The sequence below is a fragment of the Dermacentor albipictus genome, chromosome 10 (genome assembly GCF_038994185.2).
Source record: "Dermacentor albipictus isolate Rhodes 1998 colony chromosome 10, USDA_Dalb.pri_finalv2, whole genome shotgun sequence".
NCBI classification, from domain to species: Eukaryota; Metazoa; Arthropoda; class Arachnida; order Ixodida; family Ixodidae; genus Dermacentor; species Dermacentor albipictus.
Genome location: NC_091830.1, coordinates 64,935,590 through 65,007,209, shown reverse-complemented (window position 1 = coordinate 65,007,209; position 71,620 = coordinate 64,935,590). Strand labels below are relative to the sequence as shown.

The window sequence follows — 71,620 nt, the reverse complement described above, 5'->3', positions numbered from 1 at the left end:
CGTGACTAATGAAGAACACTGGGTGAAGTGGAATATGCTGGCGATACGCAGATTGAAAATACTTTTTTGCGCACACTTTCTATTTTCCTTTACGGGACGTGGACACTGTATGTCACTTTAAAGGCCCTTTTCTAATGCATAAGTACGAATATTAATTTGAAAACCTTTGTTAAAAGTTAAGTCTAGAAATAAACTCCACTTTTCAAGATTACTTATATAAATCCCGATTCCTTGCATATCCTCTGGAAAACACCCATGTTGGATCAAAATCTCGGCCCTATGACTCAATCGGCAACTTAGTTAACTGACATGTCTGTCCCATTCTTACGCACGACTCGAAATTCATCCCGATTGACAGTCTGTATTGGTGAGGCACTTATCTTTACCACTCCTGGAGTGTTCCTTGTAAAGATCGACAAAGACGTAAGCAGCATGTTTAAGAATGAATCATAACTGTCAACAATACCTTGGTTTCGGTGAGATGATTTATCCTGATAGTGTTCTTAAAACAGCGCTATAGACGATGACGAAAAGTACACAAACGACAAGGCGGGCGCTGCTCTACTAACTAGCGTTTATATAAAATGGCCGGCTGTTTTGTACGCGTGGCACATTAGGCACAGATCATAAAAAAGGCTGCACATTGAATCTATTCACGCGAGCAGATACCTAGAAAGAAATTACACTTATTTTTTCACGCAGCTACAAAGAATGACCGCAGACACATTTATCATCTGATTTCCTTATATTATACGATTAAACGATTTCAGGTTGTCTTGGTTCCTTTGAGTCAATTTTTTTCTTGTCAAACACGGATACACATGCACACATATTGCAGTGTTCAGCCAAGTGGCTTCCACGTCCTTTTCGAGCGTCATTACTGTGCTGTCGCGTCATGTCGTTAAATCACCGGCTGTCTGTGCCCTAAGTTTAAGAAAGGTGCTTGATTGTCGGACACTGTTTTTCATATCAGCTCATCTTAGCATTTTTTGGTCATTCGACAATTATTTGTTGAGACCCAGCAGTGTCCAAAGTTTTCAGTGACATCAGAATAAACCACTCGCTCACACACTTGGTCGGTTGGTCACGTTAAGCACTGGTAAGCCGGTAACACCCGGAAGTGCATCTCTAAAGTACAAAGGAAATGGACCCGCCGCCTTGGCTTAGAAGCTATGGTGCTGCGCACGACGTCGCGAGACGAAATCGCGGCCGCTGCGGCCGCATTTCCATGGCGGCGAAAAATGCCCGTGTCCCGTGAATTGGGGGCCACGTTGAATAACCCCTGGCGATCAAAATTAATTCAGAGTCCAATATGGAGTGCCTCATAATCAAATCCTGCTTTTCGCGTGTAAAAACCAAGAATCTGAAGCACAAAAAAACGGATTTCGCCGGCGAATGTGCCCAGCAACAGCCAGCCCAGCGGATCGCCACCACCACCAAGCATAAATGCTTACAAAGCTCTCGCGCGACACAACGGGCTTCTCAAATGTGCTAGCTGCCTTTCGGTGGCAAATGCAACTCGCCCAGACTGCACTACTCGGACCACCACCACCACCACAGAAAACGAGTGAAAGGGAAACAGCAGGCTATTCGTTTCAATATAGGATTCTAAAGCTCAGAGGCTGACAGTCGTTCAACAAAAGCTAGCGCTCACCTTTGAGAACCAAGCCATGGCTCCGACTTTCGCTTGGTTTAACTTGAATCACCACTTTTGACGAAGATCCACGCACAGTACATCTGAAGCTCACAGCTAATGCGCCAGCATGGAAGCCCCTACGGTTCGCAGTCACTTCTGAAGCTTCTGTACGAAGTGCAGTTTTTCCAGTACTCTGATGTCATGGCAAAGATTTGAGATGACGCGCTGGCACTACCGGCATTGCTTGCATGTATGCCCCGCAGTTTGCGGCTCTATGACGTTAAGGCCGGCTTATCGGTGCGCCTTCAGTTGGCTGTGTGCGCACGCGGACGATTTGAAACACTGCGCTCACGACCTACGTGCGATTGCGCAGCCATCAATTTGTGCACGCAAAGCGTTTCACTGACATTATCCACATAGCAAGATTATTGGGCCTCCTTACAATTGTTGCGTGCAACAACAAAAAAATCTAAAATTACAGAAGTCGGAATCACGCTTGAGCGCGACGACTTGCGAAGCAATGTTGTTTGGCAAGAAGAAAGATTATCTTGCATGATGGTAATTTCCTGGAGAGAAAGGGCTACCGCGACTACAACATGTGTGCAAACTAAACCCGCCGTGGTTACTCAGTGGCTATGGTGCTAGGCTGCCAACACGAGGTCGCGGGATCGAATCCCGGCCACGGCAGCCGCATTTCGATCCAACTAGCCCAAGCAAGAATTTTACTCGAGCATTTCGATGAAGGCGAAGACACCCTTTTACTTAGATTTAGGTGCACGTGAAGAACCCCAGGTGGTCGAAATTTCCGGAGTCCTCCACTACGGCGTGCCTCATAATCAGAAAGTGGTTTTGGCACGTAAAACCGCATAATTTTATGTGTGCGAACTGGTGGCGCAGGTGCTACCGAAATGACACAGTTGCTTTTGAAGGTGAAATAATTTATTACAGTGAAGCAACTTCGTTTGGGCTGCTTAGCACTTACTCTCGGCGAACAATTTTCGTTAATCAAAAGCAGACACCACCTCCTTGACGCCACCTTTAAGTCTGTGGGCATGGAAGGAGAGGCGAGTGTTTTAGCTTTCGCGATACCGTCCCTATAGGAAACACATGGGCGGCCCCACTTCAGAGGGCTTAAATTTGAATATAAATTTTATTAGACAAAGTACAGTCATACATAAAACATATTGAAAAACACCTCGATGTGCTGGATTCTACGACATCCAGCGAAAGTAGCCAATTGCAGCTGCTTTCAGGAAGCTTCAGTCTTGCCCGCTTCAACCAGCAGTGAAATTATCGGAAGGCAAGGCAGCACTCTAGGTGCTCTGGCGAAGATTACTGCAGTACATTTGCCTACAACAGTATTCACGCAACATCGCACATCTACGCAGTTTAGTATATCCACTTGGATTTTCAGTGGCTTCCATCGTCCATCGGCGTGTCCGGAAATGAAGATCCTCACTGAGTTTCGTGCCGAACACTAAGCTATAGACCAACGGTGGGAGTATCACAATATGTCCAGTGAAAATCATAGGCGCCAATTGTGAACCACTTTAGTACCTTTGGCTTCAGCCATTTGGCAGTGCGTCACCAAGAGACTTAACTGATCTGGAGCGTCCTTGTTATGCCATGTTCGCGCTTTGTCAGCAAGACTGCCGGCGTGGCGACACAAAATAGGGCTGTCGTCCTTACCAAGCTGTTCGTTCTGCCACGCACATGGCGACATAAATCATTACCTGCTAGAATGTCCAGTGAATGAATAGAATTTATTGATAGGAAAGACAGAGAGGTCGACCTGAGCTAGTGCGCTCTAGTCTGCTACTCTGCGCTGGGGAAGAGGGAAGGGGAGTGAAAGTATTGGGATAGATGATGATGATAAGAGAAGTGGTGAGTGCTTATGTACATGAGACAGTTGCCTCGCTAGAGCCGCTCGTCGAGCTTGGTGTCCTGCAGGAACTTCAACAATACTTTTGTTGCACGCACTGAAATTGCAGTGTCAGGCCATGGGCCGAGGATAGCTTCCTCCGACAGTAGTTGTCTGCCAATGCTGGCTAGGAAACTGTCTAACGTCCTTCGCTCCAGCATATATGCTGGGCAGTCGCACAGTACGTGTTGCAGTGTTTCGGGCATCTGGCAGTGTACACAATCAGGGTTGTTCGATTGGCCGATGAGGTGTGCGTAGCGATGGGTGAAAGCAACGCCGAGCCGAATCCGGTGTAGCAATGATGTTTTGCTCCGTGTAAGCTTCGGGGGTGAACAGAATTTACCGTCTGGGTCAATCGTATGTAGACGTCTGTGAATATTATCAGAGTGGGCTCTGTAAGCCTTTGTAAGGTCCTGCATGAGTGTCTTGATCATGGAGTTGGTGTCAGGTCGCGAGTAGGCAATCCGTACTTCATCAGAGGAAGAGGAGGCCGATCTTGCCTCGCTGTCAGCGAGTTCATTACCAAAGACACTACAATGGCTAGGCATCCATTGAAAGGTGATCACGTGGCCACTTAACTCGGCACTGTGATAAAGTTCGACGATTTCCAGCACGAGCCTTTCTTTAAAAAGGTCCTTTCTTTAAAAAGTATTTTAGCGCCTGTAGCGCTGATTTGGCATCGCACAATATCGTCCATTTATGGGGTGTCTGTGTTCTCATAAAACGGACAGCCTCTCGTATTCCCGCAAGATCTGCAGCCGTAGATGTAGATTTGTGGTCTAATCGAAATCGTTGAGTAATTCCAAGTTGTGGGATGACAAATGCGGCCGTTGTGGCAGATGGCGTGGCTGAACCATCGGTATATACTTGTACAGTCCCACTATATGACGTAAATATATGGGACAGGGTGAGCTGCTTCAAGCCATTGGAGGAAACGTGAGATTTCTCCCTAATTCCGGGTATCTGAAGCCTCACTAGTGGTCCAGAATTTGCGCAAAAGCGCAAGCATCTACTTGATGGACTGAAACATAACGTGCGCTCCCGCCGAGGAATTGATATTTCGTGGAGAAGGAGAAAAGTGTTTCGCCTTCTCCTAGCACAGTGGCACATCTGACAAGGTGAGCTGGACTTCTCGAGCAAAACATGACGCGTGAGGATGCAAAGGTGAATGCCAAGGGGCCTGGTCATGAAGTCAAAACTCACTAGCAGTGGGCGGAGCATACACTTCCTTACACTGCCGTGGAAAAACCATCTAAGCATCCCAGAGTTTTTGTGTAGTGATAGGGAGTCGTGGACGCAGCCCAGTAGCACAGTGCTTCCTCACTTCCTCAATGCTTCCTCACTTCCTCAACGCTTCCTCACTTCCTCACCTCACTTCAGGCTACCATAGGGGCCGGTATTTTAATTCTATGTATGGCATTAGGCCTGATATATTGTCGTGCTGATGAAATATTATTTAGTGGCAAACTATTCCCACATGCTCACTAGGCGTTCCATACCACTGAGTTCCAAGTTTAGGATTTCGTAATGTCGCGCCTTCTTGGAATCAACATTCTTCAACGTGTCCTTCTGTTTTGTCTACAACCAAGGCAGCCTTGCGAAAAGGCAGCTTCAAGAAAGGTGTTGCATTTCCCGTACTTTGCAGTGCCGCGGAATTATAAATGCTAAATTACCAAAATGCTTGTTTATTGCGTCTATAGAATGCTTGTGTGCGTTTTACCGCAAGAAGCGTGCCACCACGCATGGTCGATTCGTAGGTTATAGCACTGATCAAGCTGTAAGAACTGATTGTGCGCTTTGGTCAGGCAGCGGCAGGCTTCTTGACATGCGCACACGAGTGGTTGTATAAGTCCTATGAATAGTAAAGCCTGGTAATGCCTAGTAAATAGCAAAGCAGGACTCTGAAATGTTGTATGCAATCTATATTAGTGACGTCGTGGAGGTTACACAAAACACACCAGTTAAACTTTAATTACACGCAGATGATTGTATATTGTATTCTGAAGTCATGAATGCGTGTGACCAGTTACTATGAATTTGTGCTTTTTCTTCCTTCTCGGCTTGAAGTAATTCCTGGCAACTAAGAAATAATTTAATGAAGACAGTCTCAATGATTTTCACGAACAGCACTACACCTTTGTGTTCTTGCTATAGTTTAAGCAGTACTTGCATCTCACATGCATAGGACTTTAAATACCTCGGGGTAACTTTTTCTTATAACAGTAAATAGCAGAAACACAAAGAACGCATCCCCTTGAAGGCCCTTTGTAAACTAGCGTATGTAAAGCGAACGGTAAAGGGCACTACTAAGGGTTTCAAATGCACTGCATACAGAACACTAATCAGGCCAATTTCGAAATATGCGTCACTTGTCCCTCAATTCTTCCTGTGACGCTAACAAATTGCCATCTGTGCAGAGGAAGGCGACAAGATTGATATACAGCAGATATGACCATCATCATTCACCTTCGCCACATGTCCATGACTTCTCCCTTAATCCATCTGCACACAGACGCACTTGCGAACGTCCCGTCATTTTGCATAATATCTTGCTCAGGTGATCGGTTATTATGGCACCCGAGTTATTCGAGCAGTACCCTGTCGCTGTAATTCGAAGCACTCACCACCTTACCTGGGTTCCATTCCAACCACGCTTGAACAGTTTTTTTTTTCATCGACAGTTGAACTCAGGCATGGTCTTGACGACTCACTTTGGCACTCACCTCCCACGCCATTTGAGAAGCAAACGCCTTCATCGTATATATAATCAGTTCTAATACCTTCTGGGTTACTCTACTAATTTATTCGAATGTATGGACACTCGAATATGCGCTTTCTCTACAAGCAATTTTGTTTTGTTACGACCAACGTTTATATATATTACGCTCTTCAGTTGATTGCACAATCATGCAGTTTCATGTTTTGTTTCTATACTAATGTATGCTGTGTCTAGTTTGATTTATTAGCTATTTAAGCAACTTCTGCGCCTCTCTCTTCAGGGTCTCACAAGGAGACGGCAGTATACCTGAATAAAATCAATGAAGATTTCACTAATAATGATAATACTAGGAGAGCAACACTCACTATGGGAAAGGAGTTCGGCTACCCTTAAATTGTAATTTTTCTCGGTGTTCTCATCCTAATATAAACGTATGGTTGAAACTTGAACCCCAGCGATACTAACTGGTGTCATTAAATGAATTTCCACGGAAGAATGATCCTGCGGAATGGTGACAAGAGAGGCGACAAGCGCGTTAGAAACCGTTAAGAAAAGTTCGAAGGAATTTAATTGAAGCCCATAATTCCATTGGCATGTTGGTACAGTCAGCATGCCAACGCTGTCAGATAGTGCTCCAGTAATCCTATCATTAAATTTTATGCTCGTCAGTAGCGTGGACAGGATTATGTTCCAATTAAGCTGAAATGTAGTGGAATCACGGTGACACGTCTCTACGCACCAGAATGCCAACAAGTCCAGGAAGCTGCAATTTAGAAACAGGTCCACTTTGCCAGCCTCATCAAAAAGCTGCATCCCAGCAAGACCTCCGGGACCCCAGCACCCGGCCTGATCATGGCGTTCCATGCTCGATTATTCGAACATCGCACGACTCTTTGTATAAAATGGAAGTCATCATGTCCAACTGATTTCCATCCATTATCCTTCGATTATAGAGGGAAATAAGTTGTAAGTAGAGGGCTAGATGTGGGCGTCCATTTGTGCAACCATTAAAATCAGAAGTCTCAACAACCATGGTGATATTCTTTGAGCAGGGAAGACGTATAAGACCTTGCATAGCCTTGAAGCTAAGAGATTATGGCAGCTCGGTTTCTAAGTGCAATTGAAGGCGACGTTTCATGGGCATGTTTTTTCTCTAAGTGAGCTGCCGATAAGGGTTAGCTCATAATACAAAATATGCCTGCCTAAATCACCATTTACTTGGAAAAAAATTCGAAATTATTCGAAATCGATGTGTTTGTTAGGAATTGGTAAAGCTGTACTGTTGATTTTCCCGAGTTATGGCTAATTATTACTCCCAATGGGTAGGACATAATCATAATTAGCTATGGTGCCATTACCTGCGCTAGTCACTATATTTATGTAGAAGCTAGAAATATTTCTATTTGCTACATAATTTCATGAGTAATTATCCTCCTACTAAACACTTTCAAAGCAGCCATCCTTCATTCAGTGCAGGGGAAAGTTCCCAGAGTTCCGCCGCCTGAATGCTGCATTGAAATAGAATGTTATAAAAAAATAGAAGCAAGGAAATGAAGCTTAGCGTAATTGAGTACCAATGACGCATAAAATGTCAAACGCAAATATATGGTAGCTCTAGCTTCAACATTTTTTTTGTTGTTGTTGCCTTGGGCCATCTATTATAAATAACGACTCCAAAACATGGCTAGATAACAATACCACCAGGAGCTTGGAGGTGTCCCGCATGGCTTGTAGGGACGAACTTGAGATCCGTTTGGTTTCATCCTCAAAACGAGATAGTTCACAAGTCAACTACTGCAGGCATTGACATTTAAAACGGTACCGTTAACAAGTTCTAAGCATTCCGTGAGTGCAGGTGGTACTGTGTAGACTTCTGAAGGTCAAGTTTTATTCTTTGCTGACTTTTGGGTGCGGTGGAGGGCACACCTAACGCTCGAGTCTGCAGTGTCGTAGTATCGCCTAATGTCTGCCTCGCTTCATGATCGCTTTCAAGCCAGAGAAATAAAAAAATTGATCGGGTGTGGTAACGTCGCCTTTAGTTACCCGTGCATGATCTTGACAAGGTGCCAATTTCGAGGGCGCTTGCAGAGCCTGATTAAAGTTTCCAACTATGAAATGCTCTGCCAACTTTTTCTGAAATCTAAGTGAGTCAGAGTTTAAACTTGGCAATTTTGAAGCATTCCCACTGGGTAACAAGGGTCCATGTACGGGAGAGCACCTTGAAATTTGTGATGACATAGTGCCTAACCGGCACTGAGTTTTGCCAGAACATTTGTTTATGTTGATATTTTTCCAACAATCAACGTTTACTTTGAAATGAAAATAATATTGAGTTTTGAAAAATCCTTGCGTCAGTTTGAACGTGCCTACTGGTTTTTCCTTAGCGTCACTAAAAATCGCAGTCACAGTACAGTAAAAGCTCGTTAATTCGAACCGCAAGGGGAAGCCGCTTCAGTTCGAATTAACGAAAGTTCGAACTAACGAAAGTGAAGGAGGGCAACAGTACACTGCGATTTGGAAGCAGTAGGGCATGTCAGAAATTTGGCGTGTCAGAAAGTGATGGAGTGTGCCGCGGGCACACGCCATCTTCAAGTCGAAGCTCTGGATCCGACTGTGCCACACCACCGATGTCCACCGAAACGAACGTTAGCCGAGGCTTAACACCATCCCAATGAATCGCGACGGCCGATACCTCCTAAGCTGAAAACAGAGGTGCACAACCGATGAAGACTGCCGAGACAAAGACGCTGAACATGTGAAGGTGGCGAAGGCCCTGATTCGTTGGTTCTTGATTGCAAGCGCAGCTGCGACGTACTTGATTCGCTGTGTTTTGGAGCTTGCCGTGCCATCTTCGCACAACATTAGCAGCTGTACAAGATTTGCAAAGCCTCCGAGATTCGCAACGGGCAGAAGTCTCCGAGGTGATTTAGAACGGAGAGGCGGCAGCCGCCGCTGCCTTCTGGCTGACCCCGCGTCGGTTAGATTTTTGTCCGATTTCGCCTTCTCTCGCCGTTCTCTCCGTTTCGGAGGCAATACAGCCTTGTGTGTAGGCAGTAGGCGCGTTTCTCTGGCCGTGTGCCAGGCGAGCGTAGTTCGAGTTATCCGTGAGGGAACCTTCTCGCGTTCGAATTAATGGACTTTTTCATACATAGACTTCCATCGAGCTTGGCCGGACCAAACCGTACAGTTCGAATTATCCATAAATTCGAATTATTGAAGTTCGAATTAACGAGCTTTCACTGTAGATGGTAATTCTTCATTGCAAGACAGCGCGCGATGGTGACAATAACAGCTCGGCGTTGGAAGCACACGTAGCTAACTGCAATGCGTGCCCCGTGTGACTTTTTGTTACCAGAAGAATGAAACGAACTAGTATCTAGAACGGCAATTCACCAGAACACAGACCGCATTCATTCATATGGGAACGCAGCGTCTATTGTAAAACGCCGGGCGAGTGGTGCACTAATTGAACGTATGTTCCCAAATATGTGGTTGTGCAAATGATGACCATTCGTATGGGAAAGTTCGTAACTTTGCCTGAGAACCACAGGCAACATGGAAAATATATACGGCTTAAATGCACATGACACGGAAAACTCGGAGCAGGATTTGAAGTGTCAGATAGTTTTATCTATCGGACAACTTACGTATCACCATGTTAGTAGCATTTGTATTTCTAAACGAGAGCCGACCGTATAATTCCTACACTCCTTTATATTTTACGCGATTCCGTTCGTATGTCTCTCCTCCCCTACCAGTTGCCTTCGGTCCTCCCTTTCCTTAATAAAAATTAATTATTCAGTCATTCTAAATGTGGTTCGCTCCCGCCCCTTACATGACAGTTGCTTAGTTCAAAGTTCCATGACCATGAATGTGCGTCCTTCTTACAGCAAAGGATTTCGCAAAGGCATTTGAGAGTTATCACAAGGGTTTGTTGACAAGCATACAATACGGTAAATGCAGGCTTGGGGCTCAATGTATTTTAGAGTCTATAAGAATGTGCGAAACCATGCGATTGATGTGATACCATAAGAAAAGCTTCACCGGCGGTCTGCTGCTGCCGGAAAGAAAGGACGTCTCAATGGCAGTGAACGTGGCAGCCAAGTTACGGAAGTGTAGTTACCGAGATATCAAAGACATACGTGAAATGACCGTGGTGTTAGCTGCGTTAACGTTACTGTGAACATAGCTGATCAACAACATTTGTGAAAAGCTGTCTCCAACGCTTTTCAGGCTCGTTTCGGTGACAGAAACCGCCGACGCGTGTTTCTAGTTACCCCCGGACTGCTGGGTCTACTGGTGAATGCCTCGTCAAGCGTGGAATCCATTCTAGTGTCCGCTCTCGCGAAACCACTACTGCGCGCGATGCTTACGAACCAGCAAGCGCAGACAATCTCGGATGCTCTGCCGCCAGCGCTAATTCTAAACAAGCTGTCACACTGCTTCACAACGTGGTTCAAGTTCAGTTAGCCTTCGAGTACGGAGGTGGCAGCGGAGCTCGTGGTCCTGGAGCCCCTCTTGCAGCTCTGCAGGTAATGCGGTCACTAATCGCGTCACTTGTGACAACGCGATTAGCATACTTACCCTGTTTCAGTGAATTGTTCTCAGTAAATCTATCTAGGTAATTTTTCTTCAGGACCTTTTGTCTTATATACGAATCATCTTGAAAAAAGGTTTGCAGTGTTCAGCGCGTTCGCACCTCCTTGAGGAGTTCGGTCGGTGATAACACGAAGTTCAAGCAACTTCTTCTTTGCCTTGGGAGGGGTCTGAGTGCTGTGAAGTTGGAAGAATAGAACGTCCCGGTTGAACCGTGCCTGGCGTTCCCATTCGGAACGAAGTATTCTGCAGATTCTCATTCCGTGTCCAGCCGAAGGAGCGAGGCCTCCAAATAAGTGTTTCATCTCGGGAAGGAGTATCTTGAGCCGCGTGGAATAGGCAAGAGTTCACGCCCGACATTCAGCAATGGTGATGAGGTTCACGAGAAAACACGGATCAGCGGGAAAACGAGTCAGAGACAATAAGCCAGTCGGGTTACTTGCACAATATACCGCACAGCTTGAAGATGATAGACAGTAAATGTTAAAGTAGTCTTTTTCTGCCCCGGAAAAATTGTCAGTGCTCTGTAGGTGTGTGAATGTTCATGCCGCACGACGAAATATTTGCACTAGTAACCATAGAAATTGGTTTGGAGAATGCGCCCTGGGTGTGGTTTCCATGAATCCCTTGCGGAAAGTAATACGTTGGCCAAACAGGCAGATGTTTAAATGAGCGATTGAAAGAGCATTTCTACAGTGTTTATGCCGCCGTGCAAGATCATCTTGGCATTCGCTGCCGAGACTGCCGTTGTGACCCTGAATTTGAAAACTGCGTCGTAATTTCCAAACACCGAGAACAGCTTTCACGTGAAATCAGAGAGGCTGACAAGATGCAGTGACTGGGTGACCTTTGCACCAGAATTCCGTCTATTGCCCTCACCAAAAACGAAATCATGTATCTGGCTGTGATGCAATAGAATTTCATGTGCGACATAATGCAAAAGTTGTTTTTTTTTCGTTACTTTTGCTCATGTATATAGCTTTAGCGATTTCGAAAATAAAGATCAGTTGAAGTCAGCGCTTGTGTTCTTTTCAGTCTTCGTCTTTTGCGCTGTGCAATCATGTAGATATTGAATCACCAACTCGCCCAAGCTTCCACTTTATCAACTTTTTATTATTCCCACATATTCGTTCCTCAAGAAGCACTCCACTCCCAGTTCTTGATTGTGTTGAAGAAAGTTTGCGGTAGCAGAAATAGATGGATATATGGTCGACTTGCTGCACCAATGCCTTGTTCGGCGTAGCGCACCACTGGATTCTGGCGGCGACGCCGCTGGACCTCTGTTCGGGCAGCCCGTTTAGAAGCAGCGGCAGACGAAGGACTTGCACGGGTTTCCTCGCTCATGGCTCAGAAAGAACTGGCTGAGAATAAACTATATATATAGGCAGACGGATTATATTATGATATAAACCGTCCGTGAGCCTCGGACAATCCCTCTCGTGCGGAACATTTCGCACCAGCCGACAGAAAAGGAGCGTAGTTTAGTGCAACTTCCTGGCTGATCGGGAGGTCGCGGGAGGCAGCGCGTAGGCCCATAGGAACGTTGCGTGGAGAAGAGATGGCAGTGATTGACTGACGCAGCTGACGCTGCTAGCGAGTCAACTGAACGTGGCTCCGTGTTTCGGCTTGGGAGGCGCGCACCGTGATCCACTGATACATAGCCGGCACTTCGGCAACCGGAGAACACCACGCGTTCTCGCTTGATAGCAGCCACGGAGGAGGGGGGGGGGAGGTGTAGGGGTACACGCAGTGGCTAGCGTTGGTGGCGAGCGGCTGTGCGTTTCGGCTTGGGCAGCAGCACATCATCGGGATCAGCCACCGCCGAGACGGCGCTCTGATTGCTGCCGCTAGGGTGGCAATCAGAGCGCCGCACAAGGGTGGCATAGTGTTCCTGTATATGCTCCCGCAGGGAGCAGAATTGCGCATACCTTTTCCGGCGCCGCTCGCACCGCTATTGGCCGAGCGCGAAAAATGACGTCAAATGATCCGCGCCGCGGCGTAGCCAACTTTACGGGCGCATCGCCGACTCATGCGAACTCGTCGTTTCCGTCAGTGCCATCGCCATTGCAATCAGCGGACTGTCGATCGTGCGTTGAGAGGAGCAGCTGCAGGTTTCAGGTACGGTATTCGACGATGTGAAGGACCTTGGTGAAGTGATACGAAACACATCGTACTGGCACTTGTATTCCAGTATGACGGGGTGCAGCGCACCACACTGCACAAACCGCACGGAAGTCAGCCATAGGAGTAAATGCTTAAGCCAAGCAAACTAGCTGGAGACACACTGATACTATAGTGAGAGTGTTGTTCCTAACAAGTCTGGGCTTCTTGACTGAATGCACCCTTCAGAGTTTAAAATTGAAATGAATAATATGTACCTCTCTCGTCAACCGCAATTTCTGAAGAGCTAGGACATCTTTGCAGAAAGCACAAAAGGGAACAAGGATAAAACAGGTGCTAAGTTGGCATATGCATATTTAGCTCTCGAGCTGTGATAATTGTAATATATTCCTTCTCCGTGTGAAGTTTTGAGAATAGTAAAATTGATTCTAGTCAATTTATTGTCTTGAAGTGCACAGGCTTATTTATTTTGTTAACTAATTGCTGCCATAGAAGCTAAGCCGCAATTGTATGTGTGCTAGCTTGTGAGCATCATGTATCAGCCAGTGGAACAAAAACTTGTCGTTCATTTAAACACGCTAGAAATCTACGTTGTGCTTTGGTGAATGCTGTTTCCTGTGGGCGGGAGTGGAGTGAATGCACTGTTCAATGACGTAAAATTTCCTTGCCTCTGATGCGATAGGTCACAAAGCTTTGTAACCTGGCTTTTTGGCCAAAACCTGCTACAGTGATTTCATTGATTTGATACAGTGTCTTCAACTACTGGCTTTTCTCCGAGCGGTAAGAGATCAAGAAAAATGTGTTGTCAGATTACAGTCTGCACTGTGTGAATAATTACTCTGCAAGTTTGCCATCTTGATATGATTAGTGCAATAAAAATAACCTGTTGGTACTCTTAATAGCTTGTTGCCTTTCCAGTTTCTTTGAATTCTGCCCCCAAGGTTCCAAGAACCAGCACACTTGGCCTGCTGCAGCAGCCGTTCATGCATTCCCTTGTATGAAAAAAATTTGATCTAGAAGCTCTTGCATCTTGAATCTTTTTCTACTTGCAGATTTGCTGCTACTATATAGCTGATTAGTCTGCGGTATGAATGAATCGTAAAAGTAAGTAAAATGTGCGCATGTGAACCTTTGAAATGCGCTTAAATCTGTGTCTGCACCGCATGTATCGAAAACGTGCAGCTGTTGTGAACGATGGTTAGTGATAAATGACGCTCTGTTAACGGTCACCGACAGAACTGCAGGCACGATAGCTCTCTTGGCGACGGTCATTAATCGGCTGGTTTCGGCAGCCAAAATGCGCTAAGTGTCCACCTTACGTGTGTGAAGTTTTAAACACTCTTTAAAACATTTCTTGCTTTCTGACAGTGATAAGACAATTCATATGCATGCTGAAAATCATTGCACCGCCTTTTGTGGCAACGTACTGCGCGTTTGCGAGCGAACTTTGCAGCTGTTCGAGCCACGGGAGTATTTTATTTTGTGGAATCGAAGGCGGTCCTACCCCCTATTTGTACGTTCATGTGTGTGTTTGTATATGCGTGTTTACATAGGTACATACAAAGTTTCGGTTGGTTGGAAGCCCACCCCTTCCGACTGCACGAATGACTCGTTCGAGCATAGCCGGTATTAAGAAGTGCCCTTTGCTAAGTGCCTGCGAACAATTGGCGCTTGTAGCTCGCGACCACTAGAGAAAAAGGCGGAACAGCGCGCGGCATTTGGCTCCTGCGCGCACGAGGAGTGGCTTCGCTGCAGAGCTGGATCACGACGGCGGACCTATGCGCAACTCTGCTCCCTGCGGGAGCATATACAGGAACACTAGGGTGGCAAGGAGGAACGAAGAGAGCAAGGCTCGCGCCGTGTGCGAGAGATGGCGCCAAGAGCGTGCGCAGAATATGGCGGCGAGGAGTTACGGAGTCGCCATCTGTCGGAAGCGCCTCCCTTGCGTAGTACGAGGGATCACGCGCCGCGCTCCTCCTTGGTTTCGCTTACAGCACTCAATAAAAACACCGCGCGGCAGCACTCCTGGACATTTATGTAGGTACTCTCAAAACGAGCGAAGTTTCTGACTGTCGATATAACGTTCTTGGGCAAACTGAGAGCACAGAATCGTTCACAGACGCTATCTCTTTGCCGAATACGTACAGTGAACGCCACTGCGCGCAGTCACCGCGATGGAGTCTCCCGAACCTTCTTCTTGGATGAAAGGTATCCAAAAGCTGAGAGCAGGCTATGCGAAATATGTTCTTATAGTGGGCTGTCCGTATAACCGAATGAGGCATAACAGAATGGAGCCTCAATCCAGCGATCACACGGATTCGCAGCGACCGACTGCGCGTCTGCATGCATGTCCGCGCACAATGTTTTGCTTTCGCTGTGAGCGCGTTTTCGCACTGTGCCGTCATTTTTAGGCCGCAGCATATGAGCATTTGACAGTACGATAGCAATGTTGCGTGGGCGCTATTATAACTGTTCAAAAATAATTCTGTTATAGTGACTTCGACGCCTAGCTACGGCGACTGTTATGTGCCGTCGCGACGATTCAATTTTTATGCATTGCATATTGCAATCACTCAGTTCAGCCCTTGGGCGCGGCCGGGCAGCCACCATTGAGGGTATGAGCCATTGTTCATTGCTGCGCGACTCATATGTGGGTCTATTCTCTTTTAAGTTTGCTATGTTTGTTATTATGTTGCTTCTATTTTTATGCGTTGCATATTGCAATCACTCAGTTCAGCCCTTGGGCGCGGCCGGGCAGCCACCATTGACCTTTAGCGCAACCACGTGACGTCACGTCACGACAGCCAAAGGAAAAGCTGAGCCCCAACTCGCGCAATATGCAACGCATTCTTGGCTTAACCAAGCTAAGCCTGACCATTTTTTCTTCTAAATTCTTGGACATTTCAATATTGTTTCTCAAGTTGCATCGGACTGTATGTTTATCGGTCTTCTCAGAGTGCGATTTCCCTCTGCTTGTTTTTCGTAATCCAGTGTATTAATTCATAACACATGACCATATGCCGTGCCTTTTTTTAATGTGCGTCTTACCACTCCCTTTCCGTTCCAGTGTACTTGCCAGTATCTAGCATCAAGTTCATAGACCAAACCGTCATGACATTAGCCGGGTAGAGCGCGCGCGCTAGCATCTCAGTGCGCGTTTTCTGCTACTCACCGAACACCGCGCAGTCCCTGCGCCGTAGCAGAAATGTTCCTCAAGTCAGTGCTTGCTGCATACCCGAGTTGTACCCGATGGCTGTCTGCCGGTTCTAAGTTTTGCCAGCCAAGCTTCACGCAGCTCCTTTCCCTGCGGCTACGTGTGAATAAGGCTGACACCGGGCTCCGTTGCGTACGTCCGGCACTGCAGCACCGAGCAGTAGTCTACCATGCTGCACGCCTCCAAAGGCATCCACTCCCTATTATAGTACTTTCGAAAGTTGTCAAGCAGACGCCCAAGGCGGTGAAGCCTCACATTTAATCAGAAACGCGACGCAGGTGGCACTTTAAACTGTTGTTGTCAGCTCGCTTCGGCGCTTCCGAAGCAGCCGACGTGGCCGCTGTGTCCACGTGATCCCTCATGCCACGTCACGCCGACGGTGGCGCTAGCTTTTCCTGTGGTGGACCGAACCGATCACGCCTTTGCCTTGGCGTTGTCTAACAGCGCGTGGCTACTAACTTGCCATTATTATGCGCGGTCTCCGGCCCACTTTAACCGAGCTCTTTCTTTTTACCAGTGCATACGACTTTTTGACTACCTTACATCATGCTTGCGAGTGTTCTTAAACAATGTTTCTAGGCTTGAAACTAAACGCTCGGCATGCATTTTGTAATGATTGCGCATGGTTCACAATAATGGTGAACGCAATTCCACAGAACTTCAGGGTTTATTCCAGCATACAGAAACAATTGAACGTCATGGAAAGAGCTGAAGCTTGGGAACAGAGAGGCGACATCATACGTCATTTGTCACTACTGGCAGTGACGTAGCTTGAGTCTCAGCCGCTGTCTTTGTCCCTCCCTCTTTCTGTTGAGGCCCTTAACAAAAGAAAATTGAATAATTACAGAACATAAAACTTGAGCGCGGCTGCTAAAATTGTCTTTCCATGTTCAGTGCACCTTAAGTCTGGAAATGTGAGTGCACGCAACTTCGCAGCGAAGTCTCTCAGACTACGCTCATGCAGCTTCTTTTTGCTAAAAAAGCTAGTGAGTGTGTCCGCCATAGTTTTTAAGGTCTTTGCCAGTGCCGCACTTCAATAAATAAGGCCATCATTCTCAAAATGACCGGTGAAGTACGAGTCAGCATCCCTTTTGGCCTCATTTTGAGGACACATAGTTGAGCTCCACAGCTTAGACCTGAGCTTTTGCCTACCACTTTGCGTGCAGCATAGCCTGCAACATAATACGTCAAAGCTCTGTTGGTCTTTTTTTCTCATAGTATCCTGCATGGTCGTCCATGGAACGTGTAGACAGCAGCAAATCCTCAACGTCATCAACAATTCCGCTGTCAAACAAGTTATCTAGTACGTCTAGATAACTCGTTTGACAGCTAGATAGTTGTTTAGTTGTCTAGTTGTCTAGATAACTTGTTGCCAGCAGTGCTCAGCACAGATTTACTAACTGCTGGTGAGCATTTTCCCCCTCGAGGTGGCTTTGCCAAGTCATAGAACGGTAGTACGTTTACACTCGCCAAGAACTGTGATATGGTTAGATGATCGTTGCACCCTGGCGATTGCCTAATTATTCCAATGAGGTTTTCCAATTTGTATTGGCTCAAGCGTGAAGTTAACAAGCACTTGAATCCCACATTGGAGCATTGGTAGTTTAACAAACCTAGAGAGTCTTTGATACTGACGCTTAGTCCAGCAGCTATGTTTTATGATAGGAACTCCTCCCCCCCCCCTCACCAGCTGGTTTTCTTTCGTTTCCCCACTGGTCCGGGTAAGCTAGGAATTCTTCCAGGAAGAATGCATTAGCACTGCCACGCCTCAGTGCCTTGCTGCTGAATCTTGATGTCATGACACGAATAATCCGATTACAGAGATTAACGAACTCTAGAGTCGTTAATCAGGTTTTGTTACCTTCCTCAGGTGCACCCACGTTCTCGGTCATTTCCTCGTTCAGCGCCTCTGAGGTCACCCTGCGCCGTTTTGCAACCGGTTCCTGCTCGCAAAGGTCTCTCCTCTTTCGATTCGATACAATCTTGGGTATGAGGTGCATTGAGTCACCCTCATATATTGCCGGTACATCATCTAGTTTGAGCCGCGCTTTCTCCCGGGTGATCTCGTTCACAACGCCGTTCACGGTTATCTTTTCGCATACTACTGCTCTCGGTGTCAGTTTTCTGTCCGCTATTTTTATCCTCTTCTCCCACTCTGACACCCGTGAAGTGTCAGTCGGCGATTTAAACGGACACATTTTCCTTACTGGAGCGGTACCAACTAGTGCACAGCGGCACAAAACACGCGCTTTCCTTGCAAGGCATCTTGACGCTTGAAATATCGCAGAGCTGGCGTTGACTCCGGCAACGATGTGAAAAGGAACGAATAAAAACACGTAGTGAAAGAAAAGGCGCGCACACACAGAAACAAACAGCCACGATAATGCACCACTAAACTAACCCAGCGACGACTACCGACAAAACGAACGCAAGAACTACGCCAGAGCGACGCCGACGGCACACTCTGTACAAGCAGCGCCCCCGATCGGCCACTATGGACATCCAGTGCAGACGGCGCCACACCCTCCAATTGGAGACAGCGGGAGCTCGGCGCACTAGCTAGTATATTTTAGGTGCTATAGCAGCGCGCTGGCCCCGGCTATGGAGCTGGTTACACCGAGGCACAATGGCGACGGTGACTCGAAACGCAGGAACGGGCGTGAAAGAGCTGCAATCTAAAATGCGCCTTCTTGCTGTCTGTTGGCACTCGCAAGAAACATTGCGTTATATTTTGGCCAGAGTTTAGCACCACCTTGCATAACAATACGAGCAGTAACTCTTGAACGGCATTTGTCTTGCCCACGTGCAGTAATTAACAGTTGCGTCCACAAAGAAATCTACCGTTTGAACGCTTCGCTCAGCACAGCGCGCATCATGTCGCCCATGCAAGCGACGTCCACTACTAGCTTCCGGCCGAAGTGCACCCGATAGCAAACGTTCAAATACCTACTCGGATGGTCTTTCTTCTCATTGTGATCAACTGCTGGCCGTTTCGCAGACCGCGCACCACACGCTTTCATGCCGTGATGAGCCGGCAACCGGCTGATTGCGATAACGCAAACCTGTAACCGCCAATGCCTTTGCAGGGCTTCCACTTGAATTTCGTGGTTCACGACGTTTAGCGCCACGTGACATTTCAGCATGGTGTGATCGTTCGTTTACCATCAATGCTTAGGCAGCACCAACATCGCTCGATAGAAGCGGCCCAATACGTCCTCGATGGGGAACTTGCTTTTTGTCCACCATAAGTAGCAAAGAGGAATCAGACAAGTATAAAAAAGTTTATTGGATGACACGGTCGCGTTATCTCGAAAGGCATGTTCTACGTCACTGTAAAAGCGAAAAAGCAGCACTGAACTTCACAATCTCTGTTGCTACCACTTATACGCCGAAAACTTGACAAGTCCGAGTATACACACATATAATTCTACGAAATAGCCGAGGTGATATAGAGTTGTATACAAAAATGCACTAAGAATTTGTCGAAATCGAAATGGCAAGCAACATCGTAGTGCTGGAAAACCAGAGAAATCTTTAAGCTTACTATAGAATTCAGCCACTGCTTTCAACAACCACAAAAAATGTTGCAGCCCTCTCAAACCCATTGTAAGCTGGTACTGTCCATAAAGTGCGGCTCTGAGAGACCCATGGCGCTCGACACGACGTCCCGCATAGAATAAAGCATATTGTGAAAGAGCTCTCGTCCGAGAGGCGTTAAATTAAACTCGACCCGATCGCCAAACGCCGAAAGCAGGGCATAGTACTGCGTCCTCGTCGCCATGCGAGCCAAGCGTATGCGATTCGTAGCCGTACGTGGCGAGAAATCGGCTGTCCGCTGAAACAGATCCAGAGGCGCATCGCAAATCTCAAAAAAGTCAGCGACAGCGGCAGCCTCAAGACACATTCCATCCCTCAGGATGACGTCCGTGACCCAAGCCAGTATCATCGCGTTCCTGCGGAAGCACTCCAACATGCCGAAGTCCCATACTGCCACCTCGTCACGCTCCTGGCCCTGGTACATCTTCACAACCGACACGGACGCGTTGACCTTCAGACCCCTCACCAAGTGGTCCTTGAGAAGCTCGTAAGCGTCGGCGTCGTCCCAGTAGATCTCGAGGCGGTTCAGGCTGCGGTTCTGGCACAGCATGTCGGCGAAGGCACACCCGACGCTCTCGGAAAGGTACCAGCGTTCGATTGTTAGAAGAGCCACGCTCCTGGACTTCGTTAGAGCCTTGAGGATAAGGTCCGACGCTCTCGGCTCGGTGCGGCAACGCAGTCGGAGAACCCGGAGCGAGTCGCCTTTCCAGATGAGGTGCGCTAGGTACAGGCCACCCAGGCTACTGAGTACCTGTGTGCGCAAACAATGAATAAGCGATGTTTAATGAAAAATCACTATATTTAGTGAGCGACAGGTCGATGATGCAAGAAAGGCTTCTCTCACTAAAGTGGGCTTGTCATCTAACTACATCTAAGCACTCGAAACTAGTTGCTTGCGTCTCTCGAGTACAGGGAGACAATATCTCACATTCCCTCGACAGTAAACGCTACGCTCACGAACTTTCGGTTACAATAAAGAGAAAGCTAATGGGACAAAGCTTTTGTATGTTTGCCTGCGCCAAGTATTCCGGCAAAGTCTGACAGCGTTTTTCGTTTACTGAAACAGCTGCGGAATTAGCGTAGCTTCTATGTGTACCGGTTTAGCGTTTGCCCAAACGAGGAAGAGATGATGATGATGATGTGTGGTGTTTTGTGGCGCAAGGGCCAGGTTTGGCCAAAGAGCGCCATGACTAGTGGTAGTGTTAACGATGTGTTATGAAAGATGTGACTTGGCTGTAAAGTGGCCTAAAAATAGTCGCTGTAAAGTGCGTAAAATCTATGTACTATAAAATTAGGGCGATGACTAATGATGAACACCATGAACATTAAAATCCATCGTAGAAGAATGATGCAAAATAAAAAATATATAGGATGGTGAAATTACTTGGAGCACTGCTGCCTCGCCAGAGCCCTTGAAACACAAGGGCCTACAGGCATGTGCTATACTAAAGAGCTATCGCAGCGGCATCCTCTGAAAAGAGGACGCGCTACGAACATGTGGGGCTAAAAACATGCAAGACAGCATCTTCCAGAAAACTTAGGACTGCGTTGGTGTCAAATAAAGGTTCTGGGCTGAGTAGCATTACGGGATGTAGGGGGATGTGCTGCCGGTAAGCAAGGGAAAAATGTTTCCTTCTTTCAGATTCGGCTGCCCGACGCTCCAGGAGGACGTGGAGAACGGTCAGCCTCTCCCCGCATCTACCACAGGTTGGAGGATCATTTCCAGTGAGTAGAAAGTTATGCGTGCCAAACGTGTGTCCTTTTCTGAGGCGACAGCATAGGACATCTGTTCGCCGTAATTTTGTTACGGAGGGCCAAGAACCTAACTGTGGCTTTATTACGTGCAGTTTATTATTTACTTCTGCGTCCCACATACGTTGCCAGTGGTTTCACAGTTTTCTTCTTAAGAAAGGCTTCAGATCTGTGACAGGGACCGAAGCAGTAGGACTAACTGCATGCAATGAAATGGATGTGGCCATCTGGTCCGCTAGTACGTTTCCCTCTATGCCCCTATGTCCAGGCACCCAGCATATAATGACATGCTGGTTAGACATATACGCTCTACAGAGGATGGAATAGAGCTCAGTAAAACGGGGTTTCTGTGTTTACAGTGCGACTTCAATGCTTTTACGACGCTTAAGGAGTCTGTAAATAAAATTGTTTTTTGAATATTTGATTTTCTGATATGTTTCACAGCCGACAATAGTGCATGGGCCTCAGCCGTAAATATACTTGTTTCAGGGTGCAGTACACCGGATTCCGAGAAGGATGGACCGATGGCTGCGTAGGACATCCCGGCATGCGACTTAGAAGCGTCTGTGTAAAACTCTGTGCACGAGTACTTGTACTGGAGCTCCAAGAAGTGCATTTTGATATGTGTCTCTGGCGCATGTTTAGTGACCTCTACAAAGGATGTGTCACACTCTATCAGTTGCCACTCCCAGGGCGGTACTAGCTTAGCTGGAGGCATTAGGCATTGTTCAAGAACAGGGAAATCCATTTCCGTACTAAGTTCTCTTGCACGCAATGAGAAAGGAAGTCTCATAGAGGGTCTGTTATGGAAAAGTGTTTCACACGTCAAGTCGTTAGCAGTTGCGAAACACGGATGCTCCTTATTACAGCGAACCTTGAGAAAATACGTTAAGCTGATGTTTGTTCTTTGAAGATGGAGTGGCCACTCGTCTGACTCTACATATAGACTTTCAACAGGGCTTGTTCTAAATGCGCCAGTGGCCAGACGGATACCCAGATGGTGAACGGGGTCTAACATCTTAAGCGCGCTCGGTGCCGCAGAGTGATAAACTATGGCACCGTAATCTAACCGTGATCGAACTAGGCTCTTGTAAATATTCAATAAACACTGTCTGTCGCTACCCCACGTTGTGTGGGATAGGATTTTAAGTAAGTTCATTGTTCTAAGACATTTTCCTTTAAGATGTTTTATGTGAGGAATGAGAGTGAGCCTGGAATCAAGAATAACACCAAGGAATTTGTGTTCTTTGCTGACAGGAATTTGTTGGCCGCCCAGTTCTACACAAGGATCTGGGACCAGGCCTCTCTTTCTTGTAAAGAGAACACAAGAACTTTTGTGGGGGTTGACCCTAAATCCGTTTTCCTCTGCCCACTTGGAAACCTTGTTCAAGCCCTGGTGTACCTGTCTTTCGCACACTGTGAGGTTGCAGGATTTGAAGCCTATTTGTATATCGTCTACGTATACGGAATAAAAAATGGCAGGTGGTAGTGAAGCACGTAGCGTGTTCATCTTAACGATAAAGAGAGTGCAGCTGAGCACGCCTCCCTGGGGTACACCAGTTTCCTGCGTAAAGGGACGTGACAGTTCATTGCCGACTTTTACTCGGAAGGTACGATTTGACAAATAGCTTTCAATTGTGTTCATCATATTTCCACGGATGCCAATTTCCGACAGGTCTCGCAAGATCCCGTAACGCCATGCCGTGTCATATGCCTTCTCCATATCGAGGAATATCGATAGCAAAAACTGTTTATGTATAAAGGCATCGCGGATATTTCCTTCCATGCGCACAAGATGATCGGTTGTCGACCGCCCTTCTCGGAATCCACACTGATAAGGGTCGAGTTTATTGTTGAGCTCAAGGAAATGTATAAGTCTGCGATTTATCATTTTTTCAAAAACCTTACAAAGACAATTAGTTAGAGCTATTGGATGGTAACTTGCCGCCAAGAAAGGGTCTTTTCCCTGCTTTAGAGCAGGAACCACAATCGCTTCTTTCCATGTGGATGGGAGGTATCCCGAAGCCCAAATAGTATTAAATAGTGTAAGAAGTGTAACTTGTGCGCCCGTATGTAGGAAGAGAGGAACGAGGAAGAGAGAAACATGAAAATAATAAATCGAAATCATAGGTGTATTGCCTTGCTTTACTGTCGAATATAAGATACTTATTGCAGAAATAGGTGAGATTAAGTAAACGCGCTAAGACATGCGACAAACGTGAGAGAAAAGGGCCACCAGCGTGCTGCGCACCCTTATCTAGGGTTGTCACCAGGCCGAAGGTCTGGTGCATCCTGGTCCCTACTTCATCCGGGTTTGCAGACGACTAGCCGCCGGTTACTGATTGGTTCGGAACTTGATTGTTTCGTTGTTATTCCTCTGATAGAAAGTTGTCGTTACTTATGAGCTGATGTAATACTCATCTCAGCGTCACAGGGCTACCTCTTCGTCTGCGTCCATTCCCCCCGAAAATCTTCGTAGTCAAATTAACCGTCTCCAAAGTGCCGTGAGTGGCCAGTCAAGCGGCAATGTTATGTGTATTCGCGGGCTTCTTTCACGCTCGGAAAGAACGCGTCAAGTAGCTCGTATTGAGCAACAAAAAGGACCATCGGGAGTTTTTTTATGTTGCTCTAAAATTTTCTCATTCACACTTTTCATCTAATTATAATATTTGAGAAGTTGATTAATTATTTGGGAGCAATTATGCAAGTAGGTCGTATGAAAAAAATAACCTGAGTACCTGCAAGCGACAGCAAACTACATTACACTGGTTCTGTCCAGCTACGTGGCATTCGCATATTTTTGAACTCTGGCTAATCATAGCGTGAACGCCTTGTATATTTGGTAGCTATACATCAGTAGCGAAAAAGCGTTTCCGAATGCGTTTACAGAGCCAGTCGTATATCCCCAGCCGCCTGCAGTTTGAGCATGAAGGCCCCCATCTGATTTCTTACCCGTTTCCGTCTAAGCATGTAAATTCATGTTTTCTCTTCCTCAGGCAAAACAAGCGCGGGTTAGAATGTGGAACAATTTCAAGGTCGCTCACACTTCTACTCGCTCTGCCTCCGTAGCTGTGCTTTCATTGCCTCAGAGAGTTCTCCGCGAGTATGGATAGCTTGATCCAGGGTCAGCTGGCAAAAGTGATGCTATCGCTAAGTGAACTCCCTCAAAAAAACGAGCGGAAGATGCCTGAACGACACTTGTAGCGGCTAGTGCGGCCATCGAGGCATTGTCCGTTCGTTGAATGGACAACGCCCCCTTACCCAAAAACGCAGAATTTCAGCACTGCCCTTGAATACAGGAAAGGTTGTTTTCTTTTTATGGATGTGACTCGCGATATCAACCAATGTTCAACCTGCATGAATCCAAACTTTTGTAGCATTTTGCCTTGCAAATAAATGCTAATCATGTGTTTTAGGGACTTTAGAAATGCTGAGGTAGGTCTGCCCTTTGTGACATGCTGTGGAATACATCGACGTGTTAGGCGGTCGAAACAGCTTGCTTTCCTGAACTCGGGATCAACCCAAGCGAAACGATTTTCCGTGCAGCCATACAACCATGCGATGGTGCGGATTAAAAGCTCGCGCTCATTGAATTTCGCACCACTCGTATTCAACGACTTCAAACACAGGTGTTTGATTAGTTCTAATTTTTACGCAGGTGCCCTTCGTACGAATCCCCAGCCTAATTAAAGAGAAAATTATTCTGCAATTCACGCAATATTTGTTCACATGACAAACAACGATTGTTTACATTTAGCCCTGTCATTTTCTCAGCGAATATACACACTGCATTTAGAATCTTATCGTGCCTCCTAATGTGAGTCATAAAATGTTTCGAGCACATTTCGTCCATACATAAAGCAATATTTTAACTCAGTCAATGATTTACTTAGGGATACTTCATGGCAAAGTTCGATACTCGTTGTACTGAAGGTGTGCAGAAACGTCACTAGTCGACGTAAGCGTTTCTCGTTATCCGCGGGCCAATTAGTAACGCAGATGCCTTTTCCTCAGTGCAACGACCTTCGCGCTCTGCCATGTAGTCAATGTGTCTACCCTCATGAGCCTCATTAAGCAGCCAATTGACTTACTCGAATAGTGTCGATGCACAGGCTCCTCAGTGTCTTCACCGTCCATCTCAGCACATACAGAAGAGGCTCAGTCTCCGTATTTACGCCATGAGAGAGAGAAAATTTTACAAGCTTTATGCTCGTTTCCAGCGCATCCCGCAAGGGCGCCACAAGGCAGTCGTTATAGACGAGCGCGATCTTGTCGCTGACGCCCCACTGTACTATGTACCCGACTAGCTCGCGCTGCTCGTCCTCTTTGCCGAACACCGCGCCCACGTTGAGTTCTTCGAATTGTCCGAATGTCGCGCACCGTCTGGTGGCCACCACGAAGGGCAGGACGTCGGCGCACGCGAGCTGGCAGTCGTCCACATGCAGCTCCTTCAGCGTTTTGCTCGCCGCCATTCCGTCGGCGATCCGACGGGCCGCCAGAGGCGCCAGCGTCGATCCCGAAAGCACCAAGGTGCGCAGCGAACTCTTGCCGACAATTCGTTGCAGGTCGTCAAGCGCGCCAGACGCAGTCGGAAACTGGCTGGTATTGAGGCAGGCTTTCAAGTGATTGCAAGACTCCCGTTTCTCCAGAAAGTCGGCCAGCGCACACATCACTTCTGCGTCGTTGATGGTCGGCTCCAGGGTTAGTTCTCTTAAGGACGAGTTTTCGAGGAGACCCTGCAGCAGGCTTGACAAGCCGCGGTCGACGTGGACGTACAGCCTCGAAATGGTGCGTGACTGGCCGATTAGACCCAGGGCTTTGTTGAACAACGGCTCGGGTTCCATTGCGGTCGTCTTAATGCGCAAGTCCTCTAGTTTCTTGTGCTGCACTACCTTGACGACGAGCTGGGCGAAGGCCTGCACGCTCATCTCTACGTCGATCAAGATGAGGGCGATGAGGAACTTGTTTCGTTCCACAAGACGGGCCAGGATAGTGACGTCATTATTGATCATACGGACCGCAGACAGTCCCAGCTCCCTCAGTAGATACAAGTAGTCTAGAGCGCTTGCCCTCAGTGCATCCTTCGCGAGAAATTGTCCTTTTAATGCATCGCTACCGTGTATCTCACACTTTTGCACGTATTTCGTGAGCCTTAGCAGAGACATGAACAGACTCGCATGCCTCGGTGCCAGAACGGGAATAGACAGGACGACTCCTGAGATGCATCGATGCTCTCGCAGAAGCCATAGGTATAAACAGAGGAACTTGACCTCACCAATCCTGATCAAGTCCTCTGGATTGACGTTCAATGTACGAAAGTGAAGCCTTCCTTTCTGCAGCTGGATCATCTCAACGCCGCGAGGGTTGAACAAGCTGTTCCAAACTAGTTGACGATCGACCGCCCAGCACGAAGACTTTTCCTCGAATGTGCAGATGGCACTGAGACATGTGGTGCCGCCTTTGCAGAACTCCTCATCGGTAGTATTGAAGATGGCGAGGACATCGGCCGCGCTGCCGAAAACACCAGCATCCGCATTAGCCAGGATTCTGGCGAAATCGGTAAGTGTGGTGCCTTGGTCTTTCTGTTTAAGAAAGAATGCGGGAAACACGCAAGGAACATTAGACATGCGCGATTAGTGCGACAGCCACAATACACATTGTACCGGAGCAATCCAGCTAAAAAACTTGCATTGACAAGTGTGGATCGAAGTGATGGGAAATCTGTTCTACTACAGTCATCGTAAGAGTCTCTAAAGGCTCATGCCACAACTGTTGAGGTTTAATAAAAATGTATAAATAGCTAATCTCAACTGGCTTCTCTCTGAAGCACTGGCTAAGGGAACAGAGGTTTAGAGATAATGGTTAGCCAAGTATTTCACGAACCGCCAGGGGTCAGTCGCGATCGCGCGGCAAAATTTTATGAGCGACCAATGTCCCCTTTAGAGTACAAACTTGAAACCTTGCTTCTGATGACTAGCCTAACTGCTACTCCACCGTTGCACGGTTAAAGCAAAAATCACATGTAGGCACTCGTGACATCTACGTTTGTCAAGTATTCTCCGTCTAGGCCCAAGCTGCCCACAGCTGCAAGGGAGTACGTAGAGAAGCAGTCGGCCTTCAGATAATAGCTTTGCTGCTGCGAGGACTGAAGACTAACTGCAGATCTAGCCACGCACAGCCGTTCCGCGCCATGTGCCAAACCAGTCGTTGAAGAAAGAGAGAGAGCAATGACAGGAAAGGCAGGGATGTCAATCAGACGAGCACCTCGTTTGCTCCCCTACGCTGGTGATGGGGGAAAGGGGAATAGAAATAGGAAAGGGTGAGAGTAAGCGTTGAGTGCGTGTGGTAGGATGCACAGGGACGCTATAAACGGTCTCTTACGCCGGCGCACTTCAAGTAGTGTACTAGTGCAGGAATCGCTTTTCGTGCTATTGACAGATGTGGTCATGGTCCGAGTATCTTTTACTCGGAGAACGGGCTTGAGTCCAGTCGGTTTAAAGTTGTCCGCAGAGAGAGGCGTTGTACGCCGTAGCAAGGGCAGGTAGACAATAGGTGCTCGATGGTTTTGTCGCATCCACAGGATTCGCACACTGGGCTATCCGCCATTCTCATACGATAGGAGTAGGCGTTCGGGAACGCCAATCCCAGCGACTAGTGGAACAGTAAGGTTGTTATGCCGCGGGAAAGGCTAGATGGCTGTTGTAGCAGTAGCGTGGGGTTTAAGCAATCGGCACTTGAAAGCACTTGATCTCAAGAAATCTTGCAAGTGATCGCTACTAAGGCGGGTTCGGACAAATAATGTAACCAGCGGCGTCAATTCAAACAATATTTTTTGCTGGGATGGTGATTATCATGGTCTGTGGTGTTTAATGTTGCAAAGGCCAGCTATGGCCAAAGAGAGCCATGAAATATGCTGATGCATTTTCTATGTGCTATGTATGGAAGGATCTAATTGAGTTGCAAATTTAGATGTAATGTGACTAAAGAGGCCTAAACCCGGGTCGCTGTAAGCTGTAAAATATATCAAAATAACAATAATGGCTCACGCTAAAAAAATCACAAAAATTCGCTACGAAGAAGTGATATAATAAGGTGCGTACAATCACTACTTCCTTTGTAGGGCTCTTGAAGTAATAGGCTGAGGGGCACGTGCTCTAAAAGCTAATGTCACTGCAGCTACAGCGTCGAAGGTGATGCTCTGCTATACCTGACCCCGCAAAAGTTTTTTTTGTCAGATGTTAGCTTCATCTAAAAACGTAAATACCTTTTTCCAGGGTAAAAAAACGTTTCGTGACTAGTAAAGAACGCTGGGTCAAGTGGAATATGCTGGCGATGCGCAGATTGAAAGTACTTTTTGCGCACAGTTTATCTTTCCCATTGCAGGACGAGGACACTATATCACTGTAAAGGCCCTTTCCAGGTGAGATAAGTGCGAATATTCATTTTAAAACATTATTTAAAAGTGAAACCTACTAATTAATTTTACTTTGGAGAAGACATAAATCCTGATTCCGTGCGATATCTCGTGTCAAACAGCTGTGACGACGTACCCTTTGATATGTTTTCGCTCAGTGGAATGCATATTCAGTATAAAATACGCATGTTGGATCGAAATGTAGAACGTATGATTTGATCGGAAACTCATTTCACTCGCATGCTCGTCCAACTAAAGATGTATACGAATGACTGGAAATTCGTCCCGATTGATAGTCTGTACTGATGAGGCACTTATCTTTACCACACCTTAGGTGTTCCTTGTGAAGATCGACCAAGACCTAAGCAGTACATTCAAGAATGAGGAATAACAATCAACAACACCTTGATTTCGGTGAGATGGTTTATCTTGACAGTGCTCTTAAAACAGCGCCATGGGCGAGGACGAAAAATGCACAAACGGCAAGACGGGCGCTGAACTTCCAACTAGCGTTTATTTCAAATGGCCGGCTGTTTTATACGTGCAGTTCATCAGGCACAGATCTTACAAAAGACTGCACATTCAATTGATTCACGTGAGCGGATACCTGGAAAAAGATTACACTTACTTTTTCACGCAGCTACAAATCTCCTGCTTTCCTTATATTATACAGTTAAGGTATTTGACGTTGTCTTGGTTCCTTTACTTTAATCAATTGTGTTAGCAAGAACGTGTATACTTGCATATATTTTGCAGTGTTCAGCCAAGTGATTTCCGTGTTCTTTTAGAACGCCATTACTGTGCTGTCTTGTCATGTCGTTAAGGAACCGGCTCGTTGTGCCCAATGTTTAAGAAATGTGCTTCATTGTGGGACAATATGCTTTTGTTATCGCCTCATTTTAGCATCCTCTCCTCATTGGACAATAATTTGTTTGTTGAGAAACAACAGTGCCTAAAGCTTCCCGTGACATCAGAATAAATAACTCAGCCACACAATTGGTCAGTTGGTCGCGCTAAGCACTGTTAAGCCAGTAACACGCGAAAGTGCATATAGAAAGTACAAAGAAAATAGACCCGCCGCCTTGGCTTAGAAGCTATGGTGGTGCGCTGCTGAGCACGACGTCGCGGGACCAAATCGCGGCCGCTGCGGCCCTCATTTCGACGGAGGCGAAAAACGCCCGTGCACCGTGAATTGTGGGGCACGTTGAATATCCCTTGGCGATCAAAATTAATCCAGAGTACAATATGGAATGCCTCATAATCAAATCCTGGTTTTCGCGCGTAAAAACTAAGAATCTGAATCAGAAGAAAGGAATTTCGCCGGCGAATGCGGCCAAGCAACCGCCAGCCCAGCATGTCGCCGCCACCACCGCCACCACCGCCACCACCGTCACCACCGTCACCACCGTCACCACCGTCACCACCGTCACCACCGTCACCACCGTCACCACCGTCACCACCGTCACCACCGTCACCACCGTCACCACCGTCACCAAGTATTAATGTTTACAAAGCTCTCGCGCGACAACACGGGCATCTCAAATGTTCTAGCTGCGTTCATGTTGCAAATGGAACTTGCGCAGGCGGAGAAACTCAGACCACCACCACAGAAAACGAGTAAAAGAGCAATCGCAGGCTATTTGTTTCAAAATACGAGCCTACCATTAAGACGCTCCCAGTCATCCAACAAAAGCTAGCACTCACCTCTGCAGCACAAGCCATGGCTCCGACGTTAGCTCGGTTTAACTTCAATAACCACTTTCGACGCACATGCACGCACAACTCATCTGAAGCAGACCGCTATGGCGACAGCACGGAAGCCCCTGCGGTTCGCAGTCGCTCCTGATTTCTGTACGAAATACAGTGGTTACAGTATACTCTGATCGCGCGGAAAATGTTCGTGATGACGCGCCGTGCTTGCATGTATGCCCCGCAGTTTGCGGCTCTGTGACGTTAAGGCAGGCTTATCGGTGCATTCTCATTTGGCTGTGTGCGCACGTGGACGATTTGAAACGCTGCGCTCACGACCTGCGTGCGATTGCGCAGCTATCAATTTGTGCACGCAAATCGTTTCGCGAGTTTGTTGCCCGCCACGTTTCACTGGCACTATCCGCATAGCACGATTAGTGTGCCTCTTCACAATTGTTGCGTGCAACAACAAAAACAATCTAAAATTCCAGAAGTGAGAACCACATTTGAGCGCGACGACATGCGAAGCATTGTTTGGCAAGAAGAAAGATCATCGCTTGTCATGGTGATTTCCCGGAAAGAAAAAACGGCTACCGCAGCTACAACGTGTGTGCGAACTGGTGGCGTATGTGCTACGGAAATGACAATGTGGTTTTAAATGATTTATTACATGGAAGTAACTCCGTTTGCTTCGTTCTGGGCGGCGTAGCGCTTACGCTGAGCGAACGGTTTTCGTTTCACTTAGGCAGACACCACCTCCGCGACGCCACCTTGAAGTCTGTCGATGTGGAAGGAGAGGCGAGTGTTTTATCTTTCGCGATGCCGTTCCTATAGGAAGCTCATGGGTGGCCACACTTCAGATGGTTTAAATCTGAATTTGAATTTCTATAAGACAAAGTGCAGTCATACAAGAATCATATTGAAAAGCACCTCTACGCCCTGGATTCTACGACAGCCAGAGAAAGTAGCCAATTGCAGCTGCTTTCAGGAAACTTCAGTCTTGCCCGCTTCAACCAGTAATAAAATTATCGGACTGAAAGGCAGCACCCTAGCTCCTCTGGCGATGATTAGCACAGTTCATTTGCCTACAACTTTACTTAGGCAATATCACACATCCGCGCACTTTATAATATCCACTTGGATTTTCAGTGGTTTCCATCGCCCGTCGGCGTGTCCGGAAATGAAGATACTGACTGTCTTGCGCGCCAAGCACTAACCTATAGACCAAAGGTGAGAGTATCACAAAGCGTCCAGTGAGTATCATACAGGCCCAGTGTGAACCACTTTAGCACATTGGGCTTCCACCATTCAACACTAGGTGACCAAGAGACTTAACCGATCGGAAGCGTCCTTGTTACACCATGCTCACGCCCAGTCAGCAACATTGTCGGCGTGGCGACACAAGATAGGGCTGCCGTTCACGCATAGGTGTTCATTCTGCCGAGCACATGGTGACAAAAAACATTACCTCCTAGAATGTCCGGAATTTGCGGAAGAGCGCAGGACTCTTCTTGACGGACTGAAAGATAAAGTGCGCACCGGGGAGGAATTGATCTTCCCTCAAGGACAATCGCTTTTTAGGAGAAAAGTGTTTGGCCTACTTCTGGCACTGCGGCACTTCTGACGGGATAAGCCGGACTTCTCGAGCGCAAACGGACCCGTGAGGATGCCGAGACGAATGTCAAGAGGCGTGGTCGTGCAGTCGAAACTCACTAGCAGTGGGCGGCGCATATACTTCCTTACACTGCCGTGTAATAACCATCTAAGCATCCCAGCGTTTTCGTATCGTGAGAGGGAGTCGTGGGCGCGGCCCAGTAGCAGAATGCTTCCGCATAAACATTGCTTCACGTTACATGAGAAGCCGGTATTTAAATTTTCTCTATGCCATTACGCTTTATATATTCTCTAGCGACTGAAATTTTGTTTAGTAGGAAAGTATAACTACATCCTCACTTGGCGTCCAAAGTTCAAGGTTTCGTAATGTCGCGCGTTCTTAGAACCAATATTACTTAACATGCCTCTGTGCTTTGCCTACAAGCAAGGCTGCCTTGCAATTAGGAAGCCTACATAAACGTGTTGCCTTTCCCGTACTTTGCAGTGTCGCTGAATTATGATTGCGTAATTACCAGAATGCTTGTGTGTGTTTTATCGCAGCAAGTGTGTCACCATGCATGGTCAATTCGTAGGTTATAGCACTGATAAACCTGTAATAATTGATTAGGCTCTTTAAGCAGGCAGCGGCAGGCTGCTTGACATGCGGTCACGAGCTGTTCGTTCAGTCCACTGAATCGTAAAGTGTGCTAAAGCCTAGTAAATAGCAAAGTCCGAATCTTAAGCGTTGTTAGTCTTCTATATTAACGACGTCGTGGAGGTCTCGCAAAGCGCGCCAGTTAAACCATAATGACACGCAGATGATTGCACATTGTGCTCTCAAGTCACGAATGTATATTACCAGTTACTATGAAACTCTTTTTTGCTTCGCTCTGTGCTTGAAGTGATTCTTAGCAACTAAGAAATAATTTACTGAAGATAGTCTCGATGATGTTCACGAGCAAGACTACACCTTTGTGTTCTTGCTATAGTTTCAGCAGTACTTACATCTTAAATGCATACAAATTTAAATACCTCGGGGTAGCTTTTTCTCATAACAGCAGATAGCGCAAACACACAGAATGCATCCACTTGAAGGCACTTTGTAAACTAGCATATGTAAAGCGAACGGCAAAGGACACTACTAAGGGTTTCAGACTAACTGCATACAAAACATTATTCAGGCCAATTTCGGAGTATGCGTCTGTTGTATCTCTGTTCTTCTTGTGACGCTAACAAATTGGAATCTGTGAAGAAGGGGATAAGATTTATATACAACAGATATGGCTGTAATTTTTGTCCTTCGTCGCGTGCCCGTGAATTATCCCTCGATCCGCTTGCACACAGACGCCCTTGCGAACGCCTTCTCACCATGCATAAGATCATACTCAGTTCGTCAGTTAATGTGGCACCCGTCTTATTTGAGAAGTACCTGTGGCTGCAAATAAAAGCACTCACCACCTAACCTGGGTTCTATTCTACACTGCCAACTTGATCAAAAATGTACTTCCCAGCAAGACCTCCAGGATCACAGCACCCGGCTCAGCACATGGGTACATGCTAAATTCTCGGGGGTGCATGCTTAATTATTCGAACATTACACGACGCTTTGCATAAAATGGAAGTCATGGTGTACAACTTATTTCCCTTCATCCTTCGAGTAGAAGGCTAGATGCGGGCATCCGTTTGTTTAACTATAAAAACCAGACGTCCCAACACCCGTGGTGATATTTTTGGAGCAGGGAAGATGCATAGCACCTTGCATAGCCTTGAAGCTAAGAGATTAAAGCAGCTCGAATACTGAACGCAGCTGAAGGCGATGCTTCTTGAGCATTCTTTTTCTAAGTTAGCTGCCGATAATCGTTAGCTGATAATATGAAATATGCCTGCCTAAACCACCATTTATTTCGCAAAACTATACCAAAAATAATCGAAACCAACGTGTTTCTTAGGAAGTGGTAAAACTGTGCTGTTGATTTTCACATGCTATCACTAATTATTATTCTCCATAACTGACGCGATGACGATTAGCTATGGTGCCATTAAGTGCGTGAGTCAATAATTTTAGGCAGAAGCTAGCAGTTTTTCTATTTGCTACTTAATTTCATGCGTTATAATCCTACTACTAACCATTTGCATTGCAGCTGTCGTTCAGTGCAGGGTCAAGTTAGCCTGCCCCCGTCTGAATGCTGCATTGAAATACAATGTAATAAAATAATTGAAGCAAGGAAATGAAGCTTAGCATAATTGAGTACGAATTACGCCTAAAAGGTCAAACGCAAGTATATTGCAGCTCCAGATTCAACATTTTTGTTGCCTTGCGTGTTATGAATTTTGACTCCAAAACGTGCCTAGATAACAATATCACCATGAGCTTGGAGTCGTCCCGCAAGGCTTGCAGGGCCGATCGTGAGATCCGTTTGGTTTCATCCTCAAAACGAGACAGTCAACAAGTCAACTACTGTAGGCATTGACATTTAAACAAAATGTGAACAAGTTCTAATGGTTCGTAGAGTGTAGGTGTTGCTTTGTAGACCTGAAAATCATGGTTTCTTCTTTGCCGAGTTTTGGGTACGGTGGAGGGTACACCCGACGCTCGAGTCTGTAGTGTTGCAGTACCGCTACTACAGCGCGTCAGAGAGCATATGGGGCGAGCAGAGCACGGCTGATGTGCTCGTGGGCTCTGGCGTGAACCGATTCATTCCCCTATAGTCCGTCGTGTCCGTTTACCCAAGTTACGCAGGCGTACGGCAGCGGAATGCTTCGTTGTTTTAGCATTTTGAGTGCATCGGCCAAGGTGAGGCCCCTGTAGAACTTTCTACAGGCGGTCTGAGAGTCGGTGAATATAACCGCTGCCTGTGTACGTGTGGTCAGATGGTGAGAGTGATTGACGCTTTTTCACCCGTTTCCCGATTGCGTGCCTTGATTGTTGCCGATGCTAATTCGCAGCCTCTGGAGTCTATGACGCTGAGAACGTACGCGCTTCAATGCGTAAGGTGTAGCGGGCGTACCGGTCTTGCTTGAACCTTCGTTTGATGGCGTCGGCTCTAGCCTGTATTGTGCTCTTGTGCAATATGGGATGCATGTTGTGCAGGACAAGTGCGATACAAAGGGAATCTCGAACGTCCAGTAATATTTGCTCTTTCTTGTCCCTGTCTGCGATGTATGTCTCGCTGTACTTCGGATGTCGGAGTACTGATCTGCCGGTGGGCGTGAGCTTGAGTCGTTCCAGTTGGCTATTCTTGTTTGCTTCAGTGAGCTCTAGCCACACATTTTATACGCTCATCTTAAAGAGACGTGTAGTGGAGGCCATGGAGGGGAGGGGGAGTCCCAGGGTGACTTTTATTTCCTTCCTTGCCACGATGTTGAGCTTTTCGGTTTCTGCCTTCTTTAGGCTAGGTATGGCGAACCACATGTGATGCGGCTGGCGAGCAATCTTCGTTGAGCCTGCTTCTTTGGTTTGAGATCCTCTTGACGATGTGCGTCAGTTGCAAAAGAGTGTAATGTAATCTCGCTAGGTCTGCCGCTCCCGATCCGTGGTTGTGGATGTGGAGTACAAGCATTCGTCGAATCTCGACTTGCGGGGTTGTTGTTCAGTTGAGGGTGACGCTGGGATCGGGCTCTTCATAGTTGGCTGCTGCCTCTCATTCTTCCTTTCAGAACGAGGTGAACAGACTCCTCAGCGGCGCAGCGGAGGCCACAGTTTCGGGGCACTTCTTATTAGCCACTTCCTTGCCTTCCATTGTTCGAAGCTCTGGTCCAGAGCGTCATGTCATCACCGTATATCGCGTGCCACAGATCTGGTACGGTCTCGAGGAGCTTGGGTAGCTTCATCATAGCCATGTTCAAGAAAAGCGGTTAGATGACCGACCCTTGCAAGGTACCTCTGTTGGGAAGTTCGAAGCTTTCACTGGAAATGTTACAGATCCCGACGGCTGCCGTGCGTGCCCTCAGAAAGTTTCTGATGTGTGTGAAGGTCTTAGTGCCGCAACCGGTGCTTTCGATGTTGTTGAGGATCGCGTCGTGGCTGTTGTTATCAAGGACCTCCGGAATGTCGACTGCCAGTATGGAGTACTTGCTTCTATTGTCAAGGTGATCGAAGAGTTCTTTGGGTAGCAACGGTACTTCCTGCATTGACAACTGCTGCATGTAGGCGAGCATGGTGTCCGTTAGGTGCCCGTTAATTTCGAGGTAGTGGGTTATGCGGTCGTGCACCATGTGTTCGAAGAGCTTTCCCATGCATGAAATGAGGTAGATGGGGCATATGTTCTCCATGCCGAGAAGTTAGTTGGGCTTCGCGATCATGGTGATCTGCGTATGATACATACCACTGGCAGTTCTCCTTTCTCCCAGCACTCGTTGTAGCACCGGAGGAGAGTAGCGGTGGCCTGCTGTGGTAGGTTGCACGGCGACGGCTGAAATGTGCCTTGAGTGTCCATATAATTGCCATCGCAATTAAAAGAGAATACCCATACGGATACAAAGGGTCGTATAGAAAACACGTGGGGAAGCTTACAGTAGCGGTGGGCCAACTTGAAAGTGGCTCAACTTGAAGTTTGGAGGTGGGCCAACTACAATTTAGGGATGGGCCAACTTGAAATTTTGTGGTGGGCCAACCTAAATTGGGCCCGGGCCAACTTGAAATTTGGGGGCGGCGGTGATCTAACTGAAATTTGGGGTTGTCCAAGTGAAAATTGGGGCCGGCTTACGCATACTTAGTCAACTCCACTGGAGTTTCTGCTTTCTTTATTGGAGCCTGTAGGGGTGCCGTTGCCGTATCTTACGGGGCTATCGATTTTGTTTCAATCTCTTCTTGCACTCTGTACTTGCAGTTTCGTGCCCTTCTCCGTATGGCTTGCAGGTAGATTTGCAGTCGTGGTCTTTTGGGTGCGCGGTCTTGCCGCATTTCAGTGTAGTATTCGACAATACTACACTGACATGCGATATGGTCTGTAACGGACGTCTGCGCTCTGGAAGATGATGTAGTACGGAACGTGCGGTCCTTCTAAGAATACCACTGCCGCGGTCAACTGACCCATCATTCGGGCGTGAAGAACGGTGTATCTTGCCGGTGCATTTCTTCCGTGCTCGTCCAGGGTATGAGGCCATTGATCACGCCTCTGTAGACATTTTCCGGGATTGGTATGTTGCCTTTGACGCTGTATTAAGTGTCTCAGAGCTTTATTTTGTTCGTAGTGATCAGCATCTTGGCGTCTTCCCTGTCGGCCATGCTTGCGATTAATTTTTCGATTCTCTGTACTTGTACCGATTATTTGTAGTTGAAATCCTGCTGCAGTGGTCCTCTCGCTCTACCGATGACGTGCATCACAGCGACATGTTCCATTTGGCGAGTTCGAGGCCTGATTGCGGGCGGTAGACGATTTTAATGTCATCCACTGGCAGGGGCGGCATCTGGGGTCTGCGTTGTTGCTGCAACGGTGATGGCCTGGGCGCCTTCTTTTGCGTGTCTTGTTTGCCGGTGTCTTTGTATTTGCAGTGTCTTCTTGCCCTTCTTGTTTCTCGTGATCCACGCACTTTCAATTTCGATTGTTCAGCCGCTTCCTGAGTCATAGTTCCGCCTGTACCTTCGCCTTTGTTTTCTTCAATTGCGTCCGCTTCAATTACGTTTGCTTCGTCTTCTTTCTGGTTCTATGACATTTCCTATATGGTCTACCTCCAGCCTACACCTCGGGTCCCATTGGGCCCACTGGGCCCTCTGGGCCCTCCTGGCCGGGCTGCACTAATGCTGCTAGGACGAACCTCTACCTAGCCAACCGGGCTCAGTCCTGGTTAACCTCCCTACCTTTCATTTATCATTTTCTCTCTCTCTCTCTCTACCTTTTTCCCACCTACCCTCTCTCTCCTTTACTCCCACCTCCCCCACGCTGCTGACGATGAGCCGTGCTCCCGCATGGGTTGCAGAAGATAGGGCTAGCCTTCCTCCTTCTCCACAAGAGCCCCTTATCTCTCTCTCTCTCGCAGCATCTACCTCTCTGCATAACCTAGGGGCTGTTCGCCCTGGGAGAAGCGCTCGTGTGCGCTGCGACGGTGTTTCTCCCAATGGGATTGCGAGAGCTGGCTTGGCGTTCGGCTTGACCGGGCGGGCGTGCGGTTGTCGGCAACAACGTTTGGCATTGAAGGGTTGCCTGTTTCAATCAGTAGGATGCCCTTATCCTACCACAAGTGTGTGCGTGTGCGCGCGCGCGCATTGGGTCGTGCAGTAAACACTTGAATGTGAACTTTCATTTCCGGGGAGGGGGTGAATAAACTTTTATTGTAGAACCAGCACTTTATGATGGCCGGGCCAAAGCCTCCCATAAGAGGACGTCGAGGGCCTGCCTCGCCACCGCCTCACGGGCGTGCTGGGTCGCCGATGTTTGGTCGTCGCGGGCGGAGCTCCGCAGAGCCTCATGCAGCCTCGACAAGTGGTTAGCGCGTGGTACTTATAAGACGGTACTTTTATTTCGGCACTGCAATATTTCAACAAGATTTCAGGAGGTTGAGCCGCCTACTTTGGGATCACATCATCACTGTGAATGCGATAAAAGCACCACTACGTGTCTGGCGCAAAGGTGGGAAGCAGCGTATAGCATTTTGGCTATACTTGAGGTAACTCTAGTGACGTGAACCTGTTGTGTAGCAAAGGACGTCAACATCAATGTAGCAAGAGGCAACAACTAATTAAATATCAAACCTTGCCCGCACGAACCCCACAACTTGCAAAAGAAATGCAGCAGATCCAAAGAGTTGAAATGTACATAAGATTGCTCATACAGCGAAGCTTCGCATGAGTGCACGGAGAGTCAAAACACGAGTGCACGCACGCACGCACGCACGCACGCACGTATGCACAAGCACGGGTGAACACAAATTATACCGAGCCTTTTGTTATGCGGGGAGTACTAGCGATTATGACGGGCGCCTTCAACGCGTAATTAGCTTTACAGGCAGCATGCGCATTCGTACGCATGCGCATCGTGTCTGACGTATGCAGCACGTGTGCAGACGCATCCTGCCTGGCGTATGACGTATGACGCATGCTGCCTAACGTACGTGTTCGCCTCCACGCAGACACTGCAGTGTCACTCACAAACTATGCCGAAATCGAAATTTAAAAAATCAGGTGGATGCACAGCGTCAGATGGCTGCGAAGGAAGTCGGTGGGCTTGACAAATACCTGCAAGCCAGCATTATTTGTTAAGGTTTTATTTACGCAGAACACGGGTCCGCTTACTTGAACTGCGTTATCGGTCCACGTAAAATTACGCATATGCTCCTTGGGTGCTAATTTCATTAAGGCGCTCATAAACCTTCATGCATATATCCACAATTATACCCACCGAGATACAGACCAACCCACCAGACAATAGCCACGTCAAACAAGGGACAGTAGGACAAGAAAGCTTTGCTTTCAAAGTAGGTAGTTGCGATACTCATATTGCAGTCCATGTGAAGCGAGGCTTTGTCGAAGTGGTGAAATGGTATTCAAGTAACGGCGATACGTACAATTATGTCACCTACAATTCCACGCAGCGTGCAACCTATTGCAATGACTGTTTATTAATCACGAAGGCCCCAACACTAATCTTATGCAATCTTTATGCATGTGCACTGCACGGCTCACAATCTATGACAAAATAAAAATACCAGATCTGGTAGATGTACATTTTGAGACTTCTACGGAGCGATCCCACTGCTGGTGCTGTCGATGCCCTGGGACGCGCGTGAAGCGGCGACTCAGGGAGAGGGACAAACAACATTATTGGGAACGATACCGCGAAGGGTACCTTGCTGAATTTTTAAAACTATCAATTATTCCTATTATTCCGCTTTGGCTAAATTATTCTATCTCAAAATTCCTTAAAATATTTTTCTAATTTCTAGATTATATTTCTTTAACCCATGCTCTGCTATGCAAATGTAATTTGTGTTTTCATTCTAATAAACATACTTGAAACCACCTGCTTCTTTGCCAATCGGCCGTAGTATGTATGCGACAGTATTTGGAAACAAGAGAATTTCTGTACACAGCTCTAGACGAGGAAGTCTTAATCTTAAGGTAATCTTCAGTAGAGAGTATACCTATAATAGATATCGCAATAAAATAATCGTTTGTAGCCGTCAGACAACTAATAAAGAAAGCCGCATGCCTTTCTGTATGCAGAGATGTGATTTTTGAGAAAGAACACCATTCATCCACTCGTCGCTTCTCAAACACTAAATGAAGAAAACATTTGCTTTATGGTAAGGATCTACTGCTAGATTCAGGAGATATGCAATTGCTCTAGAATTTCTGAACTCGGCTGCAGCCAACTTTTCAGAATATGGGCACCTGCTATTCTCTTGGCACAAAAATTATTTTCACACCATGAAATGTGAAGTGATCCTTACCTGATTACGTTGCCAAACACCAGTATTAAATTTTTGTCGTCACAGGGCTGGTCTGGCGCCTTTTCCTCTGGGGAAATCTCTGTAGAAGATGAAACCATAAATCAGTTTGTCTTATTCCGCCACCGTTTTTCTTTTTTTAGGAAAAACATTTTAGAAAGAACGTTCAGACAACTTGGTTTACACTTCTTAATATTGTGAATATTCTTTCTCTGGGAGCTCTCGCTCTTGGAAATTGCCACAGAGATGTTTTCTCTAGGGTGAGGGAATTCATGGTTGTTTCAGGGCGACTCTGTTAAATCCTTCAAACGTTGTTTTTTATGCATTTCCTCTTGACAGTTTTAGCAAATTTAATATCACCAGCATCTTCCTAGTACCATCAAAATCTTGGCCAATGCCCCGCAGTGGGTACGCGCCTTCGTAGAAGGAAATCCAATCCAATCATCGACACCAAGAACTACTTCATGAAAGAAGAAGGGAAGCCTCATTCACTTCAAAAAAAAAATAGGTGAACGTTTCAGCACGCAATTCTTGGCCAATCCCCCAGTGTGGGTATGAGCCATAATATGAGGCTATCATCATCATCATCATCTCTGGCCGCCACCTTCTCAACCACCGGGTCTTGCCTTTTGTGCGCTGAAGTAATCTAGCAGAATGGGTGAGACTGACGTGACTACGGAGGTGAGTTTTTCGTGCTCTCGTCCCGCGAAATTTATTTTCTTAGCAGCCTCAAAAACAATTGTACACATTAGGTGAGATTAAAAGGAGCTTGACTTTCAGCGTACAGGCGGCCCTAGTGCAGTATTGGCAGCAACTTTCTCAATGGGAAGGCGGGATTTTGATGGACAGTGTGGTGCGTATGAGGCTGTTGCCAAGGAAGGTAGCAGGCGAAAAAGCAGAAAGCTACGATTTATGAGAGGCATATTTGAAACATGAGACATCGGCATCAATTGAAACTGTGACCAGCTACTCTGCTGTAAAGGGGCCCTAAAATCGAAGCTTCGGGCTTGAATTTTCCACTGAATACTAAGCCATATGTGTCGTGCAGGAAGCATGCAAAATTTGGCAAACTTGGAGAACATTTGGCGCGCCAGAAAATGTGTATTTACATTTTCGATATTGCAGCATATACAGCAGTCTTACGAAACTTACGGCTGACAAAATGGCGTGTGTACGGCGCACTTCTGCGAAGTTTCTATGTCTGGCATGGCCTGGTGTGCACGTGGTTTCGTTTTATCCTGTGCGTCTCGATGGTTTGTCGGAGATAGTTTGTGCAGGTGTTACCAGGTTTGCGCAATTTTAATGTGACTACCATTCTACGTGGACTTCACCTAGTTTGAGGGAAGTGTGTCTCTCTTTCTGTGCTTGACGAACCTCTTTCATGCCAAATTGTGGTCGCTGGGGCATGACCATGGTCTGAGGGGTGGAGCAGCGGGATCCTATGCTGAGAGAACATGGTTTGAAATTAACTGTTCGACAAATGTGGGTCGCTACGTATAAGACACTGGGTGTTCGCCGCTCATCAATGACAAAAAAGAATGATTCTTTTAAAGCTTCTCAAGTGTTTGGCAGAATCAAACCTGCGTCATAGTGTCACGTTGTAGTGACAGTGAAAAACGACGCAGTGTCAAAAGTGGGAGTTACAAATTTAACTCATTATTGGGCGAACTTGTGTCCAGCGAAATAAGCAACACTCGATCTCAACGGCTGCAACGGTTGTCAGCGGTCGTCGAAAATCTGAAAACACCAAATGAAGCAGTAGAGGCAAAGGGGGTTCAGCCTCTTTTGAAGTTTGCATAGTTCTTTTTTATTTTGTTTGTTTCTTTGTTTGTCTGTTTGTTTTGTATTGCGTTAATATTGTGAGAGATTTGTTCTTGCATCTTCACCAGCTATCACTGTATCCTCCTCTCACGCAATACTCCTTCGGGAGCCTGTGAGGTAACTGAATAAATGAATAAACAAATAGGTCAGAGAAGCGCAGAGCGAAATTAATTTTGAGAAACGAATCAGGAACACGGATGCAAATAAATTGGCGGCTAAAGTGCACAAATATCCACACTTCAAAAGCGTGAACAAAGAATGGAGGAAGCGGTTGAAAAAGCTGGCATACTGGTAGAGCGTCAGCGAAAAGAAAGGGAAACCGAGACAGTAAGTTAGATTTAAATGATGGAAACAAAGATGACCATGGGGATTTAGAAAAGTGGCGAGAAAGAAACTCGAAAAGAAAATTTTTGTCACAACACAAAGGTCAGCGCCTTGCTACGTACTCGAGGCCCGAGCTGGTTTCCCAAGGACAATAACATACCGGAGCAAATATTCCCAACAGGATGAGGAATGGGTGTCCTGCCGCAACAATCCAGATAGAACTCGGAACGTCCTAATGAATGCAAGTGCATTCAGCCAGCGAGACCAGTATGAAATGTCCACCTTCCTCAAACGCTGGGATTTAAAGCGGAGTAAGATATTAACCGGTGAACAGCTGAAAAAAAAAGACACTTAGAGTATTAGTGGGAGAAAAAAAGCATGTAAGAAACTTACACGACCAAATTCATTAAAGGTATAGGTAACTAATCAAAGCAGATAGAGAGGTTGAGCGAAAAGATGAAGAAGCCATCGACAAAGTGCTAGGCGGATATATTTATATACAGATTACTTACCTCAAGTAGGCTATAGGTGACTGTTTGTCACCGCTCCATTTCGAAGGGGATGCCAACAACTCATCAGTAGCAGCGCCAGCGTGGTGGAATAGCCAGGCTACGCACGCATCTTATGCTTGACTTGTTTGGGCGTTGGCAGAATGATGTGTGAGTACATCGCTGGAATGCTTATCGCATTAACGTCGGAATTCATCATGGGACGGATGCCGACGGTTTTTTATTAAGCGAGTGAAGGAATTGCGGGAATAATTCAGTGTTGACGACCTGTTTGTGCCGTTCGGTGTCAGCCTGAGGACGGAAGTAGCACCTCGGAAGACGCGGCCAGGGGTGAGGCCTATCGCCATAGGTGTAACAGGTAACGGCCATAGTGGTGGAGCACGCACACGCAAAAGAGCGAGCGACGTCTTTAGAACGCAACAGCCAAAAACTTACTTTTATTTCCATGGTTGCACTACGCATGGCTGAACAAGACCAGGCCGTCAGACACATACAGCAAGCGCTGCATGGTGGTACTAGCAGTAAGTGAGGGGAAAAGTAAAATCGAAACACAATACGCAAGTCCGGAAAGGCACGCACGTGGTTTAGGAATGCTTGTAGCAGACGACGTGGTAGCCCCGCATTTCTTGACGTTACACTAGCTAAGCTAAAATATCGGTCGCTGTGGGTGGCAGACGATTAGAGACAGCGGTGTAAAACTTTACTGTCGGGTTAAAATGCACGCGGAGAGCTCAATTCTGTCTGCACAAAGCTCTCTGTTACTACGATAAATTGTGAATAATTTTGAGGGTTAGGAAAAAATACTGGTTTTGAATTAACACAATCATCGTAGTCTCTTGAACACCTCAAAGACAGACGACTCATGTGTTGAAATTATGAGGATAGCCTTTAACCTCTTGCCGACGTCTAGGGTGCTGCCATGGTAACAAAATAGCTATTTCGGACTGATATCGTTTATGGGAATAAGGTAAACGCTCTGCCAGTGATTGTTTTTTCAGTGCATTTCGCGGCCAGATGCGCGACTATTTTTTTTTTTTCTTCTCAGAACGAGCTCCTCGCAGTCCTGGCTCATTACTGTCTGGGTAGCGCCCAGCCAAGGCTACGCCTCCTTGCGTGGAATAGGCGCGGAGTGGACTGACGATGAAGCCTAACGGACATGTATACAGTCGCAGCTCGACAGAGAGCAATTGCAGACGGCCGTTCCCTTCGGGGAAGTCTCAAAATCTTTTAAACGCGTAAGCATCTCTATGCCTTCCCAATGAGGAAAGCCGTCCGGGCTCGCGGAAACGAGCAAATTGACCTCCGTACTTCCTCTGCATTGTCCAACTACATGGATAAAAGACGGAATAATATTAGATCTCCCCGTACACAAGGTGACTAGAAATTATGGCTTGGATATCATGTGGCGTTGAAGACGTAATTTCTCATGAACATTTCTGCGCACATTTCAGCAGTTCCCGACAAACTGTGGCTGCCACCTGCAAACAGTGCAAGTTCTGGTTCGCCTGCTGGGCGGCGAGAACTTGGACGAGGGCGGTATAAAGGAATTAAGGGCAAGTTGTGGGGGTGGGGCACGTGATGGGGTAAAAGAAGGCACTTGGGGTGGGGGGGGGGGGTGAGAGAGGCTAGGAAGTAGGAGGTGGTATGGCGCTTGACAGTTGGGCATGACAGCACACATATGTATTCATAATCATTGCTCAAGTTATCATCGACTGAGTTAAAATCCACTGGAAGTCCGTTGAGTTGCGCCTTCCGTCTCCAACATTCCTTTGCTTCTAACTACCGCTCATCAAATTTCTCCTCCCACTCTTTCACAGCCCTATCGTCAGATCCCACAGAATTGCCCAACTTAAGTGGCATCAGCCCACATTTAATTACCGTCTCTCCAGAGATCGGACTATAGTCGCGGACAACTTTCTGTGGCTGCAGAGGCAAAGCGCGCAAAAGTGAGAGTGCTTCTAAAGAGAGTCCCGCGTTTTATTGCACGTTTGTTTAGGCTAGGGAACAGAAAACACAAGCGCCTGATTAGCAACAATTAAATAAGAAAGAAGACACCACTGAGTGTAAAAGTACCGCTTTGAAGCATCGAACTCGTGGCTCAGTGGTAACGTCTCCGTCTCACACTCCGGAGACCCTGGTTCGATTCCCGCCCAGCCCATCTTGCAAGTTGTTTTTTATTCATGGAGTGCCTGCTGGGAGTTATCGCTCACGGCCAACGCCGCAGACGCCGACACCGCCGCCGACGACACCGGCTTTTCTGCGACACGAGCTCCTTAACGCTGTCGCGTTAAAAGTTTACTTATTTGGCGGCTTTTCCCTTCCGCGTCTGGGCAAACGCGAAACCGTCACACGAGGAAGCTGCGTCAATTCAGCGTCTGTTCCGAGCAACCAAAAGCACTGTCAAACGCTGCCGCACTACTTAGCGCGCTACCGCATATGTGCAGCAGGCACGCGTCCGTAGCTGTCCCTTCATAGCCACAGAAAGTTGTCCGCGAGTATAGTTCGGTAGAAGACAAGTGGAAAGACGCCGAAATTCGCGCGCTGTAGTCAGCGAGAGACCCACTGAAGTCTGCGAGAATGCGGTAAGCGCCTGTTCCACGTCCACCTTTTCATTTTTCAAGTTGCTCATGATCCATCGGTTTCGCGCACCGCGTATGCAGCTTAGAAGCACGGTGTCGTCCCGGTCTAGTACCACGGAGTCCGGAAGCAAGGAAGGCAAACGCACCATCGTCAGAGTGGGCTGCGTCGTCATCGTGCTCCTGGCGATCATCGACGCAGTGCTGCTCTACCTCTGGTTCACGGCGCCTCCACGTGCTGGATCCCGCACGGCTGGAAAGCTGCTCGGGGATGGAGACGACGACGACCCCTACGGAGACGACGAGGGACCCTTGCTTATGGTGATGCGAGAGTTTTGTTCTCACTGTGTCTACGCCCAAGAATTGAGGAACGTCCCCAAGACACCCGTGAATCTATTAGGACCCCACATTTTTGAGCTAACCTGCCACCCTCATATGAGGGGAACGACGAAGACGGCGAGGTGCAGCTTATTAAAGGTCCTTCTGAATAGGGAATATGACGGAGGGGTTCACTAGGGATGGTAAGGGCTTGGTTTCTTGCGTCATTGACCCACGAGAAGCACGACGAGAGGAGAAGGAGAGGCGCGTGGAAAGTGGTGTGATGGCGTCGGCGCTAGAGTCGCAAGAATCGCCACGTGCACGTGATTCAGAAGTGACACGTGACGCCATGAGAGGACCCTGTCACGCAGTTACGTCGTTGTCTGGTGCAACCACCTGGACGCGATCATAGTGCACGGGACATCGAGAAGAGGGTGTCAATCAGCGTCCCCACCAACAAAGCGAACGGCGCTGGCAAACAGCCCATGGAGCAGGCCGTCAAATACGAGACACGCACTTCATACCGCTCGCGGTGCGCCCTGGCGTTTTCTGGTTCTTTTTTTCTTTCCCCCGCACGGCCGCCACCGCCGCTGCCGTGGATGGATGGATGGATGGATGTTATGAGCGTCCCCTTTGGAACGGGGGGGTGGGTTGCGCCACCAAGCTCTTGCTACTATGCTGCCTGATATCCTACCTAGGTTAACCAACGAAAAAAGAAAAGAAAAAAAACACTATGAACTAGCATGTCCAGGAGATCCCCTATTGCGATATTGAGATCCGAGATCGATTGCGATATTGAGATCGATATTGAGATCCCCTATTTTCTGATCCCCTATTGCGAACTGTGTTTTTGTACGTCTCCGTCTTTTGTCGTTTCCCTACTTTTCTTCCACCAATCCTCCAATCGCCTCTTACTAATGTCTATTGTGGACCTGTTTGCTTTACCACTGCTCCCGCTGAACCAAAGGGCTTCAAGGAGGCCAGTGGTACCTAAACCGACCGCTGGGTAGACGTCTTCACATTCTAATAAAATATGCTCCGTCGTTTCCCTAGCTTTCCCGCAGCAAGCACATGCTTCTTCTTCCTTCTTATATCTCGCTTTATAGGTGCGTGTTCTAAGGCATTCCGATCTCGCTTCGAAAAGTAATGAGCTTCCCTTTGAGTTATTATAAATGGTTTCTTTCCTGATTTCGTTTTTTCCTCTTGAGTAGTTACTCATGGCAGATTTCCTTTCCATTGCCGCCACCCATGAGATTAATTCAGCCTCTCTAACTTTCCGCTTGGCCTTCTTTGTTGCTGTGTTGCCCACCCCACAGGCCGCATACTTGCTGGTAAGCTTCCTAGTTCTTTTCCTCCATTGTGAATCAATGTTTTGCCTGTACAGATACCTGAACACTCTCCCAGCCCATTTACTTTCGTCCATATTCCTCAGCCGTTCTTCGTACTCAATTTTACTGCAAGCTTCCCTCACTTCAAAACTAGTTCAGCCCATATCCCCCTGCACAGCTTCATTTGTAGTCTTCCCGTGAGCGCCCAATGCGAGGCAACCCACTGACCCACATGCTCGGGGACGAGCGCCATCTGGTGTTGTTGCAAAGAGTCCAGCGGTGGTGACGTCGGGCGCGCGCTTTCTCTACTGTGATTGGTTGATCTATTCGGCTGGAGAACAGCCACGCCGCAGCATCCCACGGTCACGAAAAGCCGGCGAGGTTCGCAGAGAAAAGCTTCGCTTTTAAAACGTGAACGAGCCACAAAGAGAGCGTTCTAGCCAGAGTGCACTATATCTGATTTTGAATATGCCGTCATAGCCAGTGCAATAAACGTTCCACGTCACCAGCGCTAGGTGATGTGACGCCATCTGGGAGGTACAAACCTAAACGTCTTGGACCACCTTCTTCGCTGATAACCCATTGTGGAGCTTCAGCACAGTACACTCCAAAATTCGAATTTAATTTAATTGATAATGGAAGCTCGCCACGTTTGTGTGCTTCAGATGCTCTGGCAGATGCAGTTTACACGACTACAATTTCTGTTCTTGGTTCGCAGTTATGTGTTAAAATTGTTAAGGCAAGGGGCTCAAATATTTTCAGTCACGATCCTCCAGATGACAGGAAATAAATCAAGCCAGAGGAAGCATAGGCGAAGGAAATCGTTGTGTTTGTTTAAAATGTAGAAATAATCAAGTAAAGGCATAAAGGTAAATAAAAATTAACCAAAAAATAACTTGATGCAGATCCGTTTCCACATTGCGCTTGGCGTTACTCGGCACTTTCACTATTAAGCTGCCACAGCGACTCCTATACTGCCACTTTCTTTGAGTGTATGCACGCACTATACAATATTATTTCTTGAAATTTTACCTAGCGCTGCCTACTGCCAATGCGACGGACGTGGAACGACCGCGTTTTGAATATATGGTACAGTTACAGTGAACCAAATGCGACCTTGTTGCTTCCAACAGGACTTGTTGAAACCGAAGGACAGCCGCACCGGTGTCTGGCGGCTCTGTTCCACAGACGGCTGCTCTTGGCTGGAGGCCTACATGGGCGAAGACTCTGCCGAGGTGCCCGCTCCCTGCGACGATTTCTACTCGCACGCCTGCGACCGGCACGCCTACTCCGTCTACGCGGACGGCCGCGCCAGGCTGATGGAAGCCATGACGGACGCCCTGCTGCGCCCGTCAGAGCTTCCGGGCGCGCTGGCGCATGGCACTGCGGTCGGTTCCAGAGGAGAGCTCCACAGCCGACACGGACCGGAAGTGCACGAAGGTGACGTGGAGGTGCTTCAGAAATGCCTCGATCGAGGCCTGCCCATCGTCAGCGCCAGCGACCTCGACAGGCAAGCCTTTCACACTGTATATTTTCGAACGTATGAAAACAAATGAGTCGTTCAATTTTGATTCGGCATCGGAGAGCAGCATTTATCATCATAACCATCGTCATCAACCTAGATAGATGATAAAGCGCCATCTGGTGGCAGTGAAATGAACCCAGCGGCGAAGTCGCACGCGTCCTCCGCTGTGATTGGTTGGCCTATTGGGCTAGAGTTCAGCCACGCTGCGGCCATGATCATGACAACCCGGCGATGTTCGGAAAGAAATGCATCGCTTTTAAGACTGAGAAACGGTGGCTGGTAATAAAGACCGCGCACCCGCTGATGTCAACATGAAGGTATATTAGCCCTTATTTGAAAATATTTGAAGTCACCGTAGCTTAAGAAAGAGGACAAACAGTCTAAACAAGTAAACGAGTCAAATTGATATCAAAGAGAATTAACAAGTGTGACAGTTTTGTGTTAGGCTAAAGTTCACCAATAAATACTAATATCTCTGACTTGCGAACTATGTCCCAGTGAGCACCAAAGATGACCTGTAATGTGTCCAGCAATAAACCCGAACCATGTGGCACCAATGTGTTTAGCTTATTCCTTTTTCTTGGCATAAGTTTACATTTTTGGGATGCTACATTACACAGACGAAAAAATGCACAATAGACTTGGTTTGTACGTCTTACATACTAAGCGCAATGAAAGCATGGATAATCTTATTTTGAAATACTCACGAGTTAAGTTTTCATCAGCAGAAATGCTGCTGACATAAACTACAATGTTAAGCAAGTTGAAAGGTAAATAGTCATTGCTTTATTGCACAATACATGCTTCCAGACAATGTTAAAGGATAAAAGCATTTTAGGCTACACGTTCAATTTTAGCAAAGTCCACGCTGAAGAATGGCAGGATATTTGAGTTGTGGGGTTGAAAATGAACGCAAGCATAAGTATAAGTCATGAAAATGTTTGCACTGTGCTAGTCTCACTACTCCTTAACTGACTTTATTTCAGCGCTTTATTTCGGTAGTTTTGCCGTGAATTTTGTGCTATGCCCTGAGTTGATTGCAAGGAGTGTTCCGTAAGGGCGTAAATCAAATGAAAAATAAACTACAAACTCAAAGTTCTTAAATTTGTGAAAAAGAATGCAATATGGTCAAATTTCAACTCTTGCGTAGCGAGGCTGATAAAACAGAACAATGTGCAAGGAAGACACTACACTTTATCGATAAAAGACAGAAATCTGATACTGGAAAGAAGGCACTGGTGTCCTTGTTGGTAAACATTGTTACGTTAAACTATTGGTTAAACTACCGTAAAGGACCTAGTTTACTTCCCAGCAATACGGCGAAGTTGGGATTTCTGATGAGACTAACAAAATTACATGTTCCCTCCATGTGCAAGCATTTTCAATAGCATAGCTGCTTTATCTTCATTCCCACCAACTCGATCATACTTTTCCAAGTCTAAACAACTGCATTCGTGAAATTCGTGTTTGTGAACGCGAAAACTATGACCACCTCAATGCAGCATAAGCCACAGTACGGCAAGAGCAGGACGCGTAAGTACAAGGCATTTATAGGTGGAATAACAGCTCTCGTCGTCGAAATGAGAAGCATAGCTCTTCGTCTGGCTGAAACTGCCAAATTCTCATGATGTTCCCGCGTGTAACATGAACCTGAAATCAAAGAAATCACGGCTGCTTCCTGCGAGCGAAGAAACCGGAGCGAGTAAACATGGTGGCACAGTTTAACGGATTATATATAAAGAAAAGAAAGAATGCAACACAAAACACTTGCGTTACTCTACGCGAACAATCACTAACATAGCGTGGTAGTCAGATAACGTCTCCCTCAGCAGCAGCGATGTCTTCTAGGCCCGGTGAGAACGTGGGCTGTATACTACAATAGGTGTGGCTTTTCACTGTGTCGCTGTGTTCGCGCCAAGGTTGTTTCATCATCATCATCAGCAGCAGCAGCCTGGTTACTCCCACTGCAGGGAAAAGGCCTCTCCCATACTTCTCCAACTACCCCGGTCATGTACTAATTGTGGCCATGTCGTACCTGCAAACTTCTTAATCTCATCCGCCCGCCTAACTTTCTGCCGCCCCCTGCTACGCTTCCCTTCCCTTGCAATCAAGTCGTAACCCTTAGTGACCATCGGTCCTCGTTACATGTCCTGCCCATGCCCATTTATTTTTCTTGATTTCAACTAAGATGTCATTAACTAGCGTTTGTTCCCTCACCAAACCTGCTCTTTTCTTATCCCTTAACATTACACCCATCATTCTTCTTTCCATAGCTCGTTGCGTCGTCCTCAATTTAAGTAGAACCCTTTTCGTAAGCCTCCAGGTTTCTGCCGCGTACGTGAGTACTGGTAAGACACAGCTGTTCGTTAGGCACAAGGTTGTTTAGGCAAACGCAACTCGCAAAACACTATCAACCTGCAAGCGTGCTCACCAAACACCGTATGGCTGCTCGGCAGATGCAGCAAACGCAAACCCTGGCCCACTTGAGTAGTGAAACAATAAAAGAATCTTGCCACCGGCGCTTGCACGCTAAGTCGCTGACTTTTTTTCGCGCAAGACCAGACATTTCAGAATGCTTCCTGTAGCACAATGCTACAGCGGAGTCCAGGCATGTCGGGGGCGTGCCACAGTGAAATTGCGCATGCGCGCCTTGCGGAACGCTGCAAAAGCCCAGTACTGCACAGCAGAAAACTAAGCGCGCTAAGCGTTGTGGTGAAATTAGATAATTTGCAAACATCATAGTGTCAACTGGCACAATACTGGTGTAATTGGAGAGCGCTGTGGGAGGCCTTCACCCTGCTCTCAACATAAATATGATAACGATGACCATGATGAAGAAGAAGAATAGGAAGCGCATACCTGCAAAATGTGTCATTTCAATGTGGTTTCGCAAACGTCATCGCAGCGACTGCGAGCAGACGTCGGCGCCAGGGTGTCCACCTCGAACACCGCTAGCGCTGGCCGAGGCGTCTGAGAATTTCTTCAGCAGGAAACGCAATGCCACCATACGTGACTACGCTGCCTTCATCGAAAAGTAAGCGCTTTAAGACTGCCTCTAGAAGCTGCAGTTGAGAAAGAGTGTTGCTAATGCACGCGTTAGCGGTCAGTATTGCAATTTACTCAACCAGTGATTGAATTACTTGCTTACAAGGTGCAATTAGAGACCGGCAGTACCGAAATTTCATGCTAGCTAAATTTACTCTATATCAGTGGTATATACCGCCAAAGTAAACTTGGCAAGGCTGCAGGGGTCGCACTTGCATGGTTTTCATGTTAGAAGCCTTTTAACATCCAAGCAGACGACGCTGGACCCGGTGTTTTCGATAAAATCTAAATGCCAGCAGGCCGGCTCCGAGATCTTTTTCAGCGCGGCACGCGCCACCGTGGGTGGCGCTTTATCTCGTGTGCCATGCCGAGAAGCAGCATGTTGTATGTCATGTGTCATTTCCGGCTAGCGGTGCTGGTGGATCTTTTTTTTTTAATGCGAAAGCATCATATTGTAGCGAAGTGACGCAGCCTTGAGATATCTGACGCATCAGCTCACCAGGGAGACGAAGATGAACGGGGATTAGCTCTGGCAGCGGCAAGTCTAAATCCACAGGTACGACGACGAGAAGTAGCATTTCAATAACTAGGTTTATTCACTTGAGATTTACTTCAAGTTCACTCTGTATAAAAATATTTACAAACAGAACGATGTCATACCCGTCGTCGTCGGCCTGCCTGACCGGCCTGGTCTCCCCTGGTGGAGTTGCGCCGTCTGCTGCTGTCTACTTGCTCACACCTTGAAACTACTCGAACTATTGCTTATATAAGTTTACACAGCATCTAAGAGACACTTTTTTCCACCAATGGGCTATTTCGTTACTCCGACCAATCAGGCAAGCCGACATCATCCAATGAGCGTCAGAGTTCAAGGGGTCAAGAAATGGTCGCGTCAACACTGTACACAAAAACACTCTGACCATAACCAATCAGCTTTTGTCAGCCGAGCGTGGGACGAAGACGCGTCAGCTGCACGTGTGACGTCAGGCGCGGCGGCCGGGCGGCAGTACATGCCTGCGTCTGCAGCGTCTGCGTACAGCGTCTGCTAGGCCCTAGTTCATTCCTTATGTGTAAAAATGAACTGCATTGTGTTTTGTAAAAAGGTCTAAAGATTAAACAAGTTTCCGGAACTTCCACTCGGTCCAGTACAGTAAAAATGCGATAAATGTTTTCAAATTCATGACGTCACACCGACGTGCCGGCGTTGCGGTTTCAGCAAGAAATGCAAGAAATCGTACTTCGACGTTCATATATTATCCTCTAAAGATCACAATAGCGTATTCCGTAACGATATTATCGCAACATTAACAATACAGTTCTCCAAAAATATTTTATCAGCTTGTACTGGTTTAGGGTTCTGCTTTAGTGTCCCTTTAAAGTAGGCTTTCTACGCAGTCTAAAATTTCGTAGCAGTTGGCCTTTAAAGCCCAGGACTATGTCACAGCACCTCATGAAGATAAAAGCAAGCGCATCGCAGCCGTTACAGGTTGCGCCAGAAGCGTTCGCGAGTTCACCTCGTGGAAGTTTAGAAAATATTTACACTGTGGGAATGGTACCTGCAATTTGTATGTGCTGATTACAAAAATTAAATTTTTTGAAGGCTAACTAGCAGGAAATTAGGAGACCACTTGTGAATTTTCAAAAGTTGTTATATAGTGCACTGCGGGGGAGTAAGACAGTTATATTTTTTTTTTCTTTGTGGCGTCGCTAACCACCAGCAAATTTGACATAAAACCTCCGTACAGAGTTCCTTGGCAATCCCGTCTTATACGGATTGTTTTTAACGTAGCTAACTCGATCACGTATTGCTTCATCCACTAACATTCGGCTTTTGCTATGAAGCCGCGCTTGGATTTGCAGCAACGCGCAGCTTTATGCGGATTGGTCCTACATGTGAGACCCGAGCGTCACACTAAATTGAGGAGGCTTCGACGAGCGCTGAACAGCGTACTGGCCTGAGTAGGTGTTTATGCTTGATAAACGCGTCTCCGTAAACCGTATCCTTTCATTAACCTCCCCACCTGCGTGTCGGTGCATTTCACGTAGTTGCGTGCTAGTTATTATAATCCGTCTGATAGGAGCCTATTTACGAATTGTTCATTTTCCCTTATATCTCGTTGTTTGGCTTCACTAGCGGCTACAATGTGCGAAGGAGCATATGGACCCCTATACTGAAGCTGAGCGCGGTTTCATAGCGCCCGTGAGTGGATGATTTATTTTGGCAGTTTGCGTCTCAGCGCAGCGCGGGCGTCATGTACGCGTTGTGAGTGCAGCATAGCTAAGTGCGTTACGGAATGTTGCCATATTCTTCCATTGGCGATAGGGGGGGGTGGGGGACGCTTGATTCGTATCACAGAATGGTATGCACTACACACAGGGGGGGGGGGGGGTTTAACAATACAGATCTTTTTCATAATTACGCTATGACCATGACAAACCTGTTGTCTTCGCGTGCGAGCTCTACGGCCAAGTTGAAATACTTTGTCATTGCTTAATTTGATCCGAGAAGACTAATCAACAAAGAATTGCTAAATAATTGTTTATTACTTATTTGAGGGCAATTGTTGATATACAGAACTTGTAGCGTGTTTCAATTTGTGGCATACCCATTTCTTAGAGATCCGGAAAATCGCACGTGAGATATTCGTCGTTGAAATTCAAGGCCAAATGCAGGCAATATCGAAACTGAGCGCGAGCTGCTGCCGGTCAGACGGCGATGTCCCGTGAATAATTGTTACAAATCAAAATTAAGTTATGGGGTTTTACGTGCCAAAACCCCTTTCTGATTATGAGGCACGCCGTAGTGGAGGACTCCGGAAATTTCGTCCACCTGGGGTTCTCTAACGTGCTCCCAAATCTAAGCGCACGGGTGCTTTCGCATTTCGCCTCCACCGGAATGCGGCCGCCGTGGCCGGAATTCCATCCCGCAACCTCGTGCTCAGCAGCCCAACACCATAGCCACTGAGCAACCACGGCGGGTGTGAATAATTGTGGGGCGAAGTTTGAATGACAGCGTGGCCGCGGCAAAACCCCGACCCGGCACACAGCGGCACACGCTTGCCACACGCTGTCAGGATTGGGGGCTCAATCCCATCGCTCGCGATCCGTTGTCAAGATTGGAGTCGGGCATGAATTAGAAGGTAGCTGGCCCATGCCGTCGTCCAACTTATCCACGCTGAGGACGATGATGAAGGCAAGGACTGCTTCTCATCGAGAACGAGGAATATGGGTTTATTTACAGTATTTATATCAGTCTAACATGACTGTTTGAGAAAGTACATCAGTCTAACATGACTGCTTAAGAGAGAGTGTCCGTCCAACATGACTGCTTAAGAAAAGTGCGTCAAGCATCCTCACAACAGCAGTTTTTAAACACTCGGTCCTCCCCCGATACAAGGTGATGGGAACGTTCGTTTAGTCATCGCAAAGTAGCCGCCTCTCCGCAGGATGGTTTACACACACACATGCACACACAGACGTGTTTACGGTCTGAAACCGACACCGCACGAATTTCATAGAACTCGGAGCCGCTCCAGGTAGCGCGTTGTCTTGCGTCTTGGTAGGGGCGTGGGAAGGAGCGCAAAACGGCGTTCCCGCGGCAACTCGCGCACCCGTAGCAGATGAGGTCCGTGTTAGGGAGTTTGGGATCAATAGTTGGCCCGCCGAACTCATTCCGTCACAACGGCGATGAGGCTAGAGGATGGCGGCGGTTTCAGCACAAAGCCTGCTTCACCGAACGCATCGTAGCTGAAGCGACGGAGAGTGGCGGGATGCGCGTCTTGTTCCCCGACACAAAGTCGATTTAGTCACGCTGTGGCTAGAGGTTGGCGGCGATGCTCCCGAGATGTTGCTTCCCCAGTCGCAACTTGGTGGCAAACTTGCATTGCAGCTGGCCGTTCTTAACAACGCCAAGCATCATAGCGGGGCTGCCTTTGGTGCGCTTCCGCAACGCTAGGTTTTGATGTTTCATGTATTTGCCGTTGAAATTCGATTACAAGTATATTAGGCGCGATCATCAAGGTCGTGAATACATGAGGGGTAAACTAAAACGTGACTTCCTTCGAAAATCACCGTTTCAGCAATCGCGCCTAAGGCACGAAAGAAAAGTTAATTATTGAATATTTTCGTAGTTGGTCCTCCCTATAGCTCACGTTCCAAGCGGCGAAGTACGTCCACCGGGAACTTCTTTGCGAAAACGTCACGTTCGCTGCGCTCATAGCCTATATACTAAAACAACATATGTTCTGTCTAAAGAGAACACCCTGTATATACACAGGAAGAAACAATACAATATAGCTTCTCTCGGGACGTTCTTTCCTACGTGCTATCCCGAGTCAGTTTGATCAAGTTTTTTGTAGAACTCACTCCTGGTATCACGCAGGCTGTCTGTCCATGCAAGTGGGGACAAAACCAAGGGCGCTACCAAGTTCGGTAATCGAGGCCGCGCTCCACCCCAGCGACCCGCGCTCTCCGCGCCCTGGTTCAAACGCGCGTGCCACTGGGTCTCGCGTGCGGCGCGGTGCCACCTGAGGGGCAACCTGGGACGTTCTGACGCCGATCTTCGCGCCTACCAGCGCGCCTGGAAAGCCCTCTACTTCGCGCCTTTCATGGGGCTGCAGGTGAGGTTTTATGAGGGTAGCAATAGGGGCTTGTTGGTACGGCATATCTTATTTTGTTATAGCGCAAGCTTGACACGGACAACAGAAGGCACATCTGACACACACAGCGCTGTGTGTGTCAGATGTGCCTTCTGTTGTCCGCGTCGAGCTTGCGCTATAACAAAATGAGGCTTTATGTTTCGAGGCATTGTCCGCTTTAAATCTAGTGTGGCCGAACGACATTTTCAGCGCGAACCATTCTTGTCGAAGGTGTAGGGGTTGGAGTACGGGCTTCGGGATGAGAACCCCAAAACTTGGGAGGATTTATTCTACATTATGTACAAGGAGGTGAGCGTCAAGTAACATTCGTACAGACATTACGGGCCGGCAGCAACTCGGACGCTGCGGCCCGCGGTAAGAAGTTCGAGAGAGGTGAAACAGGGAATCAGGGCATGTCCCAGCATGCTCAGGTCTCTCTGGAAGGCTTCTTATAAGCCCTTCGAGCACTGCAAGTCACGTCATGTTTGACCAATGGGAGAGTCCACTCCGATGACGCCACTTGCAACCAATGGTAGGCGCCCGTGTCGCGGGGCACACCTGTCGGGGCTCTCTGCGGTCTTGCCACGCAGACTGGCAATCACTTCTAGGCCGGAGAAGGAGGGGGGGCTGCACCTGCTCCATTGTCCGATGCCCACCTGCAAATCCCGGCGACTCGGCTCCGCAGCGGTGGCAACAGCCTTCTTCAAAGACGAAGGGGGTCGAATGAGCTCCATTGTCCCAGGCCCCCTTCTAATCCCGGCGACGCACGAACTTGTTGCCTTAAACTTGTTTGCTCGGCCGCTTCTCTGGAATGCGCTTTCCTGCTCCTGCATTCCTCAATTAGCTGTGCTGCCACTCGAAGCGGTTTGGGGAACTCGAAGTAGCCTCAGGAACCAGCTCCATATCTAACAGCTCGTCCTCGCCCCGGTTGTTCTGAATGGCCGGTGAACTCAATTCGCTGGCCAGGAGGAACGCTGAAAGAAGCTGCAGGGTACTGGGGTCGAGCCTCGTTTGACGAACTTCGGGATCCTAGGCCCTGGAGAACAAACGTCAAACAAACCAAACAACACAGCGCTGCACCACGCGTAAGCGCAGGCTCTTCACCCCTGACTCGCCAGACTATTACTGAGTCAAAATCAACCCTGATCTTTTATTTCCCCAATTTCGACAAAACAGTTCCAACCACCCTTCCAAACAGCTATCCATTTCTCCTCGATTGCCGACAAGACCAGAGTACTATTGTTGTTGCAAAACAAAAGGGTCGCTGACGATGCAAACAACAAATGAAAACAGCCGAACATAACATAAGTGGCCTAACTACACGAACAGCGTGTTTCCAATCTATCGCAGTGGCGTACTTATCACACGTATTGGTGCCACTGAACAATCTGGTCAACCTCACAAGTACGTAATCACAAGCGCACTAGCCTTGTGGTCACTAAACAAAACGCGTACTTGCATTGTAGGCAAACTTTTCACTTCCGCTTACTCACGTTTCTTCCCTGAAAGTCCTACAGGACACGTGACATAAACGAACAATTAAACTTGCGGGACTTACACACTCCGCAGAACTCTTAAAATGATGCGTCTTTTAATAACTCGTTCCACGCGTACTTATAATAGAAGTCAGAATACGGCTGCCCTCAACACGCACGAGCAACCCAGTCATAAATCTGCTTCCTTCCGTCCACACAGGACATGCGCTAACGGAACTAAAAACGCTTCTCAGTGCAAATCATGCACTCACTGAAAATCTACGCGCTTAACCTTACAAAATTCAAAAACACTTAAAAAGAAAGGTTAAATAACACACGCGCTTTACGATAGGCCTCTTAACAATAACCTTGACCCTTGGTTACTCACACACACAAAAAGAAAGCCTATTTACTTATTAATGAGCATCTCGCGAGACTACATGTTTACACAAACCTCATCTTTCGAATCTTGAGCTTCTCGAACGAAAACACAAACAAAGCTCAAACCTTACACCTTGAAAGAAATCCTAGTCTGAAATCGCGAAAACTTTCCGATGCTCAAAAATAAAAAACAAAACAACTCGCTTCATTTCTACGGAAGCTCTCTTGGCCTATCATTCCAAACGCTTACGTCTGACTCATACTTTGAGTCGTACCCGGGGAGGCCGCAGTTTCAAAGCTACTCTGGCTACGGAGGAACAACAAAAGGGCTGATTCACTATCAGCTCCCCCAAGACGTTACGGTCTCCTGCCAATTTGCGTCCCCGCGCCCCGTTTTCAACACAAGCTCGATTGACCGCGTCGCTACTCCCCACCTGGTCTCGTCCTGCCACCTTACGTTTCTTCGAACTGCACGCTGAGCTATGAGAAGAACTACGGAACGACGAGGAGCTTAACTGCCTCGTGCCCTTTGTCCGCGTCCGTGCAGAACATTCTTCGCGGTCCCCCTTTGACCTGTGGCTCGAACGATTTCGATGCGTCAACATCGTCCGAGACGACCGCATCTTTTTCCTCGCGCCCTGCCCATTTGGGTTTCTCGCCATCTTTGGCGGCGCTACATTAATTACCGACTTTCGGTCTTTAACGCGCTTCTTTTTACGGCGCTTTCTCTTCGCACTCACTTTCATGTCGCCTCGTGCTTCGTGCTGGCCGGTGCACATTTCGTCGGCCCGGATCGGTCTCTTACCCGCACAGTCTGAGTGATTCTCACTTAAATCAACACTCGCTCTGCCTCGACTGGCGGACAGCTCAACCGACTCTGGCACAATGCAGCAGGCTTTACTCGAGTAAGACAACTCGCACTCTTGCGAACTGCCCTCTACTACATTGCCCAGCTCACGCTGTGAATCGGCACACAGCCCGTCGGTATCGATCGCTGTCTCACGCGCACAGTCCGAATGATTAACCACTGAACCATCCCTATCTAGGCCATCTAGACTGGCGGAGAGCCGCACCGATCCCTGAACAATACAGTTGTATTCTCTTGAGCTACGCAGCTCGCAATCCTGAGAATTACCCTCAACTGCACCGCTCAGCTCGCACTTCACTTCTGCACGCAGATCTGGCTCTACATGGGTGCTCGCGTCTGTCGCGTCAACAGTACCCTTTTCCTCGCTAGCAACCTCGCTAACCTTACCAGCGACGCACACACGCGGTAACTGTGCCAATTTGTTCGCAGCTGGCCTAGCTGTCTCCACAGTCATCTGTTGGCACAGCACCTCGTCGCTCTCACTACGGCCTTTAACGGCCTCTGTTGCCACTAAGGCATCGTTAGCAGCTAGCCTTTTCCCTTTTCCTATGAATCTGCAGCCAATCTCACAGGCACTACTCTTTTCGTCGGCTTCTGGCGAAAGTCCGCTAGACACTTCCTCATTATTTCGCTCTGTACTACCTACAGAATTCTCAGACAGCCGTTCTCTCTGTGCCAATAACTGATCACAATACTGTAGCTCTTTGATCAGTGCTGCCTTCTCTCTCTCATACTTTTCATCTCGCTCACGTTCGCGTGCCTTCTCACGTTCGTGACGCTGACACCTAAGAGTAAGTTCTTGAAGCTCCTGCTTCCGTTCATTCTCGCGTTCTTCACGCTTAAGCTCACTCCTAAGTTCACGACGCGCTCGCAAACGTACACGACGTACACGCTCCCGTGGCTCCTGTATGACCTCCCAAGCAAGCTCAATGCTTTTGTCATCATTGCCACTATCATTAATCGCCTTTATGATAGCTGTCGTTTCCATCCGTTCGTCCGCCTCAACTCCCAAATCGTCGCACACTAACAACAAATCTAACCTCATCAACCTTCTAAGATCCATGGCAGCTGCCCCGACAGGTGGTTAAAACTGTTTTCCTTATTAACTTGTGCAAACACACAATGCAACAAACTCCCGATTCCCAGAACTATCAAAATTGAACACACAACCTTTGAGTCTGGCGAATCATAAGGAAAAAAACCACGCGCTCACTTACGGCTGCAGCACCCTGCCATCCGGTTCGTTCGTCCGCTGTTGCCGGTTCCTTCCGGACTCCCTGGGTCGAAGGCTCGCTCCTTCTTCGATACTCCCAGTCTCTTCGGACCTCTTTCGACGAAGGCTCTCTCTTCTTCGCTCTTCCCGGTTCTTTACGATCTCTCTCGACGAAGGTTGATCCGTAGCGCTGCCACCAGCTGATGCATTCGGAGGCGATCCTACCGCTGCCAACCAGATGTAGGGGTTGGAGGACGGGACGTCGGGATGAAAAACCCTAAACTTGGGAGGGATTTATTCTACATTATGTACAAGGAGGTGAGCGTCAAGTAACATTCGTACAGACATTACGGGCCGGCAGCAACTCGGACGCTGCGGCCCGCGGTAAGAAGTTCGAGAGAGGTGAAACAGGGAATCAGGGCATGTCCCAGCATGCTCAGGTCTCTCTGGAAGGCTTCTTATAAGCCCTTCGAGCACTGCAAGTCACGTCATGTTTGACCAATGGGAGAGTCCACTCCGATGACGCCACTTGCAACCAATGGTAGGCGCCCGTGTCGCGGGGCACACCTGTCGGGGCTCTCTGCGGTCTTGCCACGCAGACTGGCAATCACTTCTAGGCCGGAGAAGGAGGGGGGGCTGCACCTGCTCCATTGTCCGATGCCCACCTGCAAATCCCGGCGACTCGGCTCCGCAGCGGTGGCAACAGCCTTCTTCAAAGACGAAGGGGGTCGAATGAGCTCCATTGTCCCAGGCCCCCTTCTAATCCCGGCGACGCACGAACTTGTTGCCTTAAACTTGTTTGCTCGGCCGCTTCTCTGGAATGCGCTTTCCTGCTCCTGCATTCCTCAATTAGCTGTGCTGCCACTCGAAGCGGTTTGGGGAACTCGAAGTAGCCTCAGGAACCAGCTCCATATCTAACAAAGGTCACACGGTTTGCTTTCTTTTTTTTTCTGCCATCCGTCTAACCGTTTTCGTGTGCCGATATCGAATGTAGCGTAGTCCCATCTCTCGCCTTCCCGAAAAAACTGCTCCACGGTTTTTCCATGAGTGGAGATTGTTCATGCCACCCGTATTTAGCCGGCGTCAATGGGTGACGCGCCTCTTCATGCGTCGCGATTAGACAAGCATTAAAAATGAATTCCGTGGTTTCACGTGCCAAAATCACCAATTGATTATGACGCAGGCCGTAGGTGGGGGGGTCTACGGGTTAATTTTGACCACCAGGATTTCTTTAACGTGCACCCAATGCGCGGTACACGGGCGTTCTTGCATTTCAGCCCCGTCAAAATGGGGCCGCCGCGACCAGGATTCGAGCGCGCGACCTCGTGCTTAGCAGCGCAACGTCATAGCCACTTAAGCAATCGCGGCGGGTCAGACAAGCATGGAACAAGAATTCGTTTACAAACCTCAATAGCGCTCTCCTCACGATCAACCGAAGCTGCTGCATCACAAACCCTGTCTTACCAAAAACGGCAGGGTTTTAACCGTGCCTGAGATATGGCCTATAGAAAACTAATGTTGGTCATTAAGTAATGACCACGATAAAGATACGCGTGACAATTTTGATATTGAGTCGTGTGGAATATAAACGAAGGCCTCGTGGAAAATGTGGCACCCCCTGTGTGAGTAGGCAAGCGCTTTTTCACAGCCGCCGAATGCGCGGATAGTGTATATACAACAGAGTGCCGCCGAAAGCGGGTGTTGAAGGCACATTGTAGCAAGAGTGTCACTAAATTCTATGAACGAAGCAATGCCTTGAGAGGTCCGGCGACCTTATAGGGCCTATTTCCCTAGAGGCAACGTACAGACAGACGACAAGGAAGCTGGTGCGTGGTCAGAGGAGGCTGGCTTGTTGAGCCTAACAGCTTAACAGCCTGACGTCCTGCTCCCCAAGTTCTTTATTACTTCCTCCATGTACAGCAGCGCCTACGACGACGGAGCGAATGCGCATTGTATGTGTGTATAATTGCAGTCCGAATATTACTATGTTAAAAAAAATATTGTTACGGTGAACTTGGACAGGGCCGTGTGCGCAAGAGAGAGAGAGAGACCAAGAGGAAGTGCTGGACTGTCTGCTGGAGCTGCGACCTTTGTACCAGCCTACGCGTTTACGACTAACTTTTCCCCGTGTAAATACTTGTACATACGTTTCCGAAGTTCTGTTTCTCTTCGTAACAATATCACAAGTACAGGTAGGTAATCCCTGTGTACTGTTTCTTTCGCAGGCAGAGCTTCTGCTGGGTTTTCTGTACAAGGTTCCTCCCGCGCCACGCGTTCACGCCTGCCTCTCGATCATGGCGGACGTCTTCGAAGACGACGCGTTCGCCGTCGCCAAGCAAGTGCTCGCCGACGCGGTCGACGACCTCGAAGGCTCACTGTCGCAGCTCGGCCGCGACGCACGCGTCGTGGGTATTTGTTCGTTCAGCGATACCCGTTGTAGCGCATAAGCTGTCCCCGCGCATTTTCCATATTCTCCTGAGATTCAGCACCAATATATTCCGGCCATCGTGTGGGATTTCGCTAAAGGGCCGCAAATTTTTAAATTTTAGATTTTATTCAGTTTCTTTTTATATTGTCCTGCTGTTAACAAGTGTTCTTATTACTCATATGCTATAAACATGTTTTGATATTACTCTTAGCTCTCATCTGTACTACTGTTGCTTTAAACATGGTTTAACATCATAAGTGTCTTTAGCAGGAGGTCCCGATACAGTCTTTGACTATGGGACCTCCTTATGTATACTACGCACATACAATTATCCGTATTTTACTAATAATTAACTTAGGAAATATATTATGAAATTATGAAACAGTCGGGCAGGTGCAAAAAGGGATCCAGGCCTCCTTAAACGAGTTGAATGAGAAAAATTCCGCGAATTATCTGCGGCGCTGACCGGCTTGACGCAACGCTCGTGTACTTTGCAAGGTGTTGTGCTGCTCGAAGGCCGAGAGTAACACAAGTCCTGATGAGTGGAGAAAAACAAGTGATGCAGGTTTCGAAATAATTCGAGGCCGAGACGCGTTTTTTTTTCTTATCTTTTTTTCATCATTCAAAGGGTAACGGTAGTAAAGTTTCTGCTTCCGAAACGGTTTTGCTGGCCACGCGGCATTATCCAAGAAACCTTGTTGCGTTTGCACAATCGTTGCCTGAGTCGTAAGCCTTCATACATCGGCATGATATACCGACACCGCACAATAGCAACCTCGTATGAAAATGCTTCCCGCCACTAAAGATAGGGTGACTTAAAATAATCCTACTCGCTTCTCAAACTCGAAGACGTAAAAACTATACCCCTCTTAGTCAGTACAGACATTTGCCCGAATAAGTATCAGCAAGGCGTAGTGGTTATCACGCTTCTGTAATATTTTTATTTTTCCTTTGTTTTTCGTTTTGTTTCACCAACATAGGAAACATAATTAAACACCGGGGTCGGCTAAGCTCTATCGTATCTTCTGCGAATGCTGCTTTCTAGATATTAACGAAACATGGATAACTTCAAAAGTGAAAAGTGCGTAAAATTTTCACACTGATAGCACAGGATGTGTGTGCTTGACAGAGAAGCCAGGCAATGTGGTGGCTTACCGATAGCCGTATTCCAAATAATTTCGTCATTAAGTCGAACGCCTTAGAAACTGCCTAGGTAGGAATTACAAGTAAACACACATGAATTAAACTGGGATTCTGCTACCACCCTCCAAGCTACGTGAGATCATTCGCAGGGGAATGGTATGACGTTCTCAACATGATCATAACTCGACAACGATCATGACCAATGTGTCTTTTTGGTGACTTGAATTTTAATAATAGCTGACATGACGGCTTTCTCTTGTTCAAGCCAATTCAACGCAATGTCAAGATTTTTATACATTTGTGCTTGTTTCAATTTCACGTGTGTGGTAACTACACCCCCGACCATACCTAAATAGTCACCTAATATTTTATACGTGATTCTAGCAGCACACTCTGGCCTCATATCACCGATTTCTTTTCTTCATGGCTTAAGTGACCACTTGTTACCGCATTTCGACATTACTACGTTGTTATTCTTCCCACGGAACTAATGAACACAGATATAGTTGTCCATATAGCAATGTAAACTTTGTCACCATTATTGACAAATTGTTTGCTTATTTCGGTATCTATTGCTCCAATTTCGTTTAGCGTAGTGTTCAGGAAGATTGGGATTTATTCTGCAGCCAAGGGGGTCACTGATCTCTTTATTGCGCATATGTCTCTTCGGCGTATACGAAGTAACAAAAAAAGGCCGTGCTACAATCTACCTCTCACTATGTAATCCAAAAGGTGTCTTTTATTACCGGCAAAGCTTCGAAACGCATGAGATCACTGGGTAGCATATCACAGCCAGAAGTAGCGCATGCTGAACCCATGTATTCTCGTAAGAAACACTTTCAAACCGACATTTTTCGCAGCTCTTACCAAGCAACCCAAAGCATCTTTGGGACGCCCTCGATTCCAATGAAACAACGAACCTCCGCTCAGCGATGATTCTGGGGAACCTCAGTCGGAATCTTAGCGTGCACTTTGTTGGCGCCGTTGTGCTCCGTGAATGTTGTTCGATGTGAGCTTGTCAGGTTCTGGCTAGCGCCCACCAGGATTCGAAGTTTCCCTAAACACGAGAGCTATGCCACTCGCCAACCAGCAGCATCATCAACAGCACCCAGACCCTCGCATCATGCGTGAACACCATGAACACAGCAGGAAATGTTTCACTGCAACACCAAGCGCGGTCCCTGCAGTAATTTCGTGTCGTGTGTGTGTGGTTTGCAAGCGCCCAGGCAACGCCTCGCTCTCGCCACTGCGGACAGTTACAGCAACTGCGGCAGCGAGCAGACCCGCATACACTTTCATCTACTGTGCAGCGAACCTGTGGCGCCACCGAAGCAACTCTTGAGCTGCAACCTCGTGCGCGGGCTCTGAGCCGACAGAGCCGGGTAATTCGTATGACCACGTCATCCCCTCCCGTGCTCCGAAGGCAGTAGAGAAGGCGCTCACTACGGTGATGGGGCCCATCATGATAGCCCATATACTATTTGACGGGACCACTCGCTGCTCAATTGAGCGGTCCCCTTTTTTTAGTCCATCTCATGGTTTTGCTACTCGCTGGATGGCGAGGCCCATCTCGCAGGGGCGCACCGTAACAACGTAACGATGGATGATCATTCATTGTTCTGCGGCCGCTGAAGCGGCATCTCCTTCGTCTTCTGCGTATTGCCCACAATTTTCTTGCCTTTGTCACGTTCCCCCCAACTTAACTATAATTTCTCGACCTTAAGTTAGGAGATCCATAATCGCAATTCAGTCGCTTCATGACAGCGTATACCAAGGATAGCTGTGTGACTGCCAGCCGCGCTGCCAACGATAACATTTGCCAACATGTCCGGCGAATGGCTTGCGGTAGTCATGTATTGAGTTGAACTTATTCTGCATGCGAGTTGCGAGGCTGACTACGGGAAAAAGCTGCAGGTTGCAGCTTCAGGGGGACCTGGCCATCTCCGACACAAAATAGCTTCCTGGCGGTTGCTCAAAAGCATGCCTTTTACATAACGCTGTTATGAAAAAGGAAAAAAAGAAGCAAACATTGTACCGAACGACGCAGAAACCAGGATCAGATGATTACATCAGCAACTTACGGTGGAAAGATTTCACACATCTTTTCGAGTCCTTTCGGGCTGCTTCTCTAGATAAGCAGTTAAATACCGAGTTCATGTTCATCATCATCATCAGACACTGTAGTCCACTGTAGTCATATCCACTGTAGGACGAAGGCTTCTCCCTGCGCTCTCCAATTACCATTGTCTTGCGCCAACCGATTCCAACTAGCGCCCGCGACTTTCTTAATTTCATCGCTCCACCTAGTCTTCTGCCCTCCTCGACTGCGTTTCCCTTCCCTTGGTACACATTCTGTAACCCTAATGGTGCAACGGTTATCTAACCACCGCATTACATGACCTGCCCAGCTCCATTTCTTTCCCTTAATGTCAATTAGAATATCGGCTACACCCGTTTGCTCTCTGATCCAAACCGCTCCCTTTCTGTCTCTTAACGTTATGCCTAGCAGTATTCGTTCCATCGCTCGTTGCGCGATCCTCAACTTGTCCTCAAACTTCTTTGTCAGTCTCCAAGTCTCTGCCCCATATGTCAGCACTGGCAAAAAGCACTGATTGTACACCTTCATGTTATTATCTACTCATTCGGGAGTAATGTGAGCTTCTGCAACCGGTATCTATCTGAACAGTATAAAAATAGCTTTCGTGAAACCACTTGTCCGTGCAATGCGTGAAGTCCGATTGGGAAATTGGTTTTCTCGCCGTCACCACGCTCGGATTACAGGCGATGCGGGAATCTACCCGCTCCATGATGGCCGAGGCAGCGGGAGATCCGCAGTACCTTGCCTCCCCGCGTAAAATTTTATCGCAAGATGAAGGAGATGACCTCAATGTTGTCCTCGTGGACTCCTACCAGGCTTCAGTTGAAAACATGACCTTTTTCTCATCTCAGGTGAGTGTGGCACCAAGAGTGCTTTATTAAAGACCATTACTCCCTGCATAATTAAGCTAAAGACTACCAACTGTTTGCATATTTGGGAATGCAACATTCAAGGGACACTAAAGTGAAAAAAGATTTTTATTACTTTTAGTAAATTACCCTTTTTTTGAAATATAAAAGAAACAGACAAAAAGCATGTCTGCCTCGCTTCGTGCTGGCTGTTGTGCCAGACAACGAAAAAAAAAGAACAAGTGTGGTAACGTCGCCTTTAGGTGCCCGCTCAATCTCTTGACAATGTCACCGATTTCGAGGGCGCCTGCAGAGCCCTAATAAAGTTTTAAACTATGAAGTGCTCTACCAACTTTTTCTGAAATCTAAGTGAGTCAGAGGTTGAACTTTGCCATTTTAATACATTCCCACTGGGTCACAAGGGCCCAGACAGCGAAAGTGAATTGAAATTTGTGACGACGCAATGACAAACCGACACCGAGTTCCACCGCAAAATGTGTTTAAAGTTGATATTCTTCCAGCAATTAACGTTTACCCTAAAAGGAAAATAATGTTGAATTTTGAAAAATCGCTTCGTCAGTTTAAACTTGCCTACTGTTTTTCTTTAGCGCGCCTAAATATCGCAGCCACAATCGATGGTAATTCTTCATTACAAGGCAGCGCACGCTGGTTACCATAAAAGCTCCGCGTTGGCAGCGCACGTCACAAACTATAATGCGTTTCATGTGTCACTTTTTGTTACCAGACCAGCGATACGAACTAGCACCTAGAATGGTATTGTATCAGAACACAGGCCGCAGTAATTTATATGGGAACGCGGCATCTATTCTAAAACGTAGTTTGAGTGGTGCATTAATCGAACCTATATTCCGAAATATATGGTTATGGAAATGATGGATTCGTATGGAAAATTCGTAACATTGCCTGAGAACTGCAGGCGACATGGAAAATATGTAAGTCATAAATGCACGTCACACGGAAAACTAGGAGCTGGTATTTGGAGTGCCAGATAGTTTTATCTATCGGACAGCTTACGTATCATCATGTAGGTAGCTTTTTTATCTCTAAACGAGAGCGGAACAAATAATTCCCACACTTCTGCCTATCATATTCGAACCCATTCGTATGCCCTCCGCCCCCCACCCAGCGGTCCCCCCTTTTTATTAACCCATTCTTATAATAAAAACAATTCATTCATTCATTCGAAATACCATTCTGCTGCACCCCTAATATGCAAGTTACATAGTGCAAAGTTCGATGGCCACGAATGTGCGTCTTTCTTCTTAAAGCAAAGGATTTCGCAAAGGCATTTGAGATTTATCACAAGCGGTCATTGACAATCAGGCAATACGGTATGTGCAGGTTTTGGGGTCAGTATACTTAGAGTCTATAGGAATGTGTAAACCTACGCGATTGATGTGATATCATAAGAAAAGCTTCATCAGCGGCCTACTGCTGCCGGAAAGAAAGGACGCCTCAATGGCAGTGAACGTGGCAGCCAAGTTATGGAAGTGTAGTTACCGAGATATCAAAAACATATGTGAAATGATCGTGGCATTAGATGCGTTAACTTTACTGTGAACACAGCTGATCAACAACGTTTGTGAAACAGCTGTCGCCAATGCTTTTCAGGCTCGTTTCGGTGACAGAAACCGCCGACGCGTGTTTCTAGTTACCCCCGGACTGCTGGGTCTGCTGGTGAATGCCTCGTCAAGCGTGGAACCCGTTCTGGTGCCCGCTCTGGCGAAACCGCTACTGCGCGCAATGCTCACGAACCGGCAATCGCAGACAATCTCGGACGCTGTGCCACCAGCGCGAGTTCTGAACAAGCTGACACGCTGCTTTACAACGCGGTTCAACGTCAGTCAGTCTTTGAGTCCGGAGGTGGCAGCGGAGCTCGTGGTACTGGAGCCCCTCTTCCAGCTCTACAGGTAATGTCGCCACTGATCTAGTCACCTGTAATAATCAAATTAGCTATTCTTAGCCTTCTCCAGTGAATTGCTGTCGGCCAATTTAACTATCTAGACCATTTTTCACGACGGTTTGTCCTATTTACAAAAATATGTTGCAAAGCTTTCCAGTGCTGCGCGCATTCGCACCTCCTTGATTCGTAACCACGTCACACTGCTTCCTCAAGCACAGCGGCCCGACACTTTAGCGCTGTGCACGAATGGTTGCGAGACAGCGAGTGAATTATTCTCAGTGTGGCGGTCCTAGACCCCATGCGCAAGGTGGTGGGCTTCGTGCGCACGTCGCTAGATGGCACAGCGTATGCAGAAGGACGGTGACCGCGGATATCAGTGGCAAACTAGGTATTTCTCAACGCCCCGTTTCGAAGGGGACACCAATAAATCAACATCACCATCATCATCATCAATGAGGCGCCAGGTAAGCCAGGCTGCAGGGCACCGCTCATAGACCACGCGTTTCGGTGGTGGCAATACGGTTTATCGCTACATTCCTTAAATGCTAATTGCGTTGCCCATCGACAGACATCGTGAGATGGATGCTGTAGGAATATTTAATGCGTTAGTTATTAGGAGCGCCACAGTGCAAAACAATATGTATGTATGTATGTATGTATGTATGTATGTATGTATGTATGTATGTATGTATGTATGTATGTATGTATGTATGTATGTATGTATGTATGTATGTATGTATGTATGTATGTATGTATGTATGTATGTATGTATGTATGTACAGATGTATGTACGTACGTACGTATACGTATGTATGTATGTATGTAGAATGCAAATAACAGCACTCCGCTTCGAACCACTGTAATCTGCACTTCGCTCCTCGAAGAGGTAGGACGTGTGCCGAGTGAGCTCCTGAACAACACTTTGCAATATGGTCACACGGTTTCAATGAAGAATCCGGGACTTCAGATAGGTACGACTTAATGCTAAGGCACATCCCTAGAAGCTAGCGCTAAATCGCCACAAATTTTTTTCTATATTGTTACAACACTGCAATCTTGTGTGAATCCAAAGGGAAAGCGATAGCTGTACGAGCTGTGGCACCATCTGTGAGTATCGCCTTTCGTGAAGTGTTAATTCTCAGACAGTATTTTCAACCTTGATCACTTCTGTGACACCGCGTGTTGTAAAATTGGGTTGAAATATGTATGTAGTGTACGCTGCTCAAATCCTTAGTAGTATACTGTGGCTTATTATTTGCTGTATTCTGAATCCAGTATTTCATATAACTAAAGTAAAGAATACAATCCTAAATTAAAAAAACAAAGTAAAAATAATGCCGACTGACGTTTCGGGGCCCACCGGGGACCTGCGTTCACATATGAATCCCTTGCGAACAAGGGACCCACTTGGACTTTGAAACATCAATCAATATTGTTTTATTGTATTTTAATGAGCTAGTGCATATCGTATTTCAATTACGTCCCTTCTTCGCTGGACGAATTTCCGTCGAAGGCTGTACTATTCGTGTTTTTTTTTTCCAGTCATCGCTCATAATGTAGGCGAAGCACCGCTCAACTCGTCATTTCATGCTTTTGGTTTTTCGACAGCTGCTACAGCGCGCTGTAATGATCCAAATCCACCAAATCCGGTGCTCAGCTTGACTGATTCCCTCAGTGACTGAATGAATCGATTAATCAAGCCAGCAATCAATCTTTTCTTTCTCTGCAGGAAACGGCTGACCGAATCTATTCCCAGCGACACCGTGCTGCACGCCAGCTACACCAACCAGCAGCTTTTCTTCCTTCTCTGGGCACACGGACATTGCGGTGACCCGAACGGGCGCGTCCTCGTCAATACCGTGGCGAGGAACTATCCCCGCTTTGGCCGAAACTTCCGATGTTCGGCAGCCAAGCACACGGCCCACGAAAAAAGCTGCTCTCTCAGCAACCAAGTGTAATAGAAAAAACGGTGTTTTTTTGGGTAGGCGTGGTTGAACGTTGTTGTGGCTCGGCGAATGGCGTCCCAAGGCGCCCGCTGCTACGCTACCACCTTCTAGAGCGTCGGAACCTCAGCGCCATCAACGAGTAAAATGCAAATTTTGAATAAATTCTGTCGTGTTATGCACGCATTTGTCTTCCCGCGGGCAAGACGGGTGAAGTTAACGGTGCGTGTCTCAACAGTGATCAAACCATCCAAATGAAAAAAAAAAGAAAAACACGCTCTCAGTGGTATTTGCACAGATTTCTACGTGCTGCACCGAAACATGTACGGCACACATCCGTTTTAGCATCTCGCTGAAGATTAGAAAGAAAACCTAGCGCTTTTATGCCGCAATTACACTTCCGCCGTCCAGAGTTAGCTGACCGCGGCCTCGTTTGTTACGCAAGCAGCGAATGCCATAAAGCGTCGGGCGCTCGTGAAGTTGTCACATCTTGATGGCGTTTTTACTATCGCAGTTAGCTAGAAAATTAGCATGAAAGGCTAGATCGGTATTTCTGCGAGGCGGAAATAAACAAATATG

At 47.4% G+C, this 71,620-nt stretch overlaps 4 protein-coding genes across 4 annotated transcripts in view; 1 reads left to right on the top strand and 3 right to left on the bottom strand.

The window, feature by feature from the left end:
* The window catches only part of LOC135904168 (uncharacterized), a 6,836-nt gene extending 4,873 nt beyond the window's left edge, over positions 1-1,963 (bottom strand). Inside the window, exon 1 of the mRNA XM_065434779.2 lies at positions 1,655-1,963. Coding sequence (XP_065290851.1) covers positions 1,655-1,672 — 18 coding nt within the window. The 5' untranslated portion in view covers positions 1,673-1,963. The remainder of the gene's footprint in view (positions 1-1,654) is intronic.
* Positions 1,964-19,469: 17,506 nt separating this feature from the next.
* Positions 19,470-30,912, bottom strand: LOC135904169 (uncharacterized). The gene is made up of 3 exons (XM_065434780.2): positions 30,675-30,912; positions 25,648-27,138; positions 19,470-20,555 (listed from the first exon to the last, which is right to left on the bottom strand). Exons 1-3 carry the CDS (start codon positions 30,690-30,692, stop codon positions 19,803-19,805), a joined length of 2,262 nt encoding a protein of 753 aa, XP_065290852.1. The 5' UTR covers positions 30,693-30,912; the 3' UTR covers positions 19,470-19,802.
* Positions 30,913-36,107: 5,195 nt separating this feature from the next.
* LOC139050336 (uncharacterized) lies at positions 36,108-36,524 on the bottom strand. Its single transcript, XM_070526570.1, has one exon. The coding sequence runs from the start codon at positions 36,522-36,524 to the stop codon at positions 36,108-36,110; it is 417 nt and encodes a 138-aa protein (XP_070382671.1).
* Positions 36,525-41,215: 4,691 nt separating this feature from the next.
* On the top strand, positions 41,216-71,210 carry LOC135904219 (uncharacterized). Its single transcript, XM_065434856.1, has 9 exons — positions 41,216-41,318; positions 45,952-46,188; positions 48,647-49,023; positions 51,944-52,072; positions 56,465-56,702; positions 62,883-63,062; positions 67,010-67,177; positions 68,807-69,105; positions 70,828-71,210. Exons 1-9 carry the CDS (start codon positions 41,292-41,294, stop codon positions 71,054-71,056), a joined length of 1,884 nt encoding a protein of 627 aa, XP_065290928.1. The 5' UTR covers positions 41,216-41,291; the 3' UTR covers positions 71,057-71,210.
* Positions 71,211-71,620: the final 410 nt, after the last annotated feature.

Bases quoted from the DNA above. Each gene is read 5' to 3' on its own strand.
- LOC135904169 (XM_065434780.2), bottom strand. The intron at 20,556-25,647 runs GTAAGTCAATTG...TTGCGCACACAG, and splicing joins TGTGCATCGACACTATTCGA to GTACTCAGTAGCCTGGGTGG.
- LOC139050336 (XM_070526570.1), bottom strand. From the start codon at position 36,524: ATGGAGAACATATGCCCCATCTACCTCATTTCATGCATGGGAAAGCTC.
- LOC135904219 (XM_065434856.1), top strand. From the start codon at position 41,292: ATGGGTGAGACTGACGTGACTACGGAG. The intron at 52,073-56,464 runs GTAAGCGCTTTA...GGTATCACGCAG, and splicing joins TACGCTGCCTTCATCGAAAA to GCTGTCTGTCCATGCAAGTG. The intron at 67,178-68,806 runs GTGAGTGTGGCA...AATGCTTTTCAG, and splicing joins TGACCTTTTTCTCATCTCAG to GCTCGTTTCGGTGACAGAAA.